The sequence below is a fragment of the Oryx dammah genome, unplaced genomic scaffold (assembly GCF_014754425.2).
Source record: "Oryx dammah isolate SB20612 unplaced genomic scaffold, SCBI_Odam_1.1 HiC_scaffold_2, whole genome shotgun sequence".
NCBI lineage: Eukaryota > Metazoa > Chordata > Mammalia > Artiodactyla > Bovidae > Oryx > Oryx dammah.
The window spans coordinates 48203060-48275148 of NW_024070186.1; the positions used below are offsets into that span (position 1 = coordinate 48203060).

The 72089-nt window shown below is 38.8% G+C and overlaps 2 protein-coding genes across 6 annotated transcripts in view; both read left to right on the top strand.

Annotated features, from left to right (window-relative positions):
- The first annotated feature begins 16480 nt into the window (after nucleotides 1-16480).
- Nucleotides 16481-47859, top strand: MLF1 (myeloid leukemia factor 1). Of its 5 annotated transcripts, XR_005722311.1 has the most exons (9): nucleotides 16481-16801; nucleotides 28088-28235; nucleotides 35072-35113; nucleotides 39466-39549; nucleotides 40630-40758; nucleotides 42928-43087; nucleotides 44575-44713; nucleotides 45488-45550; nucleotides 46271-47599. XR_005722311.1 is itself a non-coding variant. In XM_040247629.1 (8 exons), exons 1-8 carry the CDS (start codon nucleotides 16755-16757, stop codon nucleotides 46371-46373), a joined length of 852 nt encoding a protein of 283 aa, XP_040103563.1. In that variant the 5' UTR covers nucleotides 16491-16754; the 3' UTR covers nucleotides 46374-47856. The 5 variants fall into 5 exon arrangements, 3 of the variants coding, with proteins under 3 accessions (XP_040103563.1, XP_040103570.1, XP_040103587.1); XR_005722313.1 differs by lacking the exon at nucleotides 35072-35113 and having other exon boundaries at nucleotides 16491-16801; XM_040247629.1 differs by lacking the exon at nucleotides 45488-45550 and having other exon boundaries at nucleotides 16491-16801; nucleotides 46271-47856.
- Nucleotides 47860-55232: 7373 nt separating this feature from the next.
- Nucleotides 55233-72089, top strand: part of GFM1 (G elongation factor mitochondrial 1) — a 52856-nt gene continuing 35999 nt past the window's right edge. Inside the window, exons 1-6 of the mRNA XM_040247666.1 lie at nucleotides 55233-55434; nucleotides 57642-57794; nucleotides 59267-59399; nucleotides 59847-60051; nucleotides 62200-62316; nucleotides 65213-65363. Of these exons, the coding sequence (XP_040103600.1) occupies nucleotides 55345-55434; nucleotides 57642-57794; nucleotides 59267-59399; nucleotides 59847-60051; nucleotides 62200-62316; nucleotides 65213-65363 (849 nt within the window). The 5' untranslated portion in view covers nucleotides 55233-55344. The remainder of the gene's footprint in view (nucleotides 55435-57641; nucleotides 57795-59266; nucleotides 59400-59846; nucleotides 60052-62199; nucleotides 62317-65212; nucleotides 65364-72089) is intronic.

The window sequence follows — 72089 nt, forward strand, 5'->3', positions numbered from 1 at the left end:
GCTTCTATGTCTGGGAACCGGGTTAGCTGGCAGGAAGGGGCAGAGTGATGGATGAGAACCTTAACTCCAACACATCAGTGACAGGTAACAATATTTGTTACTTACTGTGATGGCTTTAAAGCATGTCTTCAAATTCTTTGACACCTCTCATTGAGGAGTGGAGGTCTATATCCCCTTTCTTGAATCTGGGTCAATCTTAGTGACTTGCTTTTAACCAACAGAATGTATCAGAAGTGACACAGCCTAACTTGCAAGACTAATTCACAAAAAGCTTATGCCTAATTCACTTGGAATACTCACCCCAGAGCCCTGAGCTGCCATACAAGATGACAAATGACTCAGGGGTGGCCATGTCCCAAGAAAACCCAGGCCGTAGGGAGGGTCTACATTGTCGGTGTTCTGGTGTTCAGTTCCAGCTGAAGTTCCAGCCAACAACCAGCATGTGAGTGTAGACTCCTCCAGCCACAGTCCCCTCTAGCTGAGGTTCTGCAGACAAGCCATCCTCATTTCCAAGTCTATACTCCTTACCCACAGCATCTATGAGCATAATAAAATGTCACCCCATACCACAAGGTTTTGGGGTGGTTTGTTACACAGCTAGAGTAACCAGAACACCAACCCTACAGAGTCACTGAAAACTTGGTTAAACCATACACTGGACAAACACATGTTTATGTGGAGGTCTGCTGAAAGCTGGGTGATTGCCCCTTATAGCAGAGAAGCTGTGTGGTATATGAACATGAGCTATAGAGTTAAACCTCCTGTCTCGTAAGCATTTATTCCATATCTAATAAATAATTCCTATTTTTCAGAGTCTGTATGTGGTTTAGAGTTGATGTGTTTACGATACTCGGCACAGTGCCTAGCAAAGAACTAGAATCAATTAAATAGTTAAAAAATAGCAGTGCCCTATTTTCTGATTTTATATTCCTTATCATTTCACTTAGATTGAATCTTTATGCTCTTGTGAGTGATCTGATATTATAAAGTTAACTCATCATATACAGCTCAGTTGGACAGACAAATCTGTAATAGTATTTGTGTTAAATGGTAAATATAATTAGAAAATGAGAGTGCTACATAAAAACAAATACTGGGTTATTTGTTCTAGCTAAATACTAGCACCTTTAGCTAGAAATAGCATGTCCTACAAGCTGACTGCCATAAGACTGAATAAGTGATAATCATCAAAATGACTGAGAATTAAGAAAGAAAATTAATTCCCAAAAGAAATCACTATAGATCTCATTAGCTCAAGAATAACCTACCTTAGGACTTTAATTAAAAATAATATTTATCCCAGACAAATGAGTGCTGGCAGGTTTCTGCAGGATCCATAATCTTGGTTATGCTAAATCTTCTTATATTAAGGCAGACATCATTAATCTCATTTGCGATGCCCTCCAGTCTGACAGCTCTTATAGCACTGGGGCTATTTCTTACAGTAGCCTTTTTATCTTCACAAAAGAGTTATAACTCATGCAGATACCTAGTGTAAAAAGGTCTAGGCAATTAGAGACATCACTCTGAGATCTACACTGGCATTTTATCATGTCAGAAGGCTTCTCATAATGAGTTTGTTCTTAAATGGAGGCCAATATCTCAACACTACCATCAAATTAATGGTGGTTATGTTATTATTTTATTTATTTATCCCTATCATTCTTTGTTCCAGAGAAGCATCAAGTATTTTATAATTCAAAGGATATGACCAGATAAAAGAGAAATTGTAACAAGTCAGTGAAGAAACTAGGGCCAAGAAGAGAATGAAAGTAGAGACAGCAGGAAGTTAGAAGGAATGAGGTTAATGTAAATGCATGCTGTAAAGTTCTGCAGAATTACACACCTGCAAACTTGTCAGCTGATTGTTGGCATATATTCCCAATCTTGGGCTCCTCCTGTGGCTCAGCGGTAAAGAATCCACCTGCAATGCAAGAGCCGCAGAAGACAAGTTTAATCCCGGGTTGGGAAGATTCCCCTGGAGGAGGAAATGGCAACCCACTCCAGAATTCTTGTCTAGAGAATCCTATGGACAAGAGCCTGGTGGGCTACAGTCCATGGGGTCACAAACAGTCGGACACAACTAAAGCGACTTGGCATTCCCAGTCTTATGTAGTGATTAATCCTGAGAATTTTTCTCTCCACCTATTCTGATTATTTTTGTACTAATAATGCATGCACTGGGTTGAAGAGCATCTCCCCAAAATTCATGTCCACCTGGAACCTGTGAGTATGACCTTATTTGGAATTAGGGTCCTTGCAGTTGTAATCAAGTTACACTGGATTAGGATGGGCCCCAATTCCAGTGCCTGGCATCCTTACAAGAAAAGGGGAATTTGGATTCAGAAACATGGGGAGCAGGCCATGTGATGACTGAGGCAGAGACTAGAGAGATGGGGACAAGCCAAGGAGCGGCAAGGATTCTTCCCCAGAGCCTTCCAAGCCAGCATGGCCCTACTGACAGCTTGCCTGCTATCCTCCAGAACTGTGAGAGACTAAACGTCTGTTGTTTCAGCCATCTAGTTTGCAGTATTAGCTCTAAGAAACTAGTACAACCCTTAAACACTTTTTTCCCTAAGAACCTAGAGTATGTGCCCAGTATGAATATAAGAATTTGAAGGGGAGAAAATGAAGAAAACAAATTAAGTTCCAAATATGTTGTCTATTAAGCTGTTTGTTTAAAACCTATGGCTCTCCTATACATGCTGGACAGTGACAAAACAAGTAACAGATAAGTGAACAATGTTAGGGAAAAAACTCTTGGAGGCATCCAGTCACATTTAGTTTAACAGATTGTTTTTCTATGGGTAAATAAGCTTTTGATATTTTCTTGCATATGAGAGTCTGATTTTTCCAAAACTCTACAGGGAGGACAGTCTTGAGCAAGACTGATGTCCCACTGGCACAGAGGAGACTGGCTCTTTCCTTACCTCCCACTGAGGGAGGGGCTTACTGAGAGCTGGAGTCAAAACCCACAAGTACTTGAGTTTGAAAAACTGGAATGTGAACTTTTTAGAGAACAGGCAAGATGATTTCAGATCTACTTTAAGATACAGAACTAGAAAGGTAATGTAATACCCCAAACTGATAATCAACTTGTGCTAAGCTTGTGCAAACCAGATGAAAACATTAGTTTATAATCTAAATACCTTGCAGAAATGAAGCTACTGCTTCATGGTATCAATATATTAAGATATGGACAGCCAGTAATGTGGTGACTGGCGTCCACTTACAAAGGCCTTTGTCTGGAAGTCAGGGCACTTCTCAGTTCTCACAGGACAGGCTTCACTGTCAGTGTGGTTTTGAGCTACATTCAGAAGCCAGTGTACACAGATGCTACCAGGCTCAAGTATCCTTTCCTGCCATGACAGCTCACTTTCACAGTAACTAGATCACAGGCTTGGGCCAGATTCAGCCCACAGGCTTGTTTTGTTTGCCTTCTAAGGTATCTTGTTTTTAATTAATTGCTCACTTTTAAAAATTGGAAGGTTTCATATGAAATCCCATACTACCAGTGGACGTGAATTTCTGCAGGGCAATCCAGTCTGCTAGAGACAAATCCATTCAGGCCCCTCTAGGAGCCCATGGCCATACAGCACAGGTGCCCAGCAAGACTCGCCGGGTCCCACTTCCCGCTGTATGGCCTTGAGTATGTGATTTCTCTTCACTGACCCTTTGCTTCCTCTTATGTAAAATGAGTGTAATAATAGCACCTATCTCGTTAGACTGTTTGAAAGATTAAGAGAGTTAACACACGTAAAGCACTTAAAGTGCCTGGTACCCAGTGGAAGCTCAATGCATGTTTGTTGTTTTCTCTTCACTGTCTTACCTATTCCACTTTTCCCACTTTTATTACTTACCTGGCCCTTATTGGTCTTGTGTTTCTGACGCGGACTCTAGGTAAAGCCCCATTCTCAGTTGGATGTAGACAGCTAGTCTCTCGTGCTAGACAGTGGGAGTTACAGCCAGTGCACTGAATAAGAGCCCAGCTTCTAAAGTCAGACAACCTGATGTCCAGTCTCACCTCTACTGCTTCTTAGCAATATGCTCTTGCACAAATTATAATATTTAACTCTCTAAAGCCTGTGTTTACTTAATTCTATAAAACAGTAACAGAACTGCTGTGAATTAATGTGCCTGGCACATAGTAGGTTTTAGCTTTAATTATTAAGAACACTCGGCAGACCACAGCATTCTGCCCACCAGCAAACCCAGGCCTGGCCCACCTCAGTTTCTCTCATCAGGGTCCAGGGGCTTCCAGGTCTGAGGGAGATATGAATTAGGAAGAAACCAGGGATAGCTTGGAGCTACTTATTATTAACTGCTTGTCACCCTTTTATCATGTTATCCCCAAATATTTATCCCAGGTAGCATTAAAACTTGCATGGCTTTGAGATTAAAAACACTTCCTCTAAGATGGAAGCAAAATTTTCCTACCATTTCAAATAGTAAAAGCATCTAAGCATATGACAAAGATGAAGGCATTCAAGTTTTTAAAGTTTTCCAAAATAATTCCCTCCAGCCCTGACAGTCTTCTCATATGATTGCCTTCACAGTGGGACATCCACCCACAGCTTGAATTCTCTCCAAATCTTATCAAAGGTTTAAAAATAACTTTTGAAATAATGCTTTAGACAGTCACATTAAAAAGTTCCTGAGAACAGATGACCTCAACAGTATTTCTTAAAGAATGCTACCTACTATTCAACTTGTTTTAGGCTTCATGATTCTAAAATTTTTCATTTTTTTTAAAAAAAGCAGCAAAGTGTTTCTTCTATTTTAGACACAAAAGAAATAGACAGTTGCAAACATCAAAGCGTTGACTCAATAGAAAAACCCTCCTTATGAAATTACTGTCTGTAGAAAGTTTTCCAGATTTCAGTGAAAATAAAGATTTAAAAAGAACTGAATGTTAAATTGATTTTTTAAATTAATCAAGTCCTGGGAATTCCCTGGAAGTCCAACAGTTAGGACTCGGCACTTTCACTGCTAGGGCCCAGGGTTCAATCACTGGCTGAGGAACTAAGATCCCATTAGCTGTTCAGCCTAACCAGAAAATTAAAAAAATTAATCAAGTCATGTATAAGAAGGTCATGGCAGCGTTAGTCTTAAACATAAAAAAAAAAAATTTCAGCAGTAGATGGGTAAATTACTTATGGTAAATTCCTACAATAAAATACTACACAGCAATGAAAAAGAATAAACCACTGCTATATGCAACAATACAAGTGAATTTTTCAAACATGTTAAGCAAAAGAAGGAGATCTCAGAATGCTAGTTACCTTTGAGAGAGATGACCTGGAATGAAATTTTTAAAATGCTTTGTATCTTCAGCTGGGTGGTGTTTACATAGGGTTATTCATATGTAAATCTTATTGAACTATACGTTTAAGCTTATTGGACTTTACCATATTTATACCTCAATTAAAAAGTAAATTTTAAAAAACTGTTAGTCTTTGGTTGTGGATTTTTGAAACTCCTTGTGGCTCCATTATAGACTCTGTGGAAATTTGTCACAGAAAAAAACGTTATTGTAACATGTTTGTACTTTACATTGTCACTCAGATTCTTTGGAGTAATAACCTTTGTTTTATTCATTAAATAACATTTTTATTATTGTTTGTTTTTCAGGAAAATTCAAAAATCTTTTGATATACTTAAACCAAACAACCTATATCAATGTTCAGACAGCCCTAGGAGCTTCATGTGTATGCCATTTCACAGCACCAAGTTCTTTTTTCATTATGTGAACTGCCTAGGGGTGTAGTGAGTAGAAACTGACCTTGAAGTGGTCTGATCTGGATCAAAATCCCTATTCTACCAGTCACCAGCTAGAGGACCTAGCAAATCGCTCCATCTCCCTGAATCCATCTCTTCTGCAAAATGGAGATGGTGCCTCCCTTGCACCATTAGTGAGAGTATTGGTTGGGATAAATTTTGTAAAACTTTTGGTAGACAATTTTTAGATGGAAACTGTCACTAAATGGAAGTGAGCCCTTATCTAAGTTTATATTTTAAAACTATAGATGTGCTTTCACCAAGGAAACAAGAATTGAAAGAGACACATGTACCCCAATGTTCATCACAGCACTGTTTATAATAGCCAGGACATGGAAGCAGCCTAGATGTCCATCAGCAGATTAATGGATAAGAAAGCTGTGGTACATATACACAATGGAGTATTACTCAGCCATTCAAAAGAATACATTTGAATCAGTTCTAATGAGGTGGATGAAACTGGAGCCTATTATACAGAGTGAAGCAAGCCAGAAAGAAAAACACCAATACAGTATACTAACGCATATATATGGAATTTAGAAAGATGATAACAATAACCTTGTATGCAAGACAGCAAAAGAGACACAGATGTATAGAACAGTCTTTTGGACTCTGTGGGAGAGGGAGAGGGTGCGATGATTTGGGAGAATGGCATTGAAACATGTATAATATCATATATGAAACGAATATGAAAGTTCAATGCATGATACTGGATGCTTGGGGCTGGTGCACTGAGACGACCCAAAGGGATGGTACGGGGAGGGAGGAAGGAGGGGGGTTCAGGATGGGGAACACGTGTATACCTGTGGCAGATTCATGTTGATGTATGGCAAAACCAATACAATATTGTAAAGTAATTAACCTCCAATTAAAATAAATAAATAAATTGATATTTAAAAAATAAATAAAAAATAAAAATCCTTTAGAAAGTTAAAAAAAAAAACAGGTTGGAGTTTCTGGTATGATAACTGACATACAGTACTTGCTCAATATAATGCTCAATAAATACTTTCTCACAGAAAAAAAAATATATATATAGATGTGCTTAAAAATGTAGACATGCTATATTTTTAAAATGGCACGTGCTTCAAAATATCCAAGCCTCAAACATTTACATCTAAAAAATATGGGAAAGGCCAAAACTTGCCCATATTTAGCAATAGTATAATCTTTGGTTCAGCCCTGACCCTACGGTGAGCCCTCACTCCCTCCCCAGTTTTTTTTAGCACCTCCATCCTCTCTGTCCTTCTAGAGCAGAATTCTCCCCGACTGCTCTCCTACAGATTTCCTTTCTGCCACCTGAATGTTAGGACCCCACCCAGGGACTAATGAGCTTCCCAGGTGATGCTATTATTGGTAAAGAACCTGCTTGCCAATGCAGAAGTAAGAGACATGGGTCAGGAAGACACCCTGGAGAAGGAAATGGCAACCCACTCCAGTATTCTTGCCTGGGGAATCCCATGGATGGAGGAGCCTGGCAGGCTACAGTCCATGGGGTAGCAAAGAGTTGGACATGACTGAAGGGACTTAGCATAGCATAGCAGGGACTAAAGCCTCCATTTCTGCTCTCAAGAGCCAACTAAAACAACTTTGGCAAAGGCATATCTCTTGTAACCAATACCCCAAAGGTGATATTTTCTCAATATTTTTCCAAATAAAATATGACTCAATTACAATTCATGCACAATAAATAGCCAGCCATGAATATACATCTCCACAGAGAAAACAAGATATAAAAGTAAACACAACTCAGAAAGTGTGCTGCTTATTCATAGTTTGGTGTGAACAAAACTGGGAAAGTGTGCTGCTTGTTCATGGTTTGGTGTGAACAAAACTCCTGGCTGTCACTCCTGGCAAGCACTGGGAAAGGGAGGATTTGACAGGGAAAGTTTTTCTCCGTGAAGTTAATTTGCTCTGTTACTTGACTAGAAGAAAACCTTGCTCTAGAGAGCACGTTTCTCAAAGGGAGAAGAATCCTATTGGCATTTAGGACAAGACAGTTCTTCACTGTGCCAGACTGGGAGAGGCTTAGTGTCCTGGTTCCATCCAGCAAGAGTATAAAGATGCTTTCAGGGATACAGCACGGCTGGCAACCAACTCCACCTTGGCATTGTCTTCCTGGGAGTGGGAAGGGTCACCCCTGGTAGATGGGAGCACAGAACATAGATTAAGGTCAGCTACAGAAAAATAAAATTACATTTCTTACTCATGAGTTTGTGAATGAGCTGGGTACATTAACTTCCTATGAGTAGAATTCGGGCTTGGGACTGGGGTGTCCATTAGTAAGTGTGTGACTCCTCAGGGCGACACTAGTCATATTGTACACGTTGTAGACTTGTAAATTTACTAAATGATTGTCTCCTTAATGGAAGTACCTTGAAAGAGAGAGATGCCTGTTCCTAACTTGAACAATGGTGCCATATGGATCAGAGGTGGCCCCACCAGGGATTTTGAAGACCTTGGACCTATGCTTTTATTTTATAGGTCATGAAGCACTATGTATGACTTCCCTATTTCTCATAAAGGTATAATGCAAACCTGTATGAGGGCTGGTAAGACAGCTGGGTTAAAAGAGGATGTGCACTAAAAGGAAAATGAATCACACCTTTTAATAAAATTGGATTTGTGATACAAAATTTGAAGAAAAAAAAAAAAGATCATGGGGTTAGCACAGATGTTCCCAGTTCAGTTCAGTCATTCAGTAGTATCAGACTCTGCGATCCCATGGGCTGCAGCACGCCCTTCCCTGTCCATCACCAACTCCCGGAGCTTGCTCAGACTCACGTCCATCGAGTCGGTGATGCCATCCAACCAGCTCATCCTCTGTCATCCCCTTCTCCTCCTGCCTTCAATCTTACTCCAAATGATCTCAGTTCATGATCCCTTCCTGCCTCAGAAATATTTACAGTTTCCCCTAGATCTGAGAAAATACTCAGTAGTTGACTCTGTTTATTACCAACAACTTAAGTCCAAACAACTTAAGTATGTATGTCCTGAAAACTCAGTAGCCTTTAAAAAAATAAATTGAAAAAAATAATTTTTTATCATTCTAAATAATCACACTGACAGATGTGTACCTGTTTAGCAAGCTCAACATTTCAAACATTGGGAACAGATTGAGATTTGCCAACAACATCTCCTATTTCATATTGATTTTCAGAAGGTACTTCCTTATCATCATGGGAACATCTAAAACCCTAGCTTTTCAAAGCTATGACATCCCCTAAAGGAATGTAGCACAATATTGAAAAAATATGTGAAATATCTCAAGATAGTAGTTTCACAGTGTCCAACAGACATCGTTTCAAATTCTCTCAACATTATAATGTCCCAGAATCTCTGTGCACAGTTTAAAGCAAATGAAACCCTAGACACATTGAAGTAACGATAGTAAGGTGTTTATTATGGCCTAACACCCATGGTTCTGGAGAACTAGAATTAAGTCTGAAAGTACAGCACTCAAGAGCCTGTTCACTTCTTCTTGGGCACTTGAGAAAAAGTCTTCAAAACAGCTTGAAAATTCTGAAGTGCTGTAACAATAGTAACTGCAGAATTAGCTGGTGAAAGAACCATTTGCTAGAGAGTAAGCTCCAAGAAGGCCAGGAATTTTGTATACTCCAGTACTCTTGCCTGGAAAATCCCATGGACAGAGGAGCCTGGAAGGCTGCAGTCCATGGGGTCCCTGAGAGTTGGACACAACTGAGTGACTTCACTTTCACTTTTCACTTTCATGCATTGGAGAATGAAATGGCAACCCATTCCAGTGTTCTTGCCTGGAGAATCCCAGGGACAGCGGAGCCTGGTGGGCTGCTGTCTATGGGGTCGCAGAGAGTTGGACACGACTGAAGTGACTTAGCAGTTAGCAATGCCTAGAATAGTGCCGAGGATATAGTTGGTTTTTTATAAGTAGTTGATGCATGAACTCCTTATTGCCAAATTCAGACTTAAATTGAAGAAACTATGGAAAACCACTAGACCATTCAGGTATGACCTAAATCAAATCCCTTATGATTTGGATTATGGAAGTGACAAATAGATTTAAGGGACTAGATCTGATAGACAGAATGCCTGATGAACTATGGACAGAGGTTCGTTACATTGTACAGGAGACAGGGATCAAGACCATGCCCAAGAAAAAGAAATGAAAAAAAAAAAAGCAAAATGGCTGTCTGAGGAGGCCTTACAAATAGCTGTAAAAGAAGAGAAGTGAAAAGCAAAGGAAAAAAGGAAATATACAGCCATTTGAATGCAGAGTTCCAAAGAATAGCAAGAAGAGATAAGAAAGCCTTCCTCAATGAGCAGTGCAAAGAAACAGAGGAAAAGAACAGAACGGGAAAGACTACAGATCTCTTCAAGAAAATTAGAGATACCAAGGGAACATTTCATGCAAAGATAAGCTCAATAAAGGACAGAAATGGTCTGGACCTAACGGAAGCAGAAAATATTAAGAAGAGGTGGCAAGAATACACAGAAGAACTGTACAAAAAATGATCTTCATGAATCAGATAATCACGATGGTGTGATCAGTCACCTAGAGCCAGACATCCTAGAATGTGAAATCAAATGGGCCTTAGAAAGCATCACTACAAACAAAGCTAGTGGAGGTGATGGAATTCCAATTGAGCTATTTCAAATCCTAAAAGATAATGCTGTGAAAGTGCTGCACTCAATATGCCAGTAAATCTGGAAGACTCAGCAGTGGCCACAGGACTGGAAAAGTTTTCACTCCAATCCCAAAGAAAGGCAATAACAAAGAATGCTCAGACTACCACACAATTGCATTCATCTCACACGCTAGTAAAGTAATGCTCAAAATTCTCCAAGCCAGGCTTTAACAATAGGTGAACTGTGAACTACCAGATGTTCAAACTGGTTTTGCCAACATCCGCTGGATCATGGAAAAAGCAAGAGAGTTCCAGAAAAACATCTATTTCTGCTTTATTGACTATGCCAAAGCCTTTGACTGTGTGGATCACAATAAACTGGAAAATTCTTCAAGAGATGGGAATACCAGACCACCTGACCTGCCTCTTGAGAAACCTATATGCAGTTCAGGAAGCAACAGTTAGAACTGGACATGGAACAACAGACTGGTTCCGAATAGAAAAAGGAGTACATCAAAGCTGTATACTGTCACCCTGCTTATTTAACTTATATGCAGAGTACATCATGAGAAACGCTGAGATGGAAGAAGCACAGCTGGAACTAAGATTGCCAGGAGGAATATCAATAACCTCAGATATGCAGATGACACCACCCTTATGGCAGAAAGTGAAGAACTAAAGAGCCTCTTGATGAAAGTGAAAGAGGAGAGTGAAAAAGTTGGCTTAAAGCTCAACATTCAGAAAACGAAGATCATGGCATCCGGTCCCATCACTTCATGGCAAATAGATGAGGAAACAGTGGAAACAGTGATAGACTTTATTTTTCTTTCTCGCAAAGAGTCAGACATGACTGAGGAACTGAACTGACCTGAACTGATGAGTTAAGGGATAAAAAGGAAAAAGGACTCAGTGAATTTCAAACTCTTTGTTATTGTTGTTGTTCAGTCAGTAAGTTGTGTCCAACTCTTTTCGACCCCATGGACTGCAGCATGCCAGACCTCCCTGTCCATCACCAACTCCAGGAGTTTACTCAAACTCTTGTCCATTGAGTCAGTGATGCCATCCAACCATTTCATCCTCTGTCATCCCCTTCTCCTCACACCTTTAATATTTTCCAGTGAGTCAGTTCTTCACATCAGGTGGTCAAATTATTAGAGTTTCAGCTTCAACATCAGTCCTTCCAATGAATATTCCTGGCTGATTTACTTTCGGATGGACTGGTTGGATCTCCTTGCAGTCCAAGGGACTCTCAAGAGTCTTTTCCAACACCACATTTCAAAAGCATCAATTCTTTGGTGCTCAGCTTTCTTTATAGGCCAACTCTCACATCCATACATGACTACTGGAAAAACCATAGCTTTGACTAGATGAACCTTTGTCAGCAAAGTAATGTCTCTGCTTTTTAATATGCTGTCTAGGTTTGTCATAGCTTTTCTTCCAAGGAGCAAGCGTCTTTTAATTTCATGGCTGCAGTCACCATCTGCAGTGATTTTGGAGCCCAAGAAAATAAAATCTGTTACTGCTTCCACTTTTTCTCCTTCCATTTGCCATAAAGTGATGGGGCCAGATGCTATGATCTTAGTTTTTTAAATGTTGAGTTTCAAGCCCGCCTTTTCACTCTCCTCTTTTATCCTCATCAAGAGGCTATTTTAGTTCCTCTTCACTTTCTGAGTGATAGCATCTCCATATCCAAGGTTGTTGATATTTCTCCCAGCAATCTTGATTCCAGCTTGTGTTTCATCCAACTCATCATTTGTCATGATTTATTCTGCATAGAAGTTAAATAAGCAGGGTGACAATATACAGCTTGTCGTACTCCTTTCCCAATTTTGAACCAGTTCTTTGTTCCATTTCTGTTTCTCACTGTTGCTTCTTGACCTGCATACAGGTTTCTCAGGAGGCAGGTAAGTTGGTTTGGTATTCTGATATCTTTAGAATTTGCCACAGTTTGTTGTGATCCACACCACACAGATGCTTTAGTGTTGTACAGGAGGCAGTGACCAAAACCATCCTCAAGAAAGAGAAATGCAAGAAAGCAAAGTGGTTGTTTAAGGAAACTAAAAATAGCTGAGAAAAGAAGAATAGTGAATGGCAAAGGAGAAAGGGAAAGATATATCCAGCTGAATACAGAGTTCCAGAGAATAGAAGGGAGAGACAAGAAGGCCTATTTAAGGGAACAATGCAAAGAAATAGAGGAAAACAATAGAATGTGAAAACTAGAGATCTCTTCAAGAAAACTGGAGATATCAAGGGAACATTTCAAGCAAGAATGGGCACAAAAAAGGACAGAAATGGTAAGGACCTAACAGAAGCAGAAGACATTAAGAAGAGGTGGCAAGAATCACAAAAGAACAATAAAAATAGGTCTTAATGACTCAGATAACCAGGATGGTGTGGTCACTCACCTAGAGCCAGAAATCCTGGAGTGTGAAGTCAAGTGGGTCTTAGGAAGCATCACTATGAACAAAGTTAGTGAAGGTAAATGGAATCCCAGCTCAGGTATTTCAAATCCTAAAAGATGATGCTATTACAGTGCTGTACTCAATATGTCAGCAAATTTGGAAAACTCGGCTGTGGACACAGGACTGGAAAAGGTCAGTTTTCATTCCAATCCCAAAGAAGTGCAATGCCAAAGAATGCTCAAACTCAAATTGACTCATTTTAAACTATCAATGTTTTTAGTAGAGTTATAGGGTTGGCTTGGGTCTCATGTCCTTCGCTGTGTTCTTTGATCTTGGTCAGTGACCTTCCAAATGTAAGTTGTAGTGAGGTTAGAGGTTATATATGTAAAAATGTCTAGTACATGCATGCATGCCAAATCTCTTCAGTCTTATCTAACTTTTTGCTACCCTGTGGACTCTTGCATGCCAGGCTCCTCTGTCCATGGGATTCTCCAGGCAAGAATAGAGGAATGGGTTGCCATGCCCTCCTCCAGGGGATCTTCCCAACCCAGGGATCAAACCCACGTCTCCTATGTTTCCTGCATTGGCAGGTGGTTCTTTACCACTAGTGCCATGCCTACTACATAGAGGTGCTCAAAAAATAATTAATTTTTATAGGGAGATATATTAGGGTGATGGCAAGAATATACACTTTGGAGTAGGACTAATTTGGATTTGAGTTGACTAAGTGAAGTGAAGTCTCTCAGTCATGTCCGACTCTTTGCGACCCCATGGACTGTAGCCTACCAGGCTCCTCTGTCCATGGGATTTTCCAGGCAATAGTACTGGAGTGGATTGCCATTTCCTTCTCCAGGGAATCTTCCCAACCCAGGGATCGAACCTGGGTCTGCCACATAATAGACGCTTTACCATCTGAGCCACCAGGGAAGTCCTGAGTTGACTAGGCAATCACCAAATCTCTCTGGGTTTTCCATATGTAATATGGAGATAAACATCTTAGTATACAAAGTTGTTATAAGGGTTAAGAAAATGTATGGGAAGCACTGAATGCAATGCCTGGAACATAAGTACAAACAGGAGCTATTATGCTAATAGGTTATTTTCACTTTACTTGGCCCATCTTATTCCTCTGACCTATGAATGGATTGTGCATTATATACACCAGGCACATGCTACCTCGGGGCTTTTGCATTGGCCTGGAATGCTCTTCTCATGGATGTCCACTTCCTTCTAGTGAGTCTGCTCAACCTCACCATCTTAATGAGATAGATCTACACAGATCTCCTTGTTTAAAACTGTATTCCTCCATTCCCCTTACCCTGCTCAGTTTTTGCTCCTAACACCTTTTAACATATGTACTACTTTCTGTGATGTCATTTTTCATTTGCCCATTCACAAGATATAAACTCCAGGGCAACAGGAATTTTTGTCTGTTTTGTTCACCAACACCTCAGTGTCTAGATAAGTGTCTGACTAGGGTAGGCACTCAATGGATATTTGTAAAGTTATGTTGATTTTAAAATATCCCCACTGAATTTTACATTTTTTAGTATGAGTCCATTATTTAGTTTGTTTACATGATTTTGAGAAATAATAACCTGCTTTCATCTGCATCTCTCAGTGTGGCCCATTACCCACATTCCATGCAAACAGCTCCTACTAGCAAAAACTCCAGGCACATTGCCCAGTTCAATTTCTGGCTGTGTGAATTTTGGAAACTTTCTTAGCTTCTCTGTATCTTGGTTGCATTACCTATAAATGGAGATAAAACAATCACTACTCCATAAAAATTATGAGGATTTAATGAGTTAATGTACATGAAGGGCCTACCATAGTACCTGGCACACAATTAGTACACATGATCTATTGTGATTCTATTTATAAGACAGTGCAGGGTCCCCTCTCCCCACAGTCCTGCTTTGCAATTCTATTTTTCCCTGCTCTGGCTCCTACCTGTTACCCACCTGATCTGAAACTGATAAGATCTCTTTAGAATCCACTCTCCCTTTTCCTCTATTAACATTTTTTAAGTGTTTGCCATTAGGCCCAAACTGCTTTTAGAAGCTCCAGATAACACCCTGAACTAACCTATGCTTGGACTAAAGCTTAAATGTTTCAACAGTGCAATGCTAAGAAAAATTTCCCCATGGGAACAAAAGGGGAAAACTTCCCACAAACTCCTTTATTTGACCTTAATTCAAAACTATTTTAATACTATCATTGATCACCAATAACTTTCCCAATTTAAGTTTTTTTTAATGTAGCCTCCTTAATATCTTGAGTTGTATTATTTTAAACAGAAAATAATTTCAGTTCTAAAATAATTGTTTTGCCTTGAAACTAATTAAGAATATCCCTAATATGTATATGCTCTCTGAACTTTATTCTGAGGCTGGAGAAAAAAAATATCCTCTTCCTCGGAAGGGCTATGAGGTCTTAACCTGGGCTGTAAAGGCTGCCCAACATCATGTCATCAGTCTCAGGATGGGGGTGGGGGGTGGGAATCAAAGAACTTGGCTAAAGGTGGGGAGGTAAAATGTCCAAAGGATTAAATTTCCGGCTCCCAAAATAACTCCGAGTATTCCTGCCACCTCCAAATCAGGCCCTGCACACTTCTTCATGCTGGCAGAGTGCCACTCTGCTGGCCCAATCCCAGGAGGCCCTGTGCAGCTATGGATAACACTCTATCTCCATGTGACAGCCCTCTGTAGAGGTTGGGTAGCCCAGTTAGTGAAGGATGGACATGCAACGTGCATTTTCTCTCTTCTTAGACCCCTAATCATTCTTCTCTCTCTCTAATGCTCTCTCTTTCTTCTCCTCCACATTTTTATAGGCTCTTGCAACACCTCAGGACGGTGTTTTCCAAGCTCAGTAATGTGAGAACCTTCCCACCGACCCCCCCATATATCCACCCCCCAACATATCCACATCTCACCTGTACTATTTCCTGAAATTAGCACATGGTTTCACTTAAATGTTGAAACTTTTAAACTTTCACTTAAAGTTATTGCTTTAAATTTAAGACCACTTTCCTTGCCATAAACAGAAGGCTTATATATAAATATAATTAAAACAAAAATATGGAATGGAAGTTTAGTTGGCTACGGCTGCTTGCTGCAGGCCTTGGGCCTGAGTGCTACTCTTAGGTTAAGGAATGCTGGAGAAGTGTTGAAGAGACACACCAGCACCAAAGTGAGACTTGCTCCTTGAAACGGACTGGAAAGAGGAGGGAAGAGAGCAACATTCTCATCTTATTTTTAAATACCATGTATACGTAAAACTTAAGCTTTTCCCACTTGGGAAACACTGCTTTCAGGTTAGGCTCACAAAAGACGAATTTGTTGAAATCTAATAGGCCTCATCCCGTTTCCCTCAAGTGCTGAGTCACACTATTTACTAAATGTACTCCAAAACTTTTTGCCCATCTTTTCTTATTGTTCACAGCGTTAGGTCAACCACCACAGTGTGTTTCGGACAGGACTCTGCTGTGGATCACAAAATGAGGCCGGTAAATGGGTCTTTGGATGCAGAGTAGCCCAAATCTTGACCCATCTCCGTTTTCCCGAAAAGAGCCTTTTCGAGGCCGAGAGCGATTTACCCAAGGTCACACAGAGGGTAGACTGATTTCTGTGTTCCTGCAGCCCAGAGAACAAGCTATCTTGTCCCACGGGAGGCTTCATGTTGGGCTCCGGGGCTGGCGCTTGACCAAGCCCCTAGCCTCCGCCGTGTTGCTCGCGGTTCCCATGGCAGCGGCACACTGTTTCCCCGCCTCGTCTTGGTGACGTTATGGGATCTGCGCCCAATAGGAAAGCAGCTCCGCGTCGAGCACCGCCTTTCGCGACGGCCACGGCCCATGCGGCTGGGAGACAGGCGTTGACAGTGCTGGGCAGGCTGGCTCGGGTCGCGGCCGCGGCGAGTCACATCGTTTGCCAATCTGTCCGCGAACGCCGCTGCCGGAGACAGAGCCAGGATGTTCGGGATGCTGAGCAGCAGCTTTGAGGATGATCCCTTCTTCTCGTGAGTGTCGGGGGCGGGAATCCGCGGTCGCGCGGGAACTCAGAGATCTTGAGAGGAGCTATTTTAAGGGGAAAGTCAGTTAAAACGCGAAAGAAGGAGAGAGAGAATTCGGGTGACTCCAGGAGAGCGTTTGAGGAAGACTCGTGGGGCGTGAAAGGCAAGGGAGAAGAAGATATAGGGGTGTGTGAGGGAAAGGAGAGGAGGATTTCGAAAGGAAGAGAAATTTGGGGGCGTGAGGTAGGGAGAGGTCTGTGCAGGCTTCCCCGCCCAACCGACCCCCATACGGGCTGCTCTTAACTCGGCCCGATTTCGGGTACCTGGCGCCCCCTAACCTCTTTGCCTCTGGCGCTCAGAGTCCCGCCTTCGCAGCTGCAGAGGATGGTAACTGCCTCTCGGTGGAACTTCTGAGGAGAATTATACTTACAGGGCCCTTTCCACACCTGCTTCTACTCTAAAAGAGAGGCAGGGAATATTTAATAAGATGGCAAGTCTTCGAAAAGGGAAACGTTTTCCAAAATAGTATTTTCCATAATATGTGTTTATAGGAGCGTTGGAGAGTTTTGCTGTCTCTCCCTAGAAGTGGTTGGAAGTTGCCAGGTGCACTGTTTGTTTCCTTTCTTGATTTGTTACAAAGGTAGCCTTGTTTGGAGAGGGACTCCTCTTCCTATTAAAAGTGCAAGTAGGCAGGGAAACAGAGGGTGCATTTAACACCTCAGGTAAACAAGTGCCAAGCCCAGTGAACGGTTTCAAGTGAGATACTGTGATGTCTAAAGAGGAAGCCTTCCAGAAAATAGTTATTTAATTACGATCTAGTTTTCTAGGGTTTCCTGGGTTTTGTATTTTCTATTTTTCTTCCTTTGGTGATTATATAAAAATGTAACACAATCTAGTTGGATCCCTAAAACAGGAAGGTTTGTGTTATTTTTTTTACCCAGGTGTTTTGCCAGTTTGAATTTTGCAGTCCTAATTTATTTTGATCACTTAAATTCTCTGTGCAACTTGATCACATCTGTTTAAAAGGTTGAAATGTTACCAGTTTACTACATAGATTTGTTTTTAAAAGAAAATATTATATTGGCTTAAATGTAATAGTACTATATTAAAACCAAATAACATAATGGTAATAACAGAGAAAATTAACAGTAGAAAAGATGAAATTATTAATGTGAAAAAACAATATTTATTATTATATTATTAATATTTATTAACATTTTATTCTATTTCTAATTTATTAGTATTTTATTCTAAAGGTTATTCATTATAATTAAGGGGTGTAGAGTGTTAGCCATTCCGTCGTGTCCAACTCTTTGTAACTTCACAGACTATAGCCTGCCAGGCTCCTCTGTCCATGGAATTCTCCAGGCAAGAATACTGGAGTGGGTAGCCATTCCCTTCTCCAGGGTATCTTCCCCACTCAGGGATCAAACCCAGGTCTCCTGCATTGCAGGCATGTTCTTTACCATCTAAGCCACCAGGGAAGCCAAGGAGTGTGTGGGCTCAGGTAAATTTATCATATTGTTTTAGTTAATGCGTTTAGGAGCAGTTGCGACATTTATGAACAATGTCATTTTAACAAATTTCAAAGTTTGTATTATAATTTGCTCTTTTAAAAGCCTGTGAGAGTAGGGACTAAATATATCCATAGTTTAGTTGAGCTGTTGAAGTGGTTCTTATGTAATTGTGACCTCAATACAATTGGTGGCAGTTATGAAGATTATGACAACTTTTGAGTTGTATTCTCTTGATTATATCAAAAGAGCAATGGCCATAACTAAACTAATGTATGATTAGTACTTTCTTTAAAACATCTAGCAAAAGTGTAATTTAAACTCTTGGATGCCTCTTTCTGAGCAAAGGCAATGAACCCAAGAGGCAGGGTCAGAAATAGTAACAGGACACAAATAGTAGGCATACATCAAAGAACACTCTTCCCCTGCACTTAGGATGGATAGGACCATCAGTTACATGGCAGTAGGTTTTTCAGTCATCATTCTCTGTAGCCGTCTTCAAATCCAGGCAGCCATATCATACAGATTTCGGATAAAATTAACTTTATAAAACTGACTTATTTCTTTGCTCCACAATTGGCAATATAGAGAGTAAAAATAATTAGAGATAAGAAGGAGGATGTGAGTTTATATTTATTTCAAGTAAAAAAGTAAACTTTATTTATTTTCAAGTAAATTTTCAAGTAAATTTCAAATATTTATTTCATTTGACTCACCCCTTTTACCCGAACCCCAAACAAAATGAGTATCCATTACTTAATATGTCAAGCGTAAGGAATTGATAAAGTCATTATTAAATCATGCACTGACCTTAAGGAACACAGAGGGAGTTCCATGCCCTGTATCTTTTATAAAAATATTATCCCTATTGCTCACATTATGTGTCTGGTCATTGGGTTGCCTGGTGGCTATTTTAACGTCTGACATGTAGAAAATGTTCAAGAGATACTATTTAATGACAATCTAGTGTCTTTTACTCTCTGTCTTGTAGTTAATATGATATAGCTGATTGTTGGATTGCTGAAAGTGATTACATTTGGTCCCCAGTTTACAGTGGTTCCACTTAACATTTTTCAACTTGATGTGGTGTAAAAAAAATACACATTAAATAGAAAGCATACTTTCAGTTATGAATGTTAATCTTTTCCCTGGCTAGTGACATGGAATACGATACTTTCACAAGGTGCGCAATAGCAGGGGTAGCAAGCCTCAGCTCCGTCAGCCACGAGATCATGAGAGTGAACAACCCATACGCTTACAGGCATTTGGTTTTTCACTTTTAGTACAGTATTTAATAAATTACATGAGGAATTCAATACTTTATTACAAAATAGGTTTTGTGTTAGATAGTTTTGCCCAACTGCAGGCTAAAATAAGTGTTCTGAGCACATTTAAGGTTTAAGGTACACTAGACTAAGCTATGATGTTTCGTAGCTCAGGCATGTTAAATGCATTTTCTACAGGGTTATTTTCCACTTCTGATGGGTTTATGAGGGTGTAACCCCATTACGGCTTCCCAGGTGGCGCTAGTGGTTAAGAAACTACCTGCCAACACTGGAGACATAAGAGAGGAGGGTTGGATCCCTGGGTTGGAAAGATTCCCTGGAGAAGGACATGGCAACCCACTCTAGTAGTCTTGCCTGGAGAATCCCATGGACAGAGGAGCCTGGACGGCTACAGTCCACGGGATCACAAAGAGTCAGACATGACTGAAGCGATCGTACACACACAACCCCATCATAAGTGGAGGATGATCTGTATTTGCATTCAGTAGGTGCCATTGTTGATGTTGGCACTTTCTAATTTAAACACTGTCCATGGGATTTCCGGGCAAGAATCCTGGAGTGGGTTGTCATTTTCTTCTCCAGAGGACCTTCCTGACCCAGGAATCCAACACACGTTTCCTGCATTGTGGCGGACTCTTTTACCACTGAGCCACCAGGAAACCCAATTTAAACACTGCCATTTTCTAAATAATTCATTAATTGGGAATCAGGGGTATCCATCATAAGCACACTCTCCAAATTTACTAATTAATCAAAAGTGGGCAGACAAAAAGAATATACTTCTTGGATATAAAATTAGAATTTTTAAATAAATTGAGGCTAGTAAAATATGGTATCAAATTGTCAAATACTTTAGAGCTTTGACAAAGTCTAGTTTTGAATCCAAATATATTTGTTTCTAATGTTTACCTTTCTATAACAGCACGTTAAACATTTCATGAGAAAATTAAAGAGAAATTTTAAAAGCGATAAAGTTTAGTGTTTTATTGTATGCTTGTGACTTTTGGGGGTTTCCTTATATGTTTCAGAGCTGAAGTTGTTTCACAGTATATATTGTCTCACAGTATATATTCTCATACACCTTTTCAAATAAATAATACTTGTAATTTGGTTAAAAACACAAAAGTTAAAAGCTAGCACTTTCTGGCATGCAGAGTTGGGGTTTTTTTAATCATCTTATCTTTACCTTTTATTAAATGTAGATACATGTATTTATTTATGGATTTTACAAGGGAACATGGAGCACAATTTATTTTCTAGCTCTCCACTGTGGTTTTCTCTGTGGACTTTTTAAAAAGAGTTGAGATAGTTTTCTCTCAAGAATACTACTTCTCCCATTTGCATTTGCTTAAGAATAGAAACATGTATGTACTGACAGGAAAATTAAATTTGAGAATAAAATGGTCTTGACCCCTCTTCTATGCCCTAAGAAACATTGATTATTAAATGTCAAAGTTTACATATATCTAATCCAGTCTAGAAGTTTCTACTGCTTTGTACAGAAACATGATCTTTGAACCTTCTGAGCTACAGAAATGAAATTCTGATCATGGACATCTACAAAGAATAGCTATGTTACCACTTATCAGCTATTAGACACGAAAGGCTCAGAAACAGGTTGGAAAAGCAGCCTTATTCTTCATTATAAATTGTTAGCATTTCTTTAAGCCACCCAGACTCTTCTTGTGGCCACTATATTGTGATGGCCAGTCTTTAAAGACAGCCTGCATATTTTCACAGACTATTACTCTATCTCCTTTCTCTCATCAGGGGCTAAAAAATATATATCTATAATCTCTATTTTTAATTTTTAAAATTTATTTATTTTGCACTTTGGAGGTGGTCAGAGGACACTACTTTTAGCTACTTACTGAGTTGAAAGTGAATGTATTACACATGCAAGACTGATATTTTCTTAATTGAGAATATTGCCACGGCAGGAAATAAAACAAAGTCACCTTATTAGATAAGCTAAACTGTTCATTTGGGGGATTTCTTGGTTCCTTAGGTGCAAACCATTGAATTAGGAGCCAGGGAACACAACACAATTATAACATAGTCGCTGGATCAAGGAGTGCCATTTGGTACTGACTGACTATATCATAAAGCTTAGTTCTATCAATGAATTTTGTAAACATTCACACAGAAGCAGAGGAGTGCTTCCGGGATGGGACTGAGCCATAGTCATTCCTGCAACTCTTACAATATCAAAGCCTTCTGCCACACCACCATTTTAAGCTGTACTTCTAAACAGCAGGCAAATGAAATTGCCTGCATGCCAAGTTGCTTCAGTCTTGTCCAACTCTTTGCGACCCTAAGGACTGTAGCCCTCCAGGCTCCTCTGTCCATGGGATTCTCCAGGCAAGAATATTGGAGTAGGTTGCCATGCCTTCCTCCAGGGGATCTTCCCGACCAAGGGATCAAACCCGCGTCTCTCACGTCTCCTGCATTGGCAGGCGGGTTCTTTACCACTAGCTCCACCTGGGACACCTAGGAAAATGTCATTTATTCTTCAAGTATTTCTTAGGTTTCTACTATATGCCCAGTGCTATAAACTTTATTATAAATTTTTAGAAACCATGGCCCATGCCCTAAAAGATTCTCTTAAGAGTGTTGTGAAAGAAAGTGAACGTGAAGTCACTCAGTCATGTCTGATTCTTTGAGGCCTATGGACTGTAGCCCACCAGGCTCCTCTGTTCTTGGGATTTTCCAGGCAAGAATACTGGAGTGGGTTTCCATTTCCTTCTGCAAGGGATCTTCCCGACCCAGGGATCGAACTTTGGTCTCCCACATTGCAGACAGACTCTTTACCGTCTGAGCCACCAGAGAATCCCTTGTGTGTTGTATGCATTATTTATAGTGTCCAAACATAAATCACTTGATGTATTTTCTTTATGGACCCGCCCACCTTATTGAAACTAGGGAATGTTTCTTTATGATCTGAGAGCCATACAAATCTGCTTATGCCACTACTAGGTATAGTAGAGAGAAGGAATTTCCCTTGATGAATGGGAGTGCCATGTCAATTATCTGAGACTCTTATATAATAAAGAATATGGGATGCTTTTTTACTTAGAAGCACAAATATCTATATTTTGTACAAGGCAATAAAACTATAACTGGCAAAATATATATAATTATACTTGAGTCTTACATATATATATACATATATATAACATATATTTGAGAGCATCTTAAAAACAGGAACTTATTCTGAAGCGAAATATTGCCAGTCCTTTAAAAAAAAAAAAAAAAACTTATGTTGAGATTATCCCAAGAGACCCAGAATCAATCCAGGAGTTAAAATGTTTTGGGGCGGGGCAACATTTTTCCTGCTTCTGATAGGTAAATAATGTGGAGTAAAAAACATGTTTGGTGCCAAATTTCATTCTGTTTGACTGGGGTTTGTGTCAGCAATCCTGAAAGAGGTCATATAGTCATCATAGTAGTATAAGTAAATTTTTCCTCACTTAAATGAAAATGCATTCTTATGGAAAATCTGAATACTGAAAATTTGGTTAAGGGAATCACGCAACCCAAGATTTTGGTTCAGTCAGTCAGTTCAGTCACTCAGTCATGTCCGACTCTTTGCGACCCCATGGACTACAGCACACCAGGCCTCCTTGTCCATCACCAACTCCCAGAGTTTACTCAAACTCATGTCCATTGAGTCGGTGATGCCATCCAGCCATCACATCCTCTGTCATCCCCTTCTCTTCCCACCTTCAATCAATCCCAGCATCAGGGTCTTTTCAAATGAGTCAATTCTTCTCAACAGGTGGCCAAAGTATTGGAGTTTCAGCTTCAGCATGAGTCCTTCCAGTGAATATTCAGGACTGATTTCCTTAGGATGGACTGGTTGGATCTCCTTGTAGTCCAAGGGACCTCAAAAGTCTTCTCCAACACCACAATTCAAAAGCATAAATTCTTCAGTGCTCAGCTTTCTTTATAGTCCAACTCTCACCTCCATACATGACTACTGGAAAAACCGTAGCCTTGACTAGATGGACCTTTGTTGGCAAAGTAATGTCTCTGCTTTTTAATATGCTGTCTAGGTTGGTCATAACTTTTCTTCCAAGGAGCAAAGGTCATTTAAGCGTCTTTTAGATTTTGGTTACTATCATTATTTTGCTTCTATTTTCCACATATGGATTTTTTTCTCAAAAATTAAACCAAATTTTATGGTTATAAATGAACTATTTTCCTTAATATATACCATAAGCATTTTCCTAGTCTTTAGATATTCTTTGAAGCTTGAATTTAGTGTCTGCAAAATATTGCATCCTGTAAATATGCAAGGGCTTCCCTGGTGGCTTAGCTGATAAAGAATCTACCTGCAACGTGGGAGACCAAGTTTGATTCCTGGTGGGTTGGGAAGATCCCCTAGAGAAGGGAATGGCTACCCAAACAGTATTCTGGCCTGGAGAATTCCACGGACTGTATAGTCCACGGGATTAAAAAGAATTGGACATGACTGAGCAACTTTCCCACTTCGATAACTTAACAGGTATAGAAAGAATATTTTTCATATAAATATTTAATCATATTTCAAATTATTAATTTAGTTTATATACATGATATGACCTGTTTCTAGTAATAGCTTTGCAAAGTATCATCATATTTCCAGTATATTTTCCTAGAAGAACGAAACATTAATTTTCAAGAGAACAATATGAATAAGTAAAAAATATAAAAACTCTTCGTACTTGAGGAAGAAAACTATACTAAGTTAATTTTTAAAGTTTTAAAACAACTTCTTGCTACCATTAGAGATTTACCCTTTGTTAAAAAAATTCAAGCTTGAACAGGAGAAATCTTAAAAGTCTTATTTCTAAGCAACTGCTGTTTTGGGTGGACGTAAGTTGAACTCACTTCAGGATCCAGCCAGATTTCTTCCTGAACACTTCAGACAAGTACAAAAGCCAGACTGTGAGCCCATGTTTTAAAGCAGCCTTTTGTTTGTGTCAATAAAATGAAAAAGATGTTTTTTGACATTTGTTCTATGTACAAATACACCTACTCGTATTTGAATAAAGAGAAACCCGGACAGCATTTTTAATGAGCCACCTTTAGTGCTGAATTTTTAGCCCAATTAGAAAAATAAATCTTATTAAATGTTATGTTTCTATAGAAAAGTAATAGCTGTTTAATTCTCATCTATTTACTGACCAAAACTAGTATTCCCTGAAGTATCTTTCCTTGTTGAAGTTGAATCTCATCCATGTATCTAAAGGGAACGCTGAGTGTTTTTTTAAGTATCTGCATTTTAATAAGAATGAATAGTTTAATCCCCATACTTGTACCCATATCCTAAACTCTGAATGTCCAGTGAGTACAGAGATCTCAGCAAAAGGAGACTCTTTTGAATCATCCATTTTGAAACATCAAGTAGTATAAAATTGTTTAATTCTACATAGTTCTATTTCTTTTTTATTCTTTAAAGATATTTATAATGACACACTTTGAATGTATATTACAAAAGTGTAAGAGTATAGTACTGGGTGTACCCCTTAATCAGAATTTCAAAATATACACCTGCTTTACCCATCTCTATTGCTACTGCTGTCTTTAAAGTGTTTTAAAACAAATTCCAGAGTTCTTGTATTTCACTCATATGTATTTCCAAATACATCTCTGAAAAATACTGTCTTTCATCACCACAAAGCCATATTTACATCTAACAAGATTACCAATAATTCCAGTTTCTTGCTATCACCTGGCATTGAGTATCATCTGGATATGAAACACTTCAAAATAGTCTGGTTTTGAGATTAAAAACTAGGAATTATTCTTAGACAGCTCACTTATTGGTCTCAGAACTACTTGAAACTCTGTACCTTTTAAGTGAAAACTGGGAAGATAACAGACACCAATTTCTGATTCCTTAATTGTAAACTAACTTTTGGACTTCAGGTCGTTATTTGGAAAAGCATAAAGCAACTCTCTTTCTGCCCGCTAGTTTCACTGGGTGCCATTGATCTATCTAATTGTTAAATTATCACAACTTCCTCGTAGTGCTAGTTGCCTATAATTCTGCTGAAATAGTGATTATCAAACTTTTTAATAGGTGGTAAATCTAAGAACAGTAATCTGTTACATTTCCCATGCCCATCGCTCCTATCAGTAAGACAGATACAAAACTTTATCCTACAAGAATCCATGGGAGGATGATCTTATTTATGGTATTTTTCTGCATTGTATATGTAATATTTTTACTTGATTTTCCTAAATATACTAGAGTCTGCTTTTAGCCAGAAAGAATGAAATATGAATAATCTCTAAATAAACCTTAATGCTCTAGTGTTTTCATTTTATTATATTTCTTAAGTGAACTTAGGGCACGTGTATTTCTGTAGTTAAATACTGAACATTCAGCTAAAGAAATTCTTCATTCTCAGAGATTGGGTTACTAATTTTGTTAAGAGTAGTTTAATTTTTGGACTCCTGCTGAAATTTTTGTGTTCTGGTGCAGAAGGCAATGGCACCCCACTCCAGTACTCTTGCCTGAAAAATCCCATGGGCAGAGGAGCCTGGAAGGCTGCAGTCCATGGGGTCGCTGAGGGTTGGACACGGCTGAGCGACTTCACTTTTCACTTTCACGCATTGGAGAAGGAAATGGCAACCCACTCCAGTGTTCTTGCCTGGAGAATCCCAGGGACGGAGAAGCCGGGGGCGCTGCTCTCTGTGGGGTCACACAGAGTCGGACACGACTGAAGTGACTTAGCAGTAGCAGCAGCAGCACTAAGAGCATACTCGGCCTGCACACACTGGAGAGCACTTTCCTTTTATGACTTTGTGTAAAATTTGTCAGCAGGAGGGAGGCTGAAAAGTAGGGAAATGTCCCCAAGTGGATGAGTATATAAAGGACAAGAAAAGGACAGCAAGAGAACAAAAGTCAGCAAGAGTACTGACTTGTTACAGTTGTTTAGTATATGGATCTATCATCCAGACTAGCACTGGTCCTGCTGCAGAGGTGGTTGAAGTTATTGTGTTGGTCAGGTATGCAAAGGAGCTGCTATTTATCATTTGTAAATATATTTCTTTTTCTACTTAACCAGCTTCCTTTGGAACAATTGATACTGCACAGGAATAAACAGATCTGAAGAACAGAACAGTCAGGAAACACTCTCATAAACATCCTTACTTTTAGATTTATTTGTTGAAAATACTCATTTAGTTTTTCTATAAACAAAGATTTTATTTGAACATTCCATCAGTATCTCTCTAAGAGAAGTCTTTAAAGTTTTGAATCTGTTAAAACACACCAACATACAGAAAGTGGAGCTAAAGGCTAACTTGTAAAAGAAGTTTCTGAAGACATAAAGGAAAAGCAGATTTACAAAGTACACCTTCATGAGTTTTGTTGTGATTACAGTGAGTGGTATGAAGCCACTGAAATGTCCAAAATGAAATTGTTGTGGGGGGTATAAATTATGATCACACTAGAGAAATGCTAGGCAACAGGATAACACCCTCCTTCTCCTCCTGCAAAAATCCTAGTGATATAAGCATTTGTGGGAGAATGAGCAGAAGAACATAGGCATAGCTATAAGGAAGGTCCGTTCTTTTTATTTTTTACTTTAATAACTTGTAATATAATCATATGTACCTGGGAAGTTGTGCTCGTTCTGAATAAAATACTAGATCATAATTGCTGAAAATCCTTTAGATGAGTTAAAAACACTCACCTTTATACCCTTATAGTAAAATCGATGCAATCATTTGAAACATTCTATATAACAAATTTCTACATTCAATTTTTAGAAATTATGTTCAAGTTGAATTAAGGCAATAAGACTTCAGAACTACACAATATTTTTGGAGTAAAGTTCTGTCTTAGCATATGATTAAAACTGATACTTTACTAAAAACAGGAAATGTATTTATTGAAACAAAACTTAGTAACATCTTACCATGAATACCAAAATCTGACAAGCTTTAGGGTTTTCACAAAGATAAATTAGTACTCAGTTGTATCTGACTCTTTGCAAGGCCATGGACTGGAGCCCACCAGGCTCCCCTGTCCATGGGATTTTCCAGCAAGAATACTGGAATGGATTGCCATTTCCTTCTCCACACAGAAATCTATTGGTGTACTTCATTTTGCATTTTAGTGAGAGTTGCCAGGAAATAAGCTTTATTACCATATGGGAAAAAAACACATTTATACAGTCTGAACTGAACATTTACATTGGATTTAATTGTAGAAGTTTTCCCCCATTTCAGTTTTCCATATCTACACATGCACTATAAGACTTTTAAAAGTGAGAAAACCTTCATTTTAAGATGTAATAACTTCCAATATCCAGCAATTATGAACTTACTTTATAAAATATCAAAGTGCTTTGCATTTTCAAAAATGTGTTTTTTTAACTCCTTTTGTCTCTTTAACAAGCATATTAGCCCCAAATCATTCTTTGTAGTATTAAGCTGCCTACTTATTATTTAAATTCCAACATTTATACTTACATGATTGCATGTATTTTCAATAGTGATTCTTTTATCGCACACCGAGAAAGTATGCAACAGATGATGAGAAGTTTTTCTGAACCTTTTGGAAGAGACATGCTCAGCATCTCTGATAGGAGAGGAAGAGCTCGTAACCGTATGGGACATGAGGATGAAGAAAATTCCTTGACTGTAAGTTATTTATTTTAAAGATAGTGAAGAAAAGTATTACAGAAGAATTTATCTCTGATGATAGGATAGGATTAATGTTATAGAAATAACCGTTATACACAGGGAAGGACCTGTTGAAAAGGAGAATTCTTTGACAATGAAGTGTTAACTGTATAGAATTGCACTGTGATACCAAAACTTTTAGCACCATAGGGTTATATAAGCCAAACTTAAGACATTCTTTTCCATGTGAACCATGTAAGGAAGAAAAACCATGATAAGGTTTTTCTCACCTTATCATTTACTCCCATGTCTTAAATTAGGACAGGCATGGAAATATCCTTGCATACAACACTTTTTCTTCTCGCTTTAAAATAGCATCCAAAACTGTAGTATAATGCTTTTTATCTACTGGACCAGGAAAACCCAACCTACTCCTTGGCTACCTTGGACCCTCAAAATTTAGATTAACTTTTAAAAGTTAATTTAAAAGTTATTCAGAAGCCTTGTAGAACTACAGTATATGTTCAGAAGTCTTGTCTGAGAGCAAAACTAAAAGGTTACAAACAACAAAAAACTCAGGATAATTATATACCTTAGCTGTTTTCTTTTCTGCTTATTTGTGTTGCTTTTTCAGCCTCAAGAATGGCAGTTCTAGAACAACAAATCCGCAGGAATTTATAAAACATAAATCTCTACAGTTCAAATGTAGAGCTTTGGACCTCAGTAATCATTTTTTAATGTATTTCTTTTTTTTTTTCCCCCAGTAATTTTTATTTTTATTTATTTATTTATTTATTTTATTTTTATTTTTACTTTATTTTACTTTACAATACTGTATTGGTTTTGCCATACATTGACATGAATCCACCACGGGTTTGAAGGATGATTGCCTTACAGTATTGTGCTGGTCTCTGCCAACATCAGCATGAATCAGCCATAGGTTTACATATGTTGTCCCCTCCCTCGTGGCACTGTCTCCCGCTTCCTACCCCGTTCCTCCCCATCTAGGTTGTCACAAAGCCCTAGATTGAATTCCCTGAGTCATACAGCAAATCTACACTGGCTATCTATTTCACATATGGTAATGTATATGTTCGCATGCTACTCTCAATAAACATTTTTAATTGGTCAGTTGGGAAACTTCCAGGACCTTCCAAAGAAATACTTTCATATTTTTTATTTGCAATAATCTTGTTGTTAAATAGAGCAAAGTGTTTCAAATACTCCTAAGAAGTTTGATGGATAAAATTACATTTGCCATTTAAATGAAAGTAATCTTCACATTCTTTCTCACATACTCATTATTCCAATATATATATATATAAATTTCATTCCAATTATTTTTAAATTTGTTAATGTGGTCATTATGTTCTTTTTTACTTTTAAGGCTATAAATTTCCATAAAAGTCTAAAATTAAGCCCAAAAGAAACAACTGTCAAAGAGAGCAGAAATATCAAATATGACATTCTGAAATTTTATCTTTCACATGAGCATTGAAGTATTTTATGTGTCTGTTATAAACATAGCAAAGAAAGAGCAGGGCTGTACATAGTGCTTCGTATTATTTGCATGCATAAATGAGCTGCTGGTAGCATTTATGCAAAAAGTAGGAGGTGATGATTTTATTCCCTTATAAGCACAGAAAGGAGATCTGTTTATAATTCAGCTGTAAAGTTCTTAGTGAGGATGCCTAAGCTGTAACTCTGCTGGTTATCCATTAGAAGAAATGTTTTTTTCCTAAGTACCTGTGCTTAAAACATCTGAATGTTTAATGAGCTGGAATAAGAAATATATAACCAATAGAAAGGTAAATTTATTTGAAACTGTCATTTATCTGATTCATAATTTAGAACAATTTGTATTTTAGCTTGCCTCATATTTGTCTTGCCGGAGAAGGCAATGGCACCCCACTCCAGTACTCTTGCCTGGAAAATCCCACGGACGGAGGAGCCTTGTAGGCTGCAGTCCATGGGGTCTCTAAGAGTCAGATACGACTGAGCGACTTCACTTTCACTTTTCACTTTCATGCATTGGAGAAGGAATTGGCAACCCACTCCAGTGTTCTTGCCTTAAGAATCCCAGGGACAGGGGAGCATGGTGGGCAGCCGTCTATGGGGTCACACAGAGTCGGACACGACTGAAGCGACTTAGCAGCAGCAGCAGCATATATGTCTTGCCGGTGTGGCTTGAAATCAAGTTTGGGGGAACCAAAAAGCCCACATAGCTGAACTAATATGGTTGCATAAATGTGAGGATTAAAAAAGGAAAGTCAAGTAAGAAAACAATTCTGAATACAAAAGAAGGCCAAGACCAATCAATATTTGAATGAAAAACTAAAATAGTTGCTAGAGTCCAGTTTCTAGTAGCATAAATTAACTTTTGTCTAAGATGACGAAATCATCTCCCTTATTATTAATCAAATCCCTTACAGTTATACAGTGCAAGTGACAAATAGATACAAGGGATTAGATCTAATAGAGTGCCTGAAGAACTATGGACAGAGGTTTGTGATATTGTACAGGAGGTAGTGATCAAGACCATCCCCAAGAAAAAGAAATGCAAAAAGACAAAGTGGTTGTCTGAGGAGGCCTTACAAATAGCCGAGGAAAGCAGAGAAGCGAAAAGCAAAGGAAAAAAGGAAAGATATACCCATTGGAATGCAGAGTTCCAAAGAATAGCAAGGAGAGATAAGAAAGCCTTCCTCAGTGATCAATGCAAAGAAATAGAGGCAAACAATAGAATGGGAGACTAGAGATGTCTTCAAGAAAATCAGAGATACCAAGATGCAAAGATGGGCTCAATAAAGGACAGAAATGGTATGGACCTAACAGAAGCAGAAGATATTAAGAAGAGGTGGCAAGAATACGCAGAACTATACAAAAAAGATCTTCATGACCCAGATAATCCCGATGGTGTGATCACTCACCTAGAGCCAGACATCCTGGAGTGTGAAGTCAAGTGGGCCTTAGGAAGCATCACTACGAACAAAGCTAGTGGAGGTGATGGAATTCCAGTTGAGCTGTTTCAAATCCTGAAAGATGATGCTGTGAAAGTGCTGCACTCAGTATTCCAGCAAATTTGGAAAACTCAGCAGTGGCCACTGGACTGGAAAAGGTCAGTTTTCACTCTAATCCCAAAGAAAGGCAATGCCAAAGAATGTTCAAACCACACAACTGTACTCATCTCACCTGCTAGCAAATAATGCTCAAAATTCTCAAAGCCAGGCTTCACCAGTACATGAACCGAGAACTTCCAGATGTTCAAGCTGGATTTAGAAAAGGCAGAGGAACCAGAGATCAAATTGCCAACATCCCTTGGATCATTGAAAAAGCAAGCAAGTTACAGGAAAAAACATCTATTTCTGCTTTATTGACTACACCAAAACCTTTGACCGTGTGGATCACAACAAAATATAAAGGGATGGGAATACCAGACCACCTTACCTGCCTCCTGCAAAACCTGTATGCAGGTTAAGAAGCAACAGTTAAAACCAGACATGGAACAACAGACTGGTTCCAAATCAGGAAAGGAGTAAGTCAAGGTTGTATATTGTCACCCTGCTTATTTAACTTAAATACAGAGTATATCATGCAAAATGCCGGGCTGGATGAAGCATAAGCTGGAATCAAGAAATATCAATAACCTCCGATACTCAGATGACACTGCCCTTATGGCAGAAAGTGAAGAACTAAAGAGCCTCTTGATGAAAGTGAAAGAGGAGAGTGAAAAAGTTGGCTTAAAGCTCAACATTCAGAAAATGAAGATCATGGCATCTGGTCCCATCACTTCATGGGAAATAGATGGGGAAAACAATGGAAACAGAGACTTTGTTTTTCTGGGCTTCAAAATCACTGCAGTCATGAAACTGAAAGACGCTTGCTCCTTGGAAGAAAAGCTATGACCAACCTAGACAGCATATTAAAAAGCAGAGATGTTACTTTGCCAACCAAATCCTGTCTAGTCAAATCTGTGGTTTTTCCAGTAATCATGTATGGATGTGAGAACTGGACTATAAGGAAAGCTGAACATCAAAGAATTGATACTTTTGAACTGTGGTGTCGGAGAAGACTTTTGAGGTCCCTTGGACTGCAAGGAGATCAAACCAGTCAATCCTAAAGGAAATCAACCCTGAATATTCATTGGAAGGATTGATGCTGAAACTGAAACTCCAATACTTTGGCTACTTGATGTGAAGGACTGACTCATTGGAAAAGACCCTGATCCTGGGAAAGACTGAAAGTGGGAGGAGAAGAGGACAACAGAGGATGAGATGGTTGGATGGCATCACTAACTCAATGGACATGAGTTTGAGCAAGCTCCAAGAGTTGGTGATGGACAGGGAAGCCTGGCGTGCTGCAGTCCATGGGGTTGCAGAGTCGGACACGACTGAGCGAATGAACTGAACTGGAGATGATGAACCATAGGCGTCAGCTAAAATCTGTGTAGCATTATCCAGTAGAATGCTCTGGACGATTTAAATGTTCTGAGTCTACCCTGTCCAGTATGGTTAGCCACATAAGACTAGCAAACCTTTGAAATGTGCCTATTGCCACTGAGGAACTGAATTTTCAATTCTAATTATTTAAAATTAATTTTAAATAGCCACATGTAGGTTTTGGCTACCTTAATGAAGTGCATGATAATATTCAAAAAGAGTGCAAAGCTTTTAGCTTTTTTAAAAAAACCAACACTGAGTAACGGACACTAATCACCTACAGGTGAACCTATCATCTTATTTTTCCTTAATTTAATAAAGTCTCTTTCAGCATTTTCCCAAGAGAAACTGCAGTACTCAGCTACCTGCTGCTGCTGCTAAGTCACATCAGTCGTGTCACATCTATCTATTAAATAGAAAGTAAATGGTGATTTTACTATATCAGATTTAGACCAAACCATTTCATAAAACCTTGAGTTTCATGGTGTTTTATATAGTAAATACTGCTAGGTAGTATTTACTTACCTCTCCCATCTAAAATCAAGTGGTATATATAATATATTCAATTACAGTATATTGTATCAACTATCTTAGAAAGCTAACACTAGTGAGTTTTTTTTCCTTGTTCAAGCTATGAAAACTCTTTGCTAACCAAGAGTGCTGAGCATTGCCCTAGAGCAGTTGAAGGGCAGTAGTAATTTTTAAATATAGGAATTTCATATGGTTACAGTAGGTTTTCCAAGGAACATTCAGCTTCTTTTTAACCAAAACTCTTCTTTTCCTCTGAATGGCTCTCCTTTTTTCCCCTGGGGTGTGATACATTTGACATGTTTATGTCTCAGTGTGAAAGATTTATGTAAAAGCAAAAAAAACCTAAATACATTAGTTAACAGAAAACAAACAAACAACAGTAACAACAAAAGACCTCTATCCCAACTTGACTTTTCTAAGTTTCTAAGTCAGCGTCCTATAATTACATATGAAAGTAGGAATAAAAATTAGAAATTGACTATAGAAGATGGACAAATCAGCTGCCTAGTTTGAACAGCACAGCTAAGTAGAGTAGACTTTTTGAGCATGCTAGCTGTTCTGTTTGAACTTTGTAATAATAGTTTACACAAAGCTTTTTTTTCTCTCTTTTTGTGAAGTTATAAATTTTAAAATGAGTATTTTGATTAAGCAGTGAGCCATATGCTGATGCTTTTAAGCATAGTGGATGAAAATTTATATTTCAAATATATACTTGATAACCTTTTTCTTTATTTTTCGCCCATTTCTTGGCATTTGTCATCTTTATCAGCCCTATTATGAGGGAAAATAGAGATTCCTACAAAAGTAGGAAAAGCATCAGCTATGCCATTTCTTTGTACTATTAGCTTTTTCTTCGTTCATGATTTCTTTATTGGGATATTTTTAAGCCAGTTGTCCATTTGGGGTCGGTTTTGTTTAAAACTAGATCATTTAATCTGTAAGTTTATTTCATTAGGCAGTTTATAATTCAAGATATAACATATGACCATCTGACAGATTGAGAGATGGTGCCAGAGTCAGTGTAAACTCTGTTTTTCCTTTCAGTTAAAAGAAACAATGAGGAATTTTATTGGTGTATAAATACACTTTGGAGATTACTGTTCTAATTTATTATAAAATTTAAACAGTTTTCTCTAGTTTTTTGACATAACTTACACAGGGAGAAAATTATCACTGAATGATGGTATAATTTTGTATATACCTTTTACCAAGAAACTCAAAATTTATTTTCAACGTTTGAAACTTCCAAGTAATGAAAGTTTTTAATTTACATATATATCTAAATTTTTATTTTTATTATTGCACCTATTATGCTTAACATTCTTTTTCCTATCAAAGACTAAATATCTTTAAACCTATATGCATGATCCTTTCTGAAGTCTGTATTTCTTATTCCATATTAGTTCTTAGGAGGTATCCATTAAATTTTTTTGACCAATATCTCTTCTAAGCTTTTGAAATGTTATTAATATAGATACTTTTGATTTTTAATTGGTTTCAGGTGAGAGTGATTTTTTTAAAAATATGGAATCATTGAACAAAAGAAAGATGATATAATCAATCATTATACCTTATGTGTTAATTTTGGTGTGAATTTGCATTTTCTTTGAAAAATGTTTGTCTTAGTCCATAGCAATTACTTTCTCTTTAATAAGTAGTCTTATTTAAAAGATATGTGGTCTCCTTGTTTGTCTTCTTGGCTCATGTCAGACTCTACAATGAATAATAAGCAGATAACTTTAAATATATATACTGAGCTCTTTTTGATTAAACGGTTTCGTAATTTGGTTAGCTCTGAACTATGTGATTATGTAGTGCATTACTTTCTTTTTCAGAGATTGTTGTATAATAAATATCATACCAAAATTAATTGGATTTTTTTTCTAGGCAATGAGTTCTCTTGTGCCTTTTGGCAGTTTTGGTGGTATGGTTCGTATCATTAGACAAGCCATTTTAGCAATATTTTCTGACAATATTTTATTTTTCATTAACTCAAGCATACTGAATCGGCATGCCCTCTCACTTTCATAACAGCTTTAAGCATTTGTTACTGAAAACTTATTTCGTGTGTTAAATTTGTCTTAGAATGTTTAGGCCTGTGTTTTGTGGAGTACATCACGTCAACATAAAAAAAATCAGTTTTCCAAAAGAAAAAGTACATTTTGGTTGATGACAATTCACTTTATTTACAAAAGGGATCCCCATAGTTGTGTTTAAAAGTTGGAGACCTCCACTTGCTTATGCTGACTTTTCAAAAACTAAAAAAGCACCAAATTGAGGATAGACAAGCACATCTGGAAAAGCTCCAGACTGACTGCTTTCTCTAGGACTCTGTTGTCAGTTCAGTCATGCTTTCCTTTCCCATGCCCAAGTACTCTGCAGCCAACTTTTTTCTCCCACCCGTTTTTCTCTGAGCCTTTGGTGCTCTTTTTCTGTGCTGCTAATTTCTAGCACACTTAAAGGCAATCTGGGGAGTAGCAGAGAATAGCATCATCACCTTGGAGCACTTTCTATGCATGCATCTATATGCTCATGAAAAAGTTTTTTGAATTCTCTTGTGCTAGACTTTAGCCATTTCTTACCTTAAAATTTGCCTTATAACATTTGTTCTTCTGATTCAGAGTTTTTAGTGGGACAAGCGATGAAGGGAAAAAAAAAACAGCTGTAGCACAGAGTTATCAGTCAAGTAATCAGGAAATTCAGCATGCTTTGGGCACACAGATAGAAAAATGCCTGTAGCCCAGACCTTTGGGTTGGTGGAGTGGAGGTCAGTTAGAAGAGACTTCTTGAGCCTTAAGGATTAATAGGAATTAGCCAGGAAAAGCTGGGAAGGGAGAAGAGAGATCAACACAGAGGAAACAGCATGTGTAAAGACCAGGAGTCTAGGGAGCCCAAAGATATTTGGAGTTATTTGGCCCTAGGGTGTGAGTTGGAGAATAGGTATAGGTAAGGATGATGAGGTACCAGAGGGGACTTCTTTGGGCCCTGATAAGGACTGTGGACTTTAACAAAAGAGCAGGAGAAGCAATTGATGAATTTTTGTCAAAATAGTAGGAGAATCAGATTCTTATTGTTTGAAAAACCATTGTCCCTGCAGGGAAGACAGGTATTAGAAGGGGCCAGAGTGGAGGCAGAGAGGCAAGGAGGCTGACAAAGTGTTCTGAGAAATATGAGTGATGGATAGCTTCTACTCAAGTAATAGCTGTGGTGATAAAGAGAAATAATCTCTTTTGAGAGAGTTAAGTAAATGGATAGAACGTGGCGATTCACTGGGTTGTTGGATCAGTAGAATAGGGGAAGAAAAGTTTTTTGCTTATTTTTCTGGCCTGAGGAATTAGATGAAAATGCTACTGAGCTAAGGAACAGAGCACTGGGGCAGTGCCAGTATGAGGGCAGGAGTGCTCAGAAAGATCATTTCAGGTCTGGGTGTTTTGCAGTTGAGGCATCTGTGGGCTGTTCAGCTTGATTTATCTAGTAAGCAGTTGGATATATGAGCTTGAACTGAGCTACAGATAATTAGTTCATTCATTCAGCAAATATTTATTGAGCCCTCCTATGACCAGGAGTTGTTTCTAAAGTACTGGGAATATGGTGATGAGTAAGACAGAGAAGATAGCCCTGCCTTCACAGAGGTTATTTTCACAGAGTGGGAGGACAGATAATAAGGAAATAACTCAGATAGTCAAAGTGCTTCTAAGTGCTTTGAAGGAGATGAAATGGGCATATGATACAGGGACAGGTTCAGGTGGAGCAAAGATTAGACAGGTAACCTTTCTAAGGAGGTGATACTTGAATGATGAGAAGAAACTAACTATACTGAGTCAGGAGAGAACATTCTAGGCAGAGAGAAGAGCAGCTGTACAAAGTTCCTGAAGGCCTTCCAAAGCCCACTGGAATCTCAGCTCTAATTTGTACCCCCCTTTTTGTCAAGGCGTTGGGCCACCCACATAACAAGTACAGAAACATCTTTTAATGGCTGACAGTGAATTGAGAAGAGACAAAATATACCCAAAACATGTGATCTTTTTTCCCTCACTTTCCTTAGGCTAGCTCTTTAGTCTCTCTTGAATTATCTCTTAAACAGCATTGATTCTCAGTGTAACGCTGAGACAAACAATTCACAATATTTCTGGAATTGTGTTGAATCTCTGAAACGCAGATTAATTCTGTTGCTGTCCTTTGCATCCTAAGTGTGAAAGTTGCTCAGTCGTGTCCGACTCTTTGTGACCCCGTGGATTATACAGTCCATGGAGTTCTCCAGGCCAGAATACTGGAATGGGTAGCCATTCCCTTCTCCAGGGGATCTTCCCAACCCAGGGATCAAACCGGGGTCTCCTGTATTGCAGGTGGATTCTTTGTCAGCTGAGTTATCAAGGAAAGATGTATCATATTTCCTAAATGTGTCTTTGTTGTTCTGTACTATGGTTAGAAGTGAAGTGATGTGACAGTCACTCTGCTGCTAAGTCGCTTCAGTCATGTCCGACTCTGTGCGACCCCAGAGATGACAGACAGCCACCAAGGCTCCCCTGTCCCTGGGATTCTCCAGGCAAGAACACTGGAGTGGGTTGCCATTTCCTTCTCCAATAGTCGCTCAGTTGCGTCCAATTCTTTGCAGTACCATGGACTGTAGCCCACCAGGCTCTTCTGTCCATGGGATTCTCCAGGAGAATACTGGAGTGGGTTGCATTCCATGCTCCAGGGGATCTTTCTGACCCAGGGATTGAACCTGGATCTCTGGCATTGCAGGCAGATTCTTTGTTACTGAACCACAAGGGAATCCCACAATGGTTAGTGCAGATTCTAAAGAGGAATTTGATTCTTCTATTTCCTATTGTATGTGAACGTGTTAGTCACTCAGTTGTGTCCAACTCTTTGCAATCCCATGGACTGTAGCCTCAGTCGATAGAATTCTCCAGGAAAGCAAAAGAATCTCCAGAAGGGCTGAAATACCAGCACTGCTTAACAATGCCTTACATGTAGGAGTCAAAAGATGACTCCTGCTTGAGCAGGGGAGTCCCTGGAACCAGAAACTCCTTCTAACAGTAGACAATGCTTTGGCTGACACACTAGAATGTGTGCTTCACTTTTTGATTCCTGGTGATTGTTCCAGTGATAAAACCTAAAATCAATAGGAGACTTTTCTAGAGCAGTGTTCCTCTGCCTTGATGCTGCTACTTTCATGTTGGGCCGAATAACTTGTTGTGGGGAGCTGTGCTACATTCTTGTGCTTTGTAGGATATTTAACAGAATCCCTTGCCCCTGCCGCTGGGTGCCAGTCATACACCCTCCTCAGCTGTGACAGACATAAATGAGTGTAATTATTGAAAAATGTCCCCCTGGGGTAAAAATCACTCTTGGCTAAGAAACCACTGTTCCAGAGAAATTCTTAACTGTTCTCGGAGAGGAGCACACTTCATGCTTCAAGGATATGCCCTATTGAGCAATCAGTGATAGGCAAGCAACAATTCCAAGACCTGTTAGTGGAATGATTCAACCTCCGTCACTTGGCACCAACTCTGATGGAAAGGCTTCCCTGGTGGCTCAATAAGGAGTCTGCTTGCAATGTGGAAGACCCGGGTTTGATCCCTGGATTGGGAGGATCCCCTGGAGAAGGAAATGGCAACCCACCCCAGTACTTTTGCCTGGGAAAATCCCATGGATGGAGGAGCCTGGTGGGCTATAGTCCATGGGGTTGCAGAGTTGAACACGACTGAGCAACTAACACTAACGCTGATGGAAAGGAGGGCTGGCTACTCCAGAGTCAGCTTCTATCAGCCATGTGGTCCTGCTGGAGATGACCCTGTTATCTTACACTCAGGTTTTATTTATTTGCCTGGTGGGATATACAGAAATAAGAAGGAAAAATTTGAAGACTAATCTGTGCTAAAGCTGTACCAGCCCAGAATATACCACTCAGTATTTAAATAGCAACCAAATTATGTTTTCAGCAACTTGAATGATATGTATGTGTATATTTATTTGTTCTTGCATGTATATTCATGTGGATATATACACATGTATGTATGCATGCATTTATAGTGTTACAGCTTCCTAACCATTTATATGCTGGCTGTCTAGGATTGTATGTATGCTTCAAATTTTTGTTTAACAAATCGCTTTCATTGTATAGTCCTTATATTATTTTTGCCTGGTTGATCACTGCATGAGATCCCACAGCAAAAGTCAAGGAAAAAAAAAGAAATTCAGCTGTTTGGGGAAGGTGGATTTGCTTTTTTCGTGTTGTATTTATAGTTAATAACATACTTCCTAATGTCCTGTAGCATACAGATGTCAGCCCTTTTCAGGCAATGGACCGAATGATGTTAAATATGCGAAACAGTATGCAGGAATTACAAAGAAACTTTGTAAGTACTAAAAGATGGATGAGAATGTTGTTTTCCATTATTGGTGCCCTATATTATAGTGGCTTTCAACCATTTTCTAACCATAGTCCCCAGAAACTAAAAAATATATCTTACATCATGACACTACTTATGTACTGTCTATATTGTACACCTGAAATGAAAGTTTCATGAGAAAAGGATCATGCTGTTCACAGTGTCTATTGATATTTTCTATTTTATTTCGTATTTTAAAAATCCTGGTCACAATCTATCAAAATGATCTCATAACCTACAAGTCTGATAAATAGCATTACTTAAATTTTCAAAATAAAAAATTCAACCTCAAAAATATTTATTCTGCTGAAGGTCACTATTATAAATGAACATTTTATATGAATTTAGATTTTGTATTATGTATAACTTGTCTACTTAAAAAATTATAGCATCTAAGTTATTAAGTGTTTAAAAATAACTCAAAATAGGAATTTTAAGAATGATATTTAGAAACTAGATTAGAGTCATATAGTCTGAATACTTACAACCTAGTACTAATATTCTTACTTTTCTACTCATAACATTAATCATAAACAAAATAATAACTTGATTCAGTATGAAGACCAACCACATTATTTTGGTCATCCAGTTTGAAATCTAAGGATCATCTCATAATGTCCAAATCTAGGACATTAGAAGTGTAGCATTGGTATCCACAGAAGGTATAAAACTTCTTGGCACATGGTTAATTGGCTCAACATTGGCAAAATTGCTCACAAAAGTTAACCACTGACTATAAAAGTATCACATGAATCAAAGCATAACATCTATAAACTTAAGCCTTGAAGTCTTTGACCTCAAAGATTTGAGGAATTCTAAGTGAATCACTTGTTATTCATTATTCCTTACAAGAGGAGTGTGAATTGTTACCTAAAATGGAAAGAGGTTAGGGCCTTCATGGGGGTACCATTTGGATACATCATACTAATCATATACAGTATCTTTACTAGAACTTACAGCTAGTGTTGTTGCTTATTTGAATCTTCTGACATTAGTTCTTCATATTTGATTGAACTCACTGGATATACAATTTATATTTATCTCCAGGGTCACCTTTCCATGGATCCAAATGGACATTCATTTAGTTCTTCCTCCGTGATGACTTATTCCAAAGTAGGAAATGAACCTCCAAAGGTTTTCCAGGCCTCAACACAAACCCGCAGGGCTCCAGGAGGAGTAAGTACTTTCTTGGAACTTTATAAAGTTGTGGAATGATAGATCACACATATCAAATTTTAGCTATTAAAATTTGACCTGGTACTGACGTGGAAAAGAGAAGAGGGAAGAAAACACAAAGCAGTGTGAAAAGCAGTCAAGTTGACTGTAGTTTTTTATTTTAAGGCATTCTTTGTCTCCCCCACTGGTAGTGCAGGAGATAATCCAGGATCCATTCTGGACTCTGCTGTGAAGGGAACAGTGCCATAAAACGGGTCACACAAATTTCTGGTTTTTCAGTGCACATAAAAGTAATGTTTATTTTATTCTGTTGTTATTAAGTTTGCAATAGCATTATGTCTAAAAAAGCAATGTACTCACCATAACATAAAGGGTACCCATTCCAGTATTCTGGCCTGGAGAAGTCTATGGACTATATAGTCCATGGGGTCGCAAAGAGTTGGACACGACTGAGCAACTTTCACTTTCACTTACTTGTCTCCCCCACCTACCTCCATTTGTGCCCCCAGGCGCTTTTTTAATCTTTAATGTCTATTGATGTTTATTACCTTTACATGTTGACAAGGGAAGTAGACGCTAAAGTCTTTGTTTCATGAAATAAATGTCTACAGTTAGCTTATATTTGAAGTAAATGAATTTTTTAACTTATAAAATATTTCAAGGGTACAGACAGAACATAGAGAATAATACAAATACTCCATATTTCTTTAATCCAGTTTAGTGAAGTCATAATGCTTTTCTCTATTTAAGTTATCTTTTGTTTTCTTTTTAAGCAAAAATGCAGTTAAAATTTCCAGTATGCTCCTCCCTCCTTGGTCCCTTTTCCCTTTCTTCCTCCCCAAAGAACCATTTTCTTACACAGGCATACCTCATTTTACTGGTCTTCGCTTTATTGCACTTCACAGATAAGTTGCATTTTTTGCACACTGAAGGTTTGTGGCAATCCTGTGCTGTCAGGTCAGAGTTAGCAATTTTAGCAATAAAGTGTTTTTATATTATGGTGTTTACATTGCTTTTTTAGACATAATGCTACTGCAAACTTAATAACAACAGAATAGAATAAACATTATTTTTATATGCACTGGAAAACCAGAAATTCGTGTGACACGTTCTATTGCACTATTTCCTTCATTGCAGAGGTCCAGAATGGATCTTGCACTATCTCTGAGGTATGCCTATACCTGGAACTTACCACTTTTATGCATGCTTTTATGATTTCATTACTTATGTATGCTCCATGTACAATATAGTGAATCATTTTACAGGTTTCCAAGCACACGTGACTTTGCTCTGCAACTAGACTTTGCTCAGTAATTGCTTCTGAGATTTGTTCAAGTTGATATGTGTAGCTCTGGTTTCTTTATTTTAACTTCTATGTAATGTCCAAAATATGAATATACCACAGTTTTAAAATCTACTTTTCTAATAATAGATATGTAGGTGTTTATAATTTTTCACTTATTTATCTTCATAGCTGTCTCCATGTGCAAAAAGGGCTAGGAATACTATTGTTGGACTGGAGGAGGTGTGTGTCCTCATCCTTACCTAGAAATTACCAACTTAGTATCATGTAGGGACTTCCCTGGTGGCTCAGACAGTAAAGTGCCTGTCTACAATGCGGGAGACCTGGGTTCGATCCCTGGGTCGGGAAGATCCCCTGGAGAAGAAAATGGCAATCCACTCCAGTACTATTGCCTGGAAAATCCCATAGACAGAGGAGCCTGGTAGGCTACAGTCCATGGGGTTGCAAAGATTTGGACATGATTGAAACAGTTGACTCCTACAGATTTTGGTATGAGTTGCCACTTCTCCATTTATTTGTTAGTACTTATAGTAAAGAAAATAAGGGGTTGCCTGTCTAATGGGTGACTTAAATGAAAATAGTATTTAAGTCATTTCATGACTGCTGAATAATTAGTTGCCCTTACATGTATTCTTTTTTTAAAATAATTATACTGGTTCTGCTTGTCCTAGACATTTTAATTTTAAGCAGGTCAGGAAACATCAGAGAATTATTACCATAATTTTACTACAAGTTGGTAGTGGAACTAAGTACCCATTATTTTTAGAGCAATAGATTTATGTTCTTACCTGTATAGGTAAGTAGGTTCTGAGGAGTTATTATTTATGTAAATAATAACTAATTTTTATTTTTCTTCATTTTCACAGATAAAGGAAACCAGGAAAGCATTAAGAGATTCTGATAGTGGACTAGAAAAAATGGCTGTTGGTCATCACCTCCATGACCGAGCTCATGTCATTAAAAAGTCAAAGAACAACAAGACTGGAGATGAAGAGGTCAATCAAGAGTTCATCAATATGAATGAGTGTAAGTTATCAGAAAAAATGGCATTCTTCCTCTCAAACTTAAAATAGCAGCTGTTACCAGGAGAACTTGGTTAGAATTTTTTTAATAGAAACATTTCATGTGATGTTCTTTCAGGCAGTTTATGAATTGTATATGTAGGCAATACATTATCAACATAGTAATAAAATTGTGGGTTCATTGTTTCATAGTAGATCTGTTTTTTCATAGTGATTTTTAATGTTGAATATCATTTATTTTTTGTTTTATACTTAGAAAATGGAATCTTTTGTTTTTTAGTAAAGCTGTCATTAGTAAAAATGAGTTTTTATATATTTGTGGTTATCAAAGAAGTATATTTGAAAAGCATAAAAAAGTACAAAGAAAGAAAATAAAATCATTCATAATTCTAACCCCAAATACTAGTATTAATATTTTAGTATATATATTCCTAATAGTTTTATGTATATATAAACATAAACACACATACTTTTCTTTTTCAAAATTAGTATTTTACCATCTATGTAGTTTATATTGTGCTTATTTTAATTCCCAACTATAGTTACTTTTTCAAAAACATTCTAAATGGTTACCTAGAAGTGATAATATATATGGATCAAGCTCATCTTTTCCACTTCTTATATTTTCTACTCATTCTTTAATGCATTCAATTCTTTCTAGTGTCCTAACTCTTCTCATTATAGTTTTTAAGTTATATTCATTTCCTGTTTTTAGAAAGTATTTTAAATAAAAATGTTTTATCATAGTAAAGAGCTTTAATTATTGTTTCATTTTAGAGAAAGAAATTCTCTTAAGGTTGGAATTGGAGAAAATTATTCTTATGCAATGGGATGAAAGCCACAACATCTTAACCTTTCTTTAATTTTAACCTTTGCAGTTTGATCACATTTAAATATATACAGAATACTTCATAATAATTAACATATTGAAGAAAATTTTGGCAAAGTAACATTGTTGTATAGGCAATCTGAAAGAACAAGTATTGTCATTTACTTATCATTATTATAGAATTTAGATTACCTACTTCATAGCAACATAAATTGGCAGATGAGTAACCTATCTTAGGAAACTGAAACAGAAACTTGTGAGGCCAAATTATGTAGTGAAATTGTGAGATTAACAGGAAGTGCTAGCCCCAGGAGCACTGTCCTCCAAGTACAGAGGAAAAGTGGGGTCACTGTGAGATGACCAAGGAAGGAAGGAAGACTGTCAGTCAGTGTCACTGGGTCATGGGGTCCAGGGATAGAAAAACATGATATCCAGGCAGGTGTGTGAAAAAATAGCTCATAAATAACCGAATTACCAGCAGGAATAGGAGAGGAACAAATAGAAAAGGAAATATCACTCTGAGTCAAAGACCTTTATATTTGAAGTGGTTTCCTATCTCTAAGGTTAGGCTGATGGAAACACCAGGGAACGTGTAGGGAGCAGAGCAGTTACTGACAGTTGACACCTTACTACTTACCCTTTCATTTTGATATTTAATGTAGGTGATGCTCATGCTTTTGATGATGAGTGGCAAAATGAGATTCTGAAATACCAGCCAAGGGGACAATGGCGCAATCTAGATAACTCTAGGATGCGAAGTGTTGGTCATGAGAATTCAGGATCCCGAGAACTTAAAAGAAGGTAAAAGTTATTTCTAATTAAATTGTGTTTTTTAAAAACAAATTAGAAGGAAAGTTATGTAATTTTACCTCTGTTATCAGGAAGTTTTGATTGATGTCCAGGTAGTATCAATGTTTTATGAAAGATGTAATAATTTAAAATTACATCTGAGTATTCCAATACAAATTTAAATTTGTACCTGAAACCCAATAATATTTTAGGATTGTATGACTAGTAACTCACTAGCAAATTATGCTTTAGACAGTGGGACTAAAATCCTCCCAAGGAAAAGTGATCTACTATAATGCAGTTATTCTTATGCAACAGATTCTCATCTGGAGAGAATAGGAGTTATACATTTTGTACTAGGTAAAGATACTGGTGTTGTACTAGGTAAAGATACTGGCGTTTAGGGATATGGTAAGGGGAGAGGGACTGTAGCTAAAAGGCTGAACGAAACTTCCCTAACAAATCAAAATTGAGCATTTAATGACAAACATGTTTTTAGATACTTACATATTAAATAGTATGTTACAATATCTGTATTAGATATTTTGGAAGAATTTTGCAAAAACTTTAGCCTCGTTTGGAATTACCTTTTGGAGTAGATGTGAAATACAAATATGCTGAAACCATCTTTAAAGATGAGACTTGGACACATTTAGTGTGTATTCTAGAGTTACAATTTAATTTGGTTCTCTGGGGGAAAATTGAAAACACTACCTAATTAGTGTTGCCATTAGACTTGAGAGAGAGAGAGGCCTCACCAGGCCTCAAAACAGAAATCTGTTCTAGGCTATAAGAGAGTGGAGGATCGCTGCAGAAGGTGGAAGGCTGCCCAGAACCAGCGAGCAACAAGTGGGTACCAAGTAAACCAGAAGCCTTGTACAGAATTTTGTGTGCTAGCATCTTTTATTTTAAAATACTTGTCTAGAAATTTAGAGCCCTAATATTTTCCATAGAAAACTTGCTCCTCTATTAATTGTAAACCATAATTGTCTCACTTTGAAAAGTTCGTTAATAAAAACCTAACAGTGCTATAATTAAACCTAAGATTGCCTGTGAGATTCAGGTCCCAGCTAGAGAAAAGCATGCTCCTTATAGATGGTTTATAAATCTATAACCCTATCAGTGGCATTTTCTGTAAACCAGCACTGTCCAGCTGAACTTTCTGAAACGGTTTTTTGCAGTGATGAAAATGTTATACATCTGTACTGTCTAGTATGGCAGCCACTAGCCCCATGTGGCTGTTGAATCACACTTGAAATGTCAGTGATGCAGCCAAGGAACTGAATTTTGAAATTCTATGTATTTTAATTAATTTAAATGTAAATGATGTGGCTAGTGGCTATGATGTTGGACAGCATGGTTCAAAGGTAAACAGTTAAATCTGTCTCAGGGAAGCAGCTGTTGCTCTCTTAAATGTTAAGTGAAATTGTCTGCCATATGTTTTTCAAAGCTATTACAGAACTCTTAAGATAAAACTCACCTTAAATTACAGTGGCCTTTATCAAGTTTGTGTTGATGTTTTAATGATCATTTAATAATGATATTAATGTTCACATGTATATTTCTTAGGGAGAAACATCAAAGTCCAGCCATTGAACATGGAAGAAGATCAAATGTTTTCGTGGACAAACTCAACATCAAAGGATCACCTGTGAAAATCAACAAAAAATAAATAGCATTGCATTTGATTTCTTTAGTTTTGATTGTTTTAACAGAGAAAGTAATGGTGCTGGGTAATACATAAGACCAATCTTTTGTTATTAAATCAGTACTGTTCTTAGCAACTTTCTTCTGAATGTTCTTGAAAATGCTCACTTTGTATTGTCCCTATTTTAGGAATAAAACTTGAATCTTCAACAGTGCAAGCTGTTAAACATTCTCTAACACTCTTTAAAACATAACACATGCTGATTTTGCTTTCATAATTATTTTTATATTGGTTATGTTTTCCCCTGTATATTCAAGATTGAACGTACAACTGTTCTATCATATAAAATTAGTTAAAATAAGTAAACTGCTCAAAAATAGTCCCAGTGTTTTAGCAACACTATAATACAGTGATGTTAATAAAAGTTAAAATTATTTAGCTCAAATTTTATATGTGTTTATGTAGCCAGCCAGCTTAAAGAATTTTTAAAAATAAAGCAAAAACTAGTACTCTTTATAAAAAATTAGTTGTTATTTTGATAAAGGACATAAAGAATAAGCAAATAGTTCATTTTTGAAGAGATTTTAAATTGCTAATATACCTGAATTTTCTTATCATTTCTTTATACAGTGTATTCTTTTTTTGTTCTGTATTACATTTTTAACACTCATCAGACTTTCCATTGACCTTTCTCTTTAACATCTTAAGGCAGCATAGTCTGTTCTCCTTTCTCAAAGACAGCTTAATTTATCTCCATGGTTAAGATTCTAAAGTTGGATTGTCCTTGGAGAAACTCTGCTCAGCCTCTTTGTGACATTTAGAAAAATGCATTTGGTATTCTGCAAACCTTAATGACTGATTGTCTCAAAATTTCTTAGACAGGTGATGTGTGTGTTTGAGCACAGTACTTAATAATTCAACTGTTCCCTTTTTAATTATACTATTTAAAAATTCAGCTGTTGAATTTTTTGTTCTAGAGTTATAGCATTGATCTGTTTATATAAATTTAAGCATAAAGCTTATGAAAATATAAAATCTTAACTCTTCAAGTTTTTGTTGTTTCAAAGGGAGAAAAAAGAACAAAGTCAACTAACACTCTATAATCCTAATATCTTCCTTTTAAAACTTTGGAATTAGAATTGTGTAATTGTGCTTATACTCTTCTAATTTTCTGTATCATATCCTGTTAATATTACTAGTCGTGTTTCATGCCTTTAATCACTGAAATAAAATCCATATGTGTCATCTCATTTTTAGAATGGAACGTAATTGAGTACGTATCAGTTAAAGATGTTAAAATTTTCCTCTATGAATAATGAATATACTAATAACATACTATTACTCATTGGGGCCTTATCATAAGGCATTGGTTTTAAATAATACGTTTGTGTAAATTCACTGGATAGACCAAAATCGAGTAGACACTGTAGTTATTCTCCTAAATTATTAACTCAAATCATTGTATTCAAATATGAAACACACTTGAATAAATATTTTATTTACAAGAGTATAACTTCCATGCATCATATAACAGAATTCATAGGTGCTTTTTTCACCCCAATTTGTTCACTGTGGCAATCATGTTAAAATTGAGTTTCATATGTATTTCCTCTTCTGTCACAGTGCTTCCTAGGGGGCCATTTATAAAATATGTGACATCCAGAGATTAAATTGGAATGAAAACTGACCTTTTCCAGTCCCGTGGCCACTGCTGAGTTTTCCAAATTTGCTGGCATATTGAGTGCAGCACTTTCACAGCATCATCTTTCAGGATTTGAAATAGCTCCACTGGAATTCCATCATCTCCACTAGCTTTGTTCGTAGTGATGCTTTCTAAGGCCCACTTGACTTCACATTCCAGGATGTCTGGCTCTAGATGAGTGATCACACCATCGTGATTATCCGGGTCATGAAGATGTTTTTTGTACAGTTCTTCTGTGTATTCTTGCCACCTCTTCTTAATATCTTTTGCTTCTGTTAGGTCCATACCATTTCTGTCCTTTACTGAGCCCATCTTTGCATGAAATGTTCCCTTGGTATCTCTAATTTTCTTGAAGAGATCTCTAGTCTTTCCCATTCTGTTCTTTTTCTCTATTTCTTTGCATTGATCGCTGAAGAAGCCTTTCTTATCTCTTCTTGCTATTCTCTGGAACTCTGCAATCATATGCTTATATCTTTCCTTTTCTCCTTTGCTTTTTGCCTCTCTTCTTTCTACAGCTATTTGTAAGGCCTCCCCAGACAGCCATTTTGCTTTTTTGCATTTCTTTTCCATGGGGATGGTCTTGATCCCTGTCTCCTGTACAATGTCACAAACCTTATTCCATAGTTCATCAGGCACTCTATCTATCAGATCTAGGCCCTTAAATCTATTTCTCACTTCCACTGTATAATCATAAGGGATTTGATTTAGGTCATACCTAAATGGTCTAGCAGTTTTCCCCACTTTCTTCAATTTAAGTCTGAATTTGGCAATAAGGAGTTCATGATCTGAGCCACAGTCAGCTCCCGGTCTTGTTTTTGCTGACTGTATAGAGCTTCTCCATCTTTGGCTGCAAAGAATATAATCAATCTGATTTCAGTGTTGACCATCTGGTGATGTCCATGTGTAGAGTCTTCTCTTATGTTGTTGGAAGAGGGTGTTTGCTATGACCAGTGCATTTTCTTGGCAAAACTCTATTAGCGTTTGCCCTGCTTCATTCCGCGTTCCAAGGCCAAATTTGCCTGTTACTCCAGGTGTTTCTTGACTTCCTACTTTTGCATTCCAGTCCCCTATAATGAAAAGGACATCTTTTTTGGGTGTTAGTTCTACAAGGTCTTGTAGGTCTTCATAGAACCATTCAACTTCAGCTTCTTCAGCATTACTGGTTGGGGCATAGACTTGGATAACTGTGATAGTAAACGGTTTGCCTTGGAAACAAAGAGAGATCATTCTGTCGTTTTTGAGATTGCATCCAAGTACTGCATTTCAGACTCTTCTGTTGACCGTGATGGCTACTCCATTTCTTCTGAGGGATTCCTGCCCGCAGTAGTAGATATAATGGTCATCTGAGTTAAATTCACCCATTCCAGTCCATTTTAGTTCACTGATTCCTAGAATGTCGATGTTCACCCTTGCCATCTCTTGTTTGACCACTTCCAATTTGCCTTGATTCATGGACCTGACATTCCACGTTCCTATGCAGTATTGCTCTTTACAGCATCGGACTTTGTTTCTATCACCAGTCACATCCACAGCTGGGTATTGTTTTTGCTTTGGCTCCATCCCTTCTTTATTTCTGGACTTATTTCTCCATTGATCTTCAGTAGCATATTGGACACCTACTGACTTGGGGAGTTCCTCATTCAGTGTCCTATTATTTTGCCTTTTCATACTGTTCATGGGGTTCTCAAGGCAAGAATACTGAAGTGGTTTGCCATTCCCTTCTCCAGTGGACCACATTCTGCCAGCCCTCTCCACCATGACCCGCCCGTCTTAGGTTGCCCTGCGGGCATGGCTTGGTTTCACTGAGTTAGACAAGGCTGTGGTCCTAGTGTGATTAGATTGACTAGTTTTCTGTGAGTATGGTTTCAGCGTGTCTGCCCTCTGATGCCCTCTTGCAACACCTACCATCTTACTTGGGTTTCTCTTACCTTGGGCATGGGGTATCTCTTCACGGCTGCTCCAGCAAAGCACAGCTGCTGCTCCTTACCTTGGACGAAGGGTATCTCCTCACCGCCACCCTTCCTGACCTTCAACGTGGGATAGCTCCTCTAGGCCTTCCTGTGCCAGCGCAGCCACCGCTCCTTGGATGTGGGTTGATATTCCTGGCCACCGCCCCTGGCTTCTGTTGCGAGGTGGCTCCTCCCAGCTGCTGTCCCTGGCCTCGGACGCGGGGTGGCTCCTCCTGGCCGCCGTCCCTGGCCTCGGACGCGGGGTGGCTCCTCTCAGCCATTCCTGCGCCGTCGCAGCCTGGCACTCTTGGCCGCTGCCTCTGACCTCGGACATGGGGTAGCTCCTCTCCACTGTGCTGAGTGCGCCGGCCATTGCAGCCGCTTGCGCTGAGTGAGCCAGAAATTGTATGGACCTAACAGAAGCAGAAGATATTAAGAAGAGGTGGCAAGAATACACAGAAGAACTGTACAAAAAACATCTTCATGACCCGGATAATCACGATGGTGTGATCACTCATCTAGAGCCAGACATCCTGGAATGTGAAGTCAAGTGGGCCTTAGAAAGCATCACTACGAACAAAGCTAGTGGAGATGACGGAATTCCAGTGGAGCTATTTCAAATCCTGAAAGATGATGCTGTGAAAGTGCTGCACTCAATATGCCAGCAAATTTGGAAAACTCAGCAGTGGCCACAGGACTGGAAAAGGTCAGTTTTCATTCCAATCCCAAAGAAAGGCAATGCCAAAGAATGCTCAAACTACCAAACAATTGCACTCATCTCACACGCTAGTAAAGTAATGCTCAAAATTCTCCAAGCCAGGCTTCAACAATATGTGAACCGTGAACTTCCTGATGTTCAAGGTGGTTTTAGAAAAGGCAGAGGAACCAGAGATTAAATTGCCAACATCTGCTGGATCATGGAAAAAGCAAGAGAGTTCCAGAAAAACATCTATTTCTGCTTTATTGACTATACCAAAGCCTTTGACTGTGTGGATCACAATAAACTGTGGAAAATTCTTCAAGAGATGGGAATACCAGACCACCTGACCTGCCTCTTGAGAAATCTGTATGCAGGTCAGGAAGCAACAGTTAGAACTGGACATGGAACAACAGACTGGTTCCAAATAGGAAAAGGAGTGCGTCAGTGCTGTATAGTGTCACCTTGCTTATTTAACTTCTATGCAGAGTACATCATGAGAAATGCTGGACTGGAAGAAACACAAGCTGGAATCAAGATTGCCGGGAGAAATATCAATCACCTCAGATACGCAGATGACACCATCCTTATGGCAGAAAGTAAAGAGGAACTCAAAAACCTCTTGATGAAAGTGAAAGAGGAGAGTGAAAAAGTTGGCTTAAAGCTCAACATTCAGAAAATGAAGATCATGGCATCTGGTCCCATCACTTCATGGGAAATAGATGGGGAAACAGTGGAAACAGTGTCAGACTTTATTTTGGGGGGTTCCAAAATCACTGCAGATGGTGACTGCAGCCATGAAATTAAAAGACGCTTACTCCTTGGAAGAAACGTTATGACCAACCTAGATAGCATATTCAAAAGCAGAGACATTACTTTGCTGACTAAGGTCCGTCTAGTCAAGGTTATGGTTTTTCCTGTGGTCATGTATGGATGTGAGAGTTGGACTGTGAAGAAGGCTGAGCGCCGAAGAATTGATGCTTTTGAACTGTGGTGTTGGAGAAGACTCTTGAGGGTCCCTTGGACTGCAAGGAGATCCAACCAGTCCATTCTGAAGGAGATCAGCCCTGGGATTTCTTTGGAAGGAATGATGCTAAAGCTGAAACTCCTGTACTCTGGCCACCTCATGCGAAGAGTTGACTCATTGGAAAAGACTCTGATGCTGGGAGGGATTGGGGGCAGGAGGAGAAGGGGACGACCCAGGATGAGATGGCTGGATGGCATCACTGACTCGATGGACGTGAGTCTGAGTGAAACTCTGGGAGATGGTGATGAACAGGGAGGCCTGGCGTGCTGCAATTCATGTGGTCACAAAGAGTCGGACATGACTGAGCGACTGAACTGAACTGAACTAAGAGATTAAATGTCAATTCTTTCCGTTCACACAGTACTGAAATTTGGCTTTTTCCAGTATTTATTTTTATCCTAATTCTGAAGTCAGTGAAAGTCACTCAGTCATGTCTCACTCTGCAGCACCATGGGCTGTATAGTCCATGGAATTCTCCAGACCAGAATACTGGAGTGGGTAAGCTTTTCTCTTCTCCAGGGGATCTTCCCAACCCTGGGATTGAGCCCAGGTCTCCAGCATTGCAGGCGGATTCTTTACCAGTTGAACCACAAGAGAAGCCCATTCTGAAGTCAACTAGTATAAAAAAGACGGGTCACCATAACTTGTAGTTCACATATTATTTTTTCTTTATTGACAACCACTGATCTTCCTGGAAGTCTGTGTCTTTGGGGAATGCAAGGATGTTAACCATTTGGTGAAGGTGGCCTTGACAGTAAGGTCAAGCTGAGTACTTAGGTTCCTTGCTACTTTAGCGATTTTCCTGGTAACTCAGTCCCAGGGAAAGATTTCCATTACTTACCTTTATGATTTCACTATCTGTTGCTGTCACAGGGCAGCGGCAGGAGCACATTGGTATCAGATGGTGACTTGCTCACGGCAATGTGACGGTATTTGGATGGGGGGCCTTTGTAAGGTTATGAGGGTGGAGCCCTCACGAATACAATTAAAGCCTTTGTAAAAGAGACCGACTCAATGGACTTGAATTTGATCAATCTCTGGGAGATAGTGGATAAATTAATGGCAGGTTACAGTCCATGCGATTGCAAAGAGTGGGACTTAGCAACTGAACAACAACAAAAAAGAGACCCTGGGTTTCCCTGGTGGTTTTGGTGGTAAAGAATCTGCCTACCAGTGCATGAGATGTGGGTTTAATCCTTGGGTTGGGAAGATCCTCTGGAGGAAGAAATGTATTTTCCTGGAGTATTTCCCACTCCAGTATTCTTACCTGGGAAAATCCAGTGGACAGAGGAGCCTGGTGGGCTGCAGTCCATGGGGTTGCGAAGGGTCAGACATGACAGAGCGACTAAACAAAAACAAACAAAACCCTAGACAGCTCACCTGTTCTTTCTGCCTTTGTGCATACAGTGAGAAGTGGGCCGCCACGATCCAGGAAGTTCCACACACGGTCACTGAATCCCCTGGAGCCTTGATCTCAGGCTTCCCACCCTGCAGAACTGTGTGAAATAAATTTCAGTTGTTTACAAGTCACCCAGTCTACGGTGCTTTTGTTATAGCAGACTGAATGGACTAAGACGGTAGTATTCGGCTAGTCAGGGTAGGATATTTTGGAGAGTCTACTGAGGTTTGACTAGACCCTCACTGCAGTGAATCAGGACCTTCATTGAATTTATCTTTATTCTTATATATTATAAAATGACTATGAATTAGCAGAATGTGCAACTACTTTAAATATATGTGTGTTTTTTGCTATTTTAAAACAAGTAATTTAAAAAGTGTGAAATCTAGCTAGACGGTTTTTGGTTTTTGTCTTCCAGTTCTTTCTGTGGAGCAAACAAAAGTTTATTACTTTGGTTAAAAGTGGTGATTAATAAAAAAATTAAGAATATACTTGGTATAATAATTACAGAAAAATATGAATATAAATATACACACACAGGAAGAGTATGAATTTTTACTCTAGGAAATTTAGTTTGTTAAAATGGTAATTTCAAAAAGCAATTTCAAAAGTAACACACCTTTGTATTTAAATTATATCTTAAAATTAAAGTAAAACGTTAATTTTATTACCATTTACATAACTATTATTTAATTTGTATATTTTAAACAAATACAAAGGTTTATAAAGACTCAATTTTTGAAAGCCTACAAATAAAGTTTGCTTAAAAGTGTATTCAGCATTAATGGATTTATTCATCAAAGTCAGTCCTTTACTACAAATTAACACATGGTTGATATAAAAAAAATAAGCCCAAAATTCATCATCGAATCTATGTTTTTTTCTTGTCTCTTGTAATATACTCTGATTTCTATTTATTTGCACTGACTCATTTAACAAGTATTTATTGAGCAAAGCAAGGAGTACAGCAATTAACAAAATCACATCACTGTCCTTTTGGAGCAGTTGTCATTGGGAGAGTCAGACAACAGACAGTTGTGTAAAGTGTGTCTGGATCTATCTAAGAAGAGCTCTGAAGGAAAATGAAGCAGTGCACAACACAGGGAAGCGCTTGGTCAGGGAACACCTGATTGATAGGATGTTTGAACAGAGAAGGGGAAGAGTCATGCCTGTATCAGGAGAGCACCTGGCTCTGGTCATGTGAGGTCAGCAAGGAGGCAGAGAGGAGAGCGCCAGTGAAGTAGGGCTACGCTGGCCTTGGCCGCTCAAGCAAGGCTCTGTAGGTGCTTATTCTGAAGGTTATATATATATTTTTTTATTTAGTTATTTAAATTTTTAAGGTAATGAAAAGCTTTCAGATTAAAAAATTAAGTTATAAAAAATTTCAAGCCTATACTAAAGCAAAGATGACAGTGACTGATTCACTGGATGGGTGTTTTCAGCAGACAAATGACACACTCAGGCTTCAAAGGGTCCCTTTTAGTGACTGTGAACAGGATAGACCGAGCAGCTGCAGGGCAGAAGCAGTAAGGTCAGGTAGGCTATGACAGTGATTTCTAGAGACAGCAGTGCTTTGAGAGGGGGGGAGAAGGTGCAGATTCTGGATCCATTTTTTAACGTAGTGTCCACAGTACATGCCGACTGACTAAAGCAGGAAAGTCAGGGGTTCAAAGTGACAGTTTTGGTCCCGGCAACTCTAAGAATGGAGTTTCCGTTGAGACGAAGACTGCAGAAGAAGGTTTTGAGGGGAAGATCATTAGCTCCTATGCCTCCAAGAAATCGAAGTGGAATTTCAAGGATGCTATCTTCTATATGGACTAGACATATACTTTTCATATTTTTGTAGTAGCATAAATAACTATTTTGAATTTTTAATTTTAAATATTATTATAAACATTTCTCCACTTTGCTGTATAGGCAAAGCAAATAAAGGCTGCATCTTTCTGGCAACATGCATAAAAAGCCTGATTAGCTACGCAAAGCGGCTGCACTTTCTATTCCCAGTCGGTAGAGGGCATCCGAGCAGCGAAGGACGCCGCTCTATCCTGAGATCCGGAAGCTTCTCCCTCTCTCTTTTTTTTTCTCTCCTCCCTCGTATCCTTCGCCCCGGAAGTGCTCCTCGGCACTGATTGCCGGCGTGACTTTGACCGCTTCTAGTAGTAGTGCTGGTTGCTGGACAGAGCCGGAGTCGAGGGACCTTCTCTCCTGTGCTGACTTCGCCATGAGGTTGCTGGGAGCTGCCGCCGCCGCGGCTGTGGGCCGCGGGCCGCTCCCGCGGGTCCCCGCAGTCCTGAGCTGGCAGGGGAAGCAGGTAGTGGAGTCCGGCTGGGCGAGACCGCACTACGGTCTGTCCCCGGGACCTTGCAGTGCGTCCGGGACCAGGGGGGAAGCGACAGCCCTCCCTCCCTGGCATCTCCTTACTGACAACTCCGAATGGACCTCAGTGTGAAAAGCCCCCTGGGTATCTGCATAGCTGCTGGTTATTAATGAGCAGCGTCTCTGTGCCCTGGGAGGTTGGGCGGCCTCCCGTTAAGCTTTGTATTTTTGGTATACCTTAAAGAAAAGAGGTAACTGGAGTGAAGATCAAGACAACTGAAAAATTAGTGTGTTCAGGGCTCGAACCCAGGGCTTCTGGCTCATTATCCAGTGCTCTTTTCAGTACAGCGTGTCGTTGGGCTGAGTGCTATCTCTTTTAGTTGACCTGGGTTATTTGATTTGTAGCCTTACCTTCCCAGTACCTTTCTTTTGTTCTGTCTGCCTTTTGCTGGTCGCGGGGAGAGGTCTCAGAGTGGACTAGCATTCAGTTCAATTTAGTCGCTCAGTCGTATCCGACTCTTCACGACCCCATGAACAGCGGCACGCCAGGCCTCCCTGTCCATCACCAACTCTCAGAGCCTACCCAAACCCATGTCCATTTAGTCGGTGATGCCACCCAACCATCTCATCCTCTGTCATCCCCTTCTCCTGCCCTCAATCTTTCCCAGCATCAGGGTCTTTTCCAATGAGTCAGCTCTTCGCATGAGGTGGCCAAAGTATTGGAGTTTCTGTTTCAGTATCAGTCCTCCCAAAGAACACCCAGGACTGATCTTAAGGATGGACTGGTTGGATTTCCTTGCAGTCCAAGGGACTCTCAAGAGTCTTCTCCAACACCACAGTTCAAAAGCATCAATTCTTTGGCACTCAGCTTTCTTTATAGTCCAAATCTCACATCCATACGTCACTACTGGCAAAACCATAGCCTTAACTTTCGTTGACAAAGTAATGTCTGCTTTTGAATATGCTATTTAGATTGGTCATAACTTTCCTTCCAGGGAGCAAGCGTCTTTTAATTTCATGGCTGCAGTCACCATCTGCAGTGATTTTGGATCCCCCCAAAATAAAGTCAGCTGCTGTTTCCACTGGTTCCCCATCTATTTCCCATGAAGTGATGGGACCGGATGCCATGATCTTCGTTTTCTGAATGTTGAGTTAAGCCAACTTTTTCACTCTCCTCTTTCACTTTCATCAAGAGGCTCTTTAGTTCTTCACGTTCGGCCATAAGGGTGGTGTCATCTGCATATCTGAGGTTATTGATATTTCTCCCAGCAATCTTGATTCCAGCTTGTGCTTCATCCAGCCCAGCGTTTCTCATGATGTACTCTGCATAGAAGTTAAATAAGCAGGGTGACAATGTACAGCCTTGACGTACTCCTTTTCCTATTTGGAACCAGTCTGTTGTTCCGTGTCCAGTTCTGATCGTTGCTTCCTGACCTGGATTAGGTAGGAGTTGATCCTTTCCTGTCATGCAGAACTTTGCTTTGCTTGCTGATATCCCAGGAGTTTAATCAACTAAATACTGATCACCCAGATTCCATTTTACATCTTCTACTTCACCTTATCTAGAAGTGGCTGCAGTGCATTTTGGATGTATAGTCATGTAGGGAGAGATTTATATTATGTCTTGATTGCATAAAATGCAGAATTCCCTGTCACCGCTGGAGTACAATAAAGTTGGAGTAAAAGTTATCATTGTTGTTTAAAAGTTATTGTTTTGGGGTAGAAGGAATTGGCAACCTTTTGTACACTACCTTGAACATATTGGCACCTCTGCATATAGCTTAAAAATCCTCAAAAATCCTTGCTAGTTGTGAATCTACAGTAAGAAGGAACAGGAAAATCAAAGTAAAATTTAGAGTGAAAACTATTTCCTATTAAAGCAGCTGTTGGGAACTTTCTGATTTTATCAGCCTCAGTGTATGTTTTCAGACCTGTGCCATTTAGTAAAAATATCCATCCATTTATATTTATTAATTTGCATGTATTTTTCTGAGTTTTTTTTTTTTTAAGAGTATGCGTTTCCTGTTCTCTCTTGCAGTCTCTTCCTTGGTTATAGGAGTTGACAGTTGAGCCATTCACTGTTTTGCCTTTTCAGGCTATCTCCTATGCTGTTTTGTGTTCATTGAGATTTCTCATTCACCCCTTTCTAATTGTCCACTGTTATCTCATAAAATGCACTGAATTGAGCTCTTATTTTTTCAGGCTAATTGGAAGATCTGCCGATGGTGTTCATCAGGGGTGATTCCTAATGAAAAGATAAGAAATATTGGAATCTCAGCTCACATTGATTCTGGGAAAACTACGTTAACAGAACGAGTGCTTTACTATACTGGCAGAATCGCAAAAATGCATGAGGTATGGGGTTCATGGTTGACTTCAGATTAGTTTGACCTTGGTTTGATTGTTTTGTAAGGATTTAATAAACTTCACAATCCTGAAAGATTACAAAGATGGTAACCCTGGAAATTTAATCAGAATCACAAAGTGGATAGCTCAGGTTGGCTTGAAATGTTGCTCTAGGGAGTTTCTTTAGAAACCATCACTCTGAATATCCTGAGTAGATTGTTTTTTTAAGAATGTTAAGTCAATCCGAGAAAATCATAATTGAAAAAGACACATGTACCCTAGAGTTCATCACAGTGCTATTTACAACAGCTAGGACTTGGAAGCAACCTTGATTTGTCCATCAACGGATGAGTAGAGAGAGAGACATACACACACACACATATGAATATTAACCAGGAATAAAAAAGAATGTTTTAGTGAGATGGAGTCTGTTATATAGAGTGAAGTAAATCAGAAAGAGAAAAGCAGATCTTGTATATTAACATATATATATATGGAATCTAGAAAAATGGTTTTGACGAACCTATTTGCAGGGAAGGAATGGAAATGCAGACGTAGAGAATGGATTTGTGGACACAGTTGGGGAAGAAGAGAATGGGATGAATGGAGAAAATAGCATAGATGTATACGCCCTGCCATGTGCAAAATACATAGCTGGTGAAAAGTTGCTGTGTAACACAGGGATCCCAGCCTGGTGATCTGTGACCTAAAGGGGTGCGATGAGAAAGTGGAGGGAGGCTTAAGAGGGAGTACATATATGTACAGTTATGACCGAGTCACGTTGATCTATGACAAACCAATGCAACATTGTAGAGCAATTTTCCTCCAATTAAAAAATTTAAAAAAAAGAATGTTAAGTCAATACGATATACCCCTAAGCAGCCATAAATATGTTTACATACTTTTAAATGTTTTGGAGAGATGTTTATAATGTTAAGTGGCGAAACTGTTTAAAATGTTGATGTATAGTATTAGCCTACTAGTTAAAAATTATATTTACCAGGAAAAAACTGTTTTAGAAAATCTTGGAACTCTCCTGAAGCCATTACATATCCAGTAACTCAACTTTCCACTTAAAAGTGTTACTTCAGATGAAGACCATCTGGTTAAATCACAGACTTTAGAAGCTGAATCCTTCTCACCCAGCCCTCAAAGTCCACGAGTAGCATAGAAGGGAAATACCTGTTCCCTGCACACCTGCTCACAGACTAACACAAGGCAGGTAGGAGAAACGTGGCAGAAAGAGCAAGGGTGGCTTTTAACACCAGGTGACGCTCAGTGGTAGCAGCTGCTGACAACAGCAGTGAAAAAAAGGGTTACTGTTAATAGAGGCCAAATACTGTAATCAGTTTTTGATTGAAATTTCCTGAGATTTGGTTGGACAATTAGGTTTTCTCTGTGTTCTGGTTCCTTCTGTAAAGATGTCTTCCCTTCTTGGAAGGCAGGGACAGAGAAATCTGAATTGCTCTGCTTGTGTTTAGGTGAAAGGCAAAGATGGAGTTGGTGCCGTCATGGATTCCATGGAAATAGAGCGACAAAGAGGAATCACTATTCAGTCAGCGGCCACCTATACCATGTGGAAAGATGTCAATATCAACATCATAGATACTCCTGGTGAGTTGAGTTCTTGGTTTTATTGCAGCCTTTTGGGCAGCAACTCACTTCTTTCCTCTCCTATGACCTAGCTCATTTTTTAATATCAAATAAAACTCCAGAAGTGTAACTGTGAATTCCGTATTAGAGAAATCTGAATGGGACCTAAAATACTTCATCCTTAAGTGGTTTCTTTGAAAAACAGTGCAAATAAATAGTGACTAGGAGGATTCCTACCTTTTACATGTTGCTGCTGATTCCAGAGGTGCCCATGGCCTAGTATCTTTTTGAAGTTTGATTTTGTTAGGCCCCTGGACCTTACGGTTGGTGAATGATATTGGTGATTTAAAGAATCCACATTCTAATTAGAAGACTTCCATAGTGATCAGAGGTAGACTTTTACCTGTGCACATTGTAAAAATTCAGACTGCTTTTTAAGACCTTCACACACTTCTCTGTCTCGCTCAGGGCACGTGGACTTCACAATAGAAGTTGAAAGAGCCCTGAGAGTGCTGGATGGCGCAGTCCTGGTTCTCTGTGCGGTTGGAGGGGTGCAGTGCCAGACCATGACTGTCAACCGTCAGATGAAGCGCTACAATGTTCCATTTTTAACTTTCATTAACAAACTGGACCGCATGGGCTCCAACCCAGCCAGGGCCCTGCAGCAAATGAGGTACTGTACCTTAGAACAGAGCGGAGTTATGATCTAGCTAACAGACCGTACATCTAGAAACACAGTTAATTCAGTGTCATTGAGCTTTATTCTTAATATTTTTTTCCTTTTTAAAATTCACATATGTGAATTATTTATCTTAGTAAATGGAACCCTGAGGTCCATAGTTTAGTTTGTGATATGATTTTATCAACTACTTTCTCTGTATAATAGGAGAAATATGACTTAAATTTTTAGAGAAGTTGAAGCATTCAGAACTCATCTGGTAATTTGTAGTGTTATAATTAGAGAAGTTATAATCTAGGACAGATTGTAAAAGTACTTCATGTTTATTTAGACAAGCGTAAAGGATTGAAACTCCAGTACTTTGGCCACCTCATGCGAAGAGTTGACTCATTGGAAAAGACTCTGATGCTGGGAGGGATTGGGGGCAGGAGGAGAAGGGGACGACAGAGGATGAGATGGCTGGATGGCATCACCGACTCAATGGACGTGAGTCTGAGTGAACTCCAGAAATTGGTGATGGACAGGGAGGCCTGGCGTGCTGCGATTCATGGGGTCGCAAAGAGTCGGACACAACTCAGGGACTGAACTGAACTGAAAGGATTGTCTTCAGTTTTAACCTTTATTTGAGAAATTTTAATTTAACGCCTTAAATTGTCAATACGATGCTATATTCTTGTTTTCATCAGTTAATGTATTTGTTAGGATAGCAGCAGTCCTTCCTTTCTAGACATAACCCAGTGGTCTTCACATGATTTTACATTTTTCACAGTACGATGTATTTCACACAGCCTTTGAGAAGAGTCGATTTCACTTCTTACCTTTTTTAGATCTGTAGATGGAGCCATAGAGCTCCTACTCAAGTCTCCTGTGCCGGAGCTCTTGGATGTAGGCAGTCAAGTCTGTGGCAGTGGAGAGACTAACGCGTCTCGTGACAAGAGGCGCAGTGTTAGGGGCCTTGAAGTGGCGGTATTGCTGTGTGCTCTCTGATGGAGGTGCCGTGTTTGAGAATATGCGAGTGCACCTTTTCTTTATTGGATGTTTGTAATACTTTCTTGGTAAAATGAAATGTTTTCTCTTTTTGTTCTAATTATATTTTACTTGTGGTTGGCAATAGATGGACTCTTTCCACCAAGTCTCTTTCTGAATTCCAGGCAGATTCTCTTTCAGCATTTATTTGACTATTTTGGTAGTCAAATACTACTTTGCTCCACTCCCCTTTATCTGTTACCTCATCCTATAATTCCCATTAAATAGGTTTTGAAGCTTCTGAATCTGGCCTCTCTGTCTTACTTTTTCTGCCACACTTTCTCATACTTTCTGTTTCCTTCTCATTTTTCACTGGGTGATGAGAAAATATTTGAGGTTAGTCTTCCAATTCACTTCTCTGGTATTCATCTGCTTCCCTTCTGTTATTTAGCCTGCTTTTTGTTCTTTTTAATCCCAGCAATTATGTAGTTCAGTTTCATATTAATGGAGGGGATTACTTCTTGGATCTTTACATTTTATTTTCTCTAGTAACTCTTTCCTTGGAAGTTAGTACTGTTTCTTGAACTCCCATCTCTTTCAAGCTGTTCGTTTCCTTCAAATATTTGGTAGTTCTTAGTTATCTGGTTAAAGTCACAGACTAAACAGCATATTTCTACTTGAATGTGAATTCCTGCCAATGAGTGTCATTTCCGTTCTGTGGTTGTGCCTGATTGGGTGCACAGGCTGATGGTGAGTGTCTAATAACCACTGTATGGATTTTCCCTCTAAGGAACTTCTTTTTCAGATAGCTGTACTTGGCTTCACTTGTATTAGCTGATCCAAGAAGGAGATGTGGGCACAATTATCCCACCATCCTTTAATTTCCTGGCCAACCACTCAGTGACCTGTCTTCTCCCTTCTGTGTCTGATTCAGGGTATTCTGGGGATCCAATGGGAAAAACACTTATCTTACAGTTATTTTTGTTGCCTAAATAGGGTTGTGCTTCCTGAGCACAATGAATTTGTCAACCTATTCCCAGCTGCTTTGTACCTTTGGCTCTGACCTGCTAATCAATTCTAAAGATCTGCTATTGATTTCTTTTTTTAATTTGTTTTGTCAGTTCAAAGAAATTTGGTGAAGAGAAAAAGGGGTAAACATGTGTTTTTATTTTTCAGGTCTAAACTAAGTCATAACGCAGCGTTTGTGCAATTGCCCATTGGTTTAGAGAATGATTTTAAAGGTATTATAGATCTTATTGAGGAACGAGCCATCTATTTTGATGGAGACTTTGGGTAAGTGTTAAAAATATACTATTCAAATCTTATATTTTAAAAAAGTATCAAAGAGAAGGAAATGAATGAGTGCTTTAAATATAAACTTTTTTGAAAGGAGACTGAAAAAAATGTCATCTAAGATGATTTTCTTTTAATGCATTTAATTCTAGTCACTTCCCATTTTGCTTATCGTTCATTCCAAGGGGGAGTATGTTACTCTTTGGATGATATACGTATATCACATTATGATATACGTGGTATGGTGAAAGGCCTTCAGCTTAAACTAATGATGTAATATCTCTTTTTCTACTTTTATTCATCGATCTGTTCATTCGTTCTGTAGATTTTGTTGGAACAACTACTGTGTCGTGAGTATTGTTATAAAAGCTGGGAAGAAAGAAGGGATTATAAATACTTCTCTACTTCATAGGATTACAAAGATAAAAAGATTGATGTGTAAGAGAAGTTACATATTCTTTTACATAAATAAAAGAATGTAGTTTGGGCAATACAAAAAGCAAATTGGTAACTTTTGACATGGTGTTTGGTCCATCAACCAACTTTGGAGAGACCTTTGCATACAAAGCCCAGTGCTTATCAAACTGTGGCATTCAGAAAAATCACCTGGAAAAATGCACACATCTGGATCCACTAGCAGGGATTCTAATTCAGTAGCTGTAGAGGGGGGCCTGCTATTTGCATTTCTGGAATGCTCCCAAGTGGTGCTGATGTTTCAGATCTGAATGCCATAGTTCAGGTGGCACTAAATAGACAGTGTGGGGAGTTGTAAGTGATCCTTTGTTCTGAAGAGTCGCTCTGGAGCCTGACAGTTTCTCCAAAGGTCCTTTTTAACGGGGTCCCTCTGTTTGGAGAAGGAAATGGCAACCCACTCCAGTGTTCTTGCCTGGAAAATCCCATGGACGGAGGAACCTACAGTCCATGGGGTCGCAGAGTCGGACACAACTGAGTGACATTTATTCTACTTTACTTCCTCTGTTTTGGAACTAAGATTACTAGTCTGGCAGGTGGATGAAAGCCATTGTGATCAGATAACTATAGAGTTTATCTTTATTGACCATCTTTTACGTAAGGAGAAGATCAAGCCTATGCAGTGGACAAGGCGTTTCTCTCACTTTTTGTTCCACAACTAAGTAATGACAACCAAGTTTACTTCTCACTCCTTAGAATGTAAGGGACAAGAATTTTTATCAGGTTTATTCACTGCTGTGTCCCCAGCCCTAGAACTGTCTGGTACAAAATAGGCACTCAAAAAATATTTTAAAGTAAATGATTACATCGCTTGCCTAGAATTACCAGTGCACACATTTCTGTCTTCTAAAGTAGAGGTTTTTAAACTTTGTTGTGCATCAGAACCACAGGTGGAACTTCTTAATATACCTGCACCTTTTCCCGGCCCTAGACCACTGGGTATGTATATTTTGAAAGGAAGTTTCCGAAATGAAAGACTTAAGCAGGGACCTTGCCAGGAAGGAAGAAATTAGATTCTGAAGGCTGTGAAGAGCCATTCTTTAGGATAGTAAGAATTATTTTCTGACTGTTTGCAATTTGCTTCTCCCTTCCCCACCCCTTTTTTTTTTTCAGGAATTTTTTTTTCTGAAAAGCTTGTTATTGCTTGACGTTAGATTCCATTTTTAAAGAAATACTTTTAAAGTGTTCAGACTGATGTTTGTAAACATCAAGTATGTCCATTTCTCTGTTGCATGTATTTATTTGTAACTTTTAGCTATCTGGCCCCTAAAGGAACGGAGAATAGAGGTCAAGTTTGGAGAGTCTATCATAATTAGTAAACTTTTTTTTTTAACTACAAAATGGAGTATTCTGTATTAAGAAAAAATTGTGTAATTGAATTTGTTATTAATGACCCAGAATAGTCAAGTCTCTAATCTTGCTTGTCAAAGACTGTGATATTCTGATTAATTTGGTTAATAGAATTTTCCAGTACAGTTGACCCTTGAACAGTGTGGAGGTTAGAGGTGTCAATCCCTCATCCAGTCAAAAGTTCAAGTATAACTGTTGACTCCCTCTAAAACTTACCTACTAATAACTACTGTTGACTGGACGCTATCAAAAATGAAAAGATAACGTGAAAAGAAATTCATATTTATTTACAGGTATAACAGTTCATGCATTGATAAGAAATAAGCAGCAATGTATTGCTTTATGGTAGCCTAGTGTAACTGGTGTAAAGCAGTAGCCTAGCCATTATAAAATTGTTTATGGCATATGATATTATAATCATATTCCTAATACAGTATTAGAAATATTGTGACTTAAAAAAATTACCTGTGATGGTATGCAATTTCTCTAATTCTGTGAGAGAGGCGTACTGTATGGATGTAATTCTGTGAAAGCAAAGTTAAAAAACAGTAATAAAACTAACACATTTTAAATTTCATATTAAATATCACTTATTCCTATATAATGATAGCCTGTCCACTTCAATACAAGTCTTGCACACAATGTAATACGCATATTTTTGCATATTTATTGAAAAACATCTTTGTATAAGTGGACCTGCACAGTTCAAACTTGTATTGTTCACGGGTCAGCTGTACTCATGGGCTTTGGAGTCAGTTTGGCTTTGAATTGTGTGTGGCTCATATATTTACTGGTAGTACAATCTTGAACGATTTGCTTTGCCTGTTTTAAAGTATTTTGTCCACTGTTCCATCTGAATTTTACAGATACGTATTTTTCTTATTTGTGATTTTAATGCAAAAATATCAGAGCTCTTACCTCAAAAAACATTTTGGCTGTTAGTTTATCTTTTTCATTGATAACTTATATGTTTAATTGAATATTCTTTTTCCAGATTAATTTTTGTTGGAGTAAAGTTAATTACAACTTAATTGAATATTCTTAAAGCACCAAAATAAAACATTTCTTCTCTTAGTCAGATTGTTCGATATGGGGAAATTCCAGCAGAATTCAGGGCGGCAGCAGCAGGCCACCGGCAGGAGCTGATTGAATGTGTTGCTAATTCAGATGAGCAACTTGGAGAGATGTTTCTGGAAGAAAAAACTCCCTCAATCTCAGATTTAAAGGCAGGTGCTCTCAAAATATGTCTTATATTAACAAGAAAAAGAGGGTTTTGGGGGGTTTTGTTTTTGTTTTTTTTGTAGGGAAGGGACATGATGCTTTTATGTAGGGGCTTTATTAATGAAATCCGAGCAAAGTTGTTTAACATAATTGGTTCCTTCAAAAAAAGTGTGACATGGCATATTACTCTTTTTTGAAGTAGTAAGTTATATAAAATGGGAAAGGAATCAGTTTGTTCTAAGAAAAAAGATATTTAAACAGCGAACCTCTTGAACCTATCTGTATCAAAAAGAAAAAAAAGATAAACTGTACATGTACGCTGTTGACTATTTGGAAGGCCATAGATTCCTTTACTTAATTGTTCAGCTCTTTAAAATGAAGAGATCACCTGCCTAAGACTGGTATTCAGTTTTTAAATAGACAGTTCTCCATTGCTGTTGCTCGGTCGCCCAGTCATGTTGCAAAGTTGCGAAGTTCGACTCTTTGCAACCCTGTGGACTGCAGCACATCAGGCCTCCCTGTCCCTCACCATCTCCCAGAGTTTGCCCAAGTTCATGTTCAGTGCATCATGTTCACTGATGCCATCCAGCCATCATCCTCTGACACCCTCTTCTCCTGCCCTCAATCTTTCCCCACATCAGGGACTTTTCCAATGAGCTGTCTGTCTGTATCAGGTAACCAAAATACTGGAGCTTCAGCTTTAGCATCAGTCATTCCAGTGAATTTTCAGGGTTGATCTCCCTTAACATTGACTGGTGTGATCTCCTTGCTGTCCAGGGGACTTTCACAAGTCTTCTCCAGCCCCACAGTTCGAAGGCATCAATTTTTTGGTGTTCTGTGTTCTTTACCATTCAGCTCTCAGAACCACTGGGAAGACCATAGACTTAACTATACGGATCTTTGTCGGCAGAGTAATGTCTCTGCTTTCAACACACTGTCTAGGTTTGTCATCGATTTCCTGCCAAGAAGCAATTGTCTTATGATTTCATGGCTGCAGTCACTGTGTGCAGTGATTTTGGAGCCCAAGAAGAGGAAAACTGTCACTACTTCCACCTTTTCCCCTTCTATTTGCCATGCAGTATGGGGCCAGATGCCATTATCTTAGTTTTTTTTTTTTATTTAGTCTTAAGCCAGCTCTTTCATTCTCCTCCTTCACCCTAATCAAGAGGCTCTTTAGTTCTTCTTTGCTTTCTGCCATTGGAGTGGTATCATCCCCATATTTGAGGTTGTTGATGTTTCTCCCACCTATCTTGATTCCAGCTTGTAACTCATCCAGCCCAGCATTTCTCATGATATGCTCAATGTGTTGATTAAACAAACAGGGTGACAGCCCTGTTGTACTCGTTTCTCCATCTTGAACCAATCAGTTGTTCCATACAGGGTTCTAACTGTTGCTTCTTGACCCACATACAGGTTTCTCAGAAGACAGATAAAATGATCTGGTGTTCCCATCTCTTTAAAAGCTTTCCACAGTTTGTCATGATCCACACAGTCAAAGGTTTTAACGTAGTTAATGAAACAGAGATAGATGTTTTTCTGAAACTCCCTTGCTTTCTCTATAATCTAGGGAATGTTGGCAATTTGATCTCTAGTTCCTCTTCCTTTTCTAAACCCAGCTTGGACATCAGGAAGTTCTTCGTTCGCATAATGCTGAAGCCTGGCTTGCAAGATTTTAAGCATGACTTACTAGCATGGGAGACGAGTGCAGTTGTCCGATGGTTAGCACATTCTCTGGTACTACCCTTCTTGGGAATTGGGATGAGGATTGACCTTCTCCAGTCCTGTGGCTACTACTGGGTCTTCCAGATTTGCTGCCATAAAAACCTTGATGGTGTCATCCTTTAGGGATTTGAATAGTTCTGCTGGAATTTCATCGCATTCACTAACTTTATTAACAGCAGGGCTTCTTGAGGCCCACTTGACTTCGCACTCCAGAATGTCTGGTTCTGGGCGACTAACCACACCATTGTAATAATCTGGTTCGTTAAGATCTTTTCTTTATATAGTTCTGTGTATTCTTTTCATCTCTTCTTGATCTTCAGCATCTACTAGGTCTCTACCATTTTTATCCTTTATTGTGCCCATCTTTGGGCGGAATGCTCCCTTGATGTTTCCACTTTTTCTGAAGAGATCTCTAGCCTTTCCCCACTTGTTTCTTCTATTATTAAGCATGGTTCGTTGAAGAAGGCCTTTTTGCCTCTTCTAGCTATTTTTTGGAACTCTGCGTTTAATTGGATATACCTTTCCCTCATTCCCTTGCTTTTCGCTTTTCACTTTGTTCTTCCACTGTATATAAGGCCTCCTCAGACAACCGCTTTGCCTTCTTGCTTTTCTTTTCCTTTGGGATGATTTTGTTTGCCACTTCCTGTGCAGTATGGACCTCTGTCAGTAGTTCTTTAGGCATACTGTTAATTAGATCTAGTTGCTTGAACCTATTTGTTACCTCTACTGCGAATTCATACAGCATTTGATTTAAGGCATACCTGGCTGGCCTATTGTTTTTCCTGGTTTTCTTTAGTTTACGCCTGAATTTTGCTATGAGACACTGATGATCTGAGCCACAATTAGCTCCACATCTTGTTTTTGCTGACTGTATACAGCGTCTCCATCTTCAGTTATAAAGAATATAATCAGTTTGATTTCAGTATTGACTAATTTGGTGATGTTCATGTGTAAAGTCATCTCTTGTGTTGTTGAAAAAGGGTATTTGCTATGACTAGTGCATTCTCTTGGCAGAATTCTGTTAACCTTTGCCCTGCTTCATTTTGTTCTCCAAGGCCAAACTTGCCTGCTACTCCAGGTATATTTTGACTTCCTGCTTTTGCATTCCAATCCCTGATGGTGAATAGAACATCTCTTTTAGGTGTTAGTTCTAGAAGGTCTTCTAGGTCTTTGTAGAATTGATCAGCTTCAGCTTCTTCTGCATTGGTAGTAGGGGCGTAGACTTGGATTACTCTGATGTTGAACGGCTTGCCTTGGAAACGAATTGAGATCGTTCTGTCTTCTTTGGGGCTGTAGCCAAGTACTGTATTTCTACTCTTTTGTTGATTATGAAGACTACTCCTCTTCTATGGGATTCTTGCCCACAGTAGTAGATATAATGGTCATCTGAATTTTTTTTAATATAAATTTATTTATTTTAATTGGAGGCTAATTACTTTACAATGTTGTATTGGATTTGCCATGCATCAACATGAATCTGCCATGGGTGCACACGTGTTCCCCATCCTAAACCCCCCTCCCACCTCCCTCCCCATACCATCCCTCTGGGTCATCCCAGTGCACCAGCCCCGAGCATCCTGTATCATGCATCGAACCTGGACTGGCGATTCATTTCACATATGATATTATACATGTTTCAATGCCATTCTCCTAAATCATCCCACCCTCACCCTCTCCTACAGAGTCCAAAAGACTGTTCTATACATCTGTGTCTCTTTTGCTGTCTCAGATACAGGGTTATCGTTACCATCTTTGTAAATTCCATATGTATGTGTTCGTGTACTGTATTGGTGTTTTTCTTTCTGGCTTACTTCACTCTGTATAATAGGCTCCAGTTGCATCCACCTCATTAGAACTGATTCAAATGTATTCTTTTTAATGGCTGAGTAATACTCCATTGTGTATATGTACCACAGCTTTCTTATCCGTTTGTCTGCTGATGGACATCTAGGTTGCTTCCATGTCCTGGCTATTATAAACAGTGCTGCGATGAACATTGGGTTACACGTGTCTCTTTCAATTCTGGTTTCCTTGGTGTGTATGCCCAGCAGTAGGATTCATGGGTCATAAGGCAGTTCTATTTCCAGTTTTTTGAGGAATCTCCACACTGTTCTCCATAGTGGCTGTACTAGTTTGCATTCCCACCAACAGTGTAAGAGGGTTCCCTTTTCTCCACACCCTCTCCAGCATTTATTGCTTGTAGACTTTTGGATCACAGCCATTCTGACTGGTCTGAAATGGTACCTCATTGTGGTTTTGATTTGCATTTCTCTGATAATGAGTGATGTTGAGCATCTTTTCATGTGTTTGTTAGCCATCTATATGTCTTCTTTGGAGAAATGTCTGTCTAGTTCTTTGGCCCATTTTTTTGATTGGGTCATTTATTTTTCTGGAATTGAGCTGCAGGAGTTGCTTGTATATTTTTTAGCTTAATTCTTTGTCAGTTGCTTCATTTGCTATTATTTTCTCCCATTCTGAAGGCTGTCTTTTCACCTTACTTATAGTTTCCTTTGTTGTGTAAAAGCTTTTAAGTTTAATTAGGTCCCATTTGTTTATTTTTGCTTATATTTCCAATATTCTGGGAAGTGGGTCATAGAAGATCCTGCTGTGATTTATGTCAGAGAGTATTTTGCCTATGTTCTTCTCTAGGAGTTTTATAGTTTCTGGTCTTACATTTAGATCTTTAATCCATTTTTATTTTATTTTTGTGTATGGTGATAGAAAGTGTCCTAGTTTCATTCTTTTACAAGTGGTTGACCAGTTTTCCCAGCACTACTTGTTAAAGAGATTGTCTTTTCTCCATTGTACATTCTTGCCTCCTTTGTCAAAGATAAGGTGTCCATAGGTGCATGAATTTATCTCTGGGCTTTCTATTTTGTTCCATTGATCTATATTTCTGTCTTTGTGCCAGCACCACACTGTCTTGATGACTGTGGCTTTGTAGTAGAGCCTGAAGTCAGGCAGGTTGATTCCTCCAGTTCCATTCTTCTTTCTCAAGATTGCTTTGGCTATTTGAGGTTTTTTGTATTTCCATACAAATTGTGAAATTATTTGTTCTAGCTCTGTGAAAAATACCGTTGGTAGCTTGATAGGGATTGCACTGATTCTATAGATTGCTTTGGATAGTATACTCATTTTCACTATATTGATTCTTCTGATCCATGAACACGGTATATTTCTCCATCTATTATTGTCCTCTGATTTCTTTCACCAGTGTTTTATAGCTTTCTATATATAGGTCTTTAGTTTCTTTAGGTAGATATATTCCTAAATATTTTATTCTTTTCATTGCAATGGTGAATGGAATTGTTTCCTTAATTTCTCTTTCTATTTTCTCATTATTAGTGTTGTATAGGGATGCAAGGGATTTCTGAGTGTTGATTTTATATCCTGCAACTTTACTATATTCATTGATTAGCTCTAGTAATTTTCTGGTGGAGTCTTTAGCGTTTTCAATGTAGATCATGTCATCTGCAAACAGTGAGAGTTTTACTTCTGCTTTTCCAATTTGGATTCCTTTTATTTCTTTTTCTGCTCTGATTGCTGTGGCCAAAACTTTCAAAACTATGTTGAATAGTAGTGGTGAAAGTGGGCACCCTTGTCTTGTTCCTGACTGTAGGGGAAATGCTTTCAATTTTTCACCATTGAGGATAATGTTTGCTGTGGGTTTGTCATATATAGCTTTTATTATGTTGAGGTATGTTCCTTCTATTCCTGCTTTCTGGAGAGTTTTTATCATAAATGGATGTTGAATTTTGTCAAAGGCTTTCTCTGCATCTATTAAGATACTCATATGGCTTTTATTTTTCAATTTGTTAATGTGGTATATGGTCATCTGAATTAAATTCGCCCATTCCTGTCCATTTTAGTTCACTGATTCCTAAGATGTCAATGTTTATTCTTACCATCTTCTGTTTGACCATGCCCAGTTTTCCTTGATTCATGGACCTGACATTCCACATTCCTATGCAATACTATTCTTTGCAGCATGGGATTTTACTTTCACCACCAGAGACATCCACAACTGAGTGTCATTTTTGCTTTGGCTCAGCCGCTTCATTCATTCTGAGGCTATTGGTAATTCTCCTCCACTCTTCCCCAGTAGTATCTTGGACACCTTCAGACCTGGGGTACTCATCTTCAGTGTCATATCCTTTTGGCCTTTTATACAGTTCATGAGATTCTCACGGCAAGTGTACTGGGGTGGTTTGCCATTCCCAAAATGATAGGATACCAAAAGAGGAACTCCCCAGGTCATTAGGTGCCCAATATGCTACTGGAGATCAGTGGAGAAATAGCTCCAGAAAGAATGAAGGGATGGAGCCAAAGCAAAAACTATACCCAGTTGTGGATGTGACTGGTGATAGAAGTAAGAACTGTGGCGTTGGAGAAGACTCTTGAGAGTCCCCTGGACTGCAAGGAGATCCAACCAGTCCATTCTGAAGGAGATCAACCCTGGGATTTCTTTGGAAGGAATGATGCCAAAGCTGAAGCTCCAGTACTTTGGGCACCTCATGCGAAGAGTTGACTCATTGGAAAAGACTCTGATGCTGGGAGGGACTGGGGGCAGGAGGAGAAGGGGACGACCAAGGACGAGATGGCTGGATGGCATCACGGACTCGATGGATGTGAGTCCGAGTGAACTCTGGGAGATGGTGATGGATAGGGAGGCCTGGCGTGCTGCAATTCATGGGGTTGCAGAGTCGGACACGACTGAGCGGCTGAACTGAACTGAACTTGCCATTCCCTCCTCCAATGGGTCACATTTTGTCAGAACTCTCTTCTATGACCCGTCCATCTTGGGTGGCCCTGCACAGCATGGCTCATAGCTTCACTGAGTTGTACAAGCCCCTTCGCCACGAAGGTAGTGAGCCATGAAGGGGATAGCTAAACAGCCAACCTCTTGGACATGTGCTTATAAAAAAGAGAGAAGATAAACTAGAAATGTACACTGTTGACTGTTTGGAAGGCCATATAGATTTCTTTACTTGATTGTTCAGCTCTTTAAA

Excerpts from the sequence above, each read along its gene's own strand:
- MLF1 (XM_040247629.1), top strand. The coding sequence starts at position 16,755 with ATGTTCGGGATGCTGAGCAGCAGCTTTGAGGATGATCCCTTCTTCTC. Across the intron at positions 28,236-35,071 it reads ATGAAGAAAATTCCTTGACT|GCAATGAGTTCTCTTGTGCC; the intron begins GTAAGTTATTTA and ends TTTTTTTTCTAG. Across the intron at positions 43,088-44,574 it reads GTTCATCAATATGAATGAGT|GTGATGCTCATGCTTTTGAT; the intron begins GTAAGTTATCAG and ends TATTTAATGTAG.